At 30.3% G+C, this 72,089-nt stretch overlaps 1 protein-coding gene across 4 annotated transcripts; it reads left to right on the top strand.

The window, feature by feature from the left end:
- Positions 1 to 30,753: 30,753 nt before the first annotated feature.
- LOC124356252 lies at positions 30,754 to 46,337 on the top strand. Of its 4 annotated transcripts, none has more exons than XM_046807436.1 (8): positions 30,754 to 30,864; positions 38,954 to 39,059; positions 39,778 to 39,960; positions 41,059 to 41,256; positions 42,355 to 42,537; positions 43,203 to 43,401; positions 45,594 to 45,644; positions 46,261 to 46,337. In XM_046807436.1, the coding sequence occupies exons 2-7, from the start codon at positions 39,018 to 39,020 to the stop codon at positions 45,614 to 45,616; spliced, it is 828 nt and encodes a 275-aa protein (XP_046663392.1). In that variant the 5' UTR covers positions 30,754 to 30,864; positions 38,954 to 39,017; the 3' UTR covers positions 45,617 to 45,644; positions 46,261 to 46,337. The 4 variants fall into 4 exon arrangements, with proteins under 4 accessions (XP_046663392.1, XP_046663395.1, XP_046663394.1 ...); XM_046807439.1 differs by having other exon boundaries at positions 30,775 to 30,864; positions 38,957 to 39,059; XM_046807438.1 differs by having other exon boundaries at positions 30,852 to 30,871.
- The last annotated feature ends 25,752 nt before the right edge of the window (positions 46,338 to 72,089 follow it).

Here is a 72,089-nt window from a genome sequence, read left to right as displayed (position 1 = left end):
AAATATAAACTAAGATGGCAAAACACTACATTACATCCACCGAAATTTTGTAGTTAAGAATTAATTATTCAATAATCTAAAACGTTAGTTAATTTACTAAAAAACCAGTAATAATGCAATGAAATCGATTGGAAGAATTAAAAGAAATTACAGCGTAGTAGTCCAAGTGTTAGTAATAATTAAATAAACATTTACGTTCCTTGTTTCGTACAGTTAAGTGATCTGTTAGTTAAAAAAAGATTTCAATAAGACCTTTAATATTATTAATTTGTTTAATGAAGTATAAAATACTTTAACTTTGAGGGTATTGACTCTTAACTCTTTTAAGGTAATTACCGTACTTAAAAAGTTACTTATATAAATTTAGCAACACAATGCATATTATAAATATAGTTAATTATTTAATGTACCTGTATTGTTATGTAATCAGCGTTTATAGCATTTTATTAAAAACAATATGTGTGTGTGTACCAACAGATGAAAAAATTGCCTTGGAATGCGTAATATAAGAACCAAGTTGAATTCAGTTTACTTTTTAAAATAATCTTATTTCTCATCCTGATAGTTCATTAGGAATAATGTATATATGTATCATGTTAGTATATTTGCAGCTTTGGTACTGCATGTATTGTTTACAATAATGCAAATTCACTTTCATTTATCACAATTGTTGACAAAATTAAATTGTTCCTATTAGCATTTTTAAAGTAAAATTGTCTTTAGAGATGCGTAAGATCCTTGTGATTCTTTTTCACCAGGACAACAGAGCCTAGCTTCTATCTTTGTTCAAATTCCTTAATCTTAAAAAACATAACTATAGAATCCATTATTTTCGATACCCGACAATGGTAAAAAATAGAGTGAGGTGAACCATATTTGTGGATATACATCAGGAGGAAATATACAACATTAGGTTGGTGGTGTAAACTTCATCAGGTTGGTGAAACACTCAAACTCGTATTCACTTTAAACTTTGGCAATTCGATTATCACCTAACATGTTTATAGTTCATTCGTTTACTCTTTGCATTTGCCAAGACTACCATCCACTTATTATTTATTTTGTTTATGTTGTTTATTTATTTATGAGGAGTGTGTAATTAGTATTTACATGCTAGTAGTTATATGTATACGGGTTATCTTAACATTTTTATATATATATATATATATATATATATATATATATATATATATATATATATATTAAATTTCTTATAAAAACAACAAGAAACATTATATTTACAATATGACTTACCGCCCAATAAAATAATAGCTTGCACCATATTATTACTAACTGAAAATAAAATCATATATATTTTATTAGTAGGAAAGTTCCAGTTGAGATTCGAATGGTATCAGTAAACATTTGATGTTATCCACACTCATTCTTCCAAGTTTCATTTACACTACAATTTGTCTTTCTTCTAATCTTAATAGCATCACATTGTTTCTTATCTTTAGCCAATTTCTTATAATTAAAATTATTTTTAGTCTACCACAGCAAGAAAACAATTTGTTGGAACGTTACTTTATAGTCATATACAGCTCTAACCAATAATATTTCTAGCTATTAAAGTGGACAATTAGGGCCACCTTACAATGTAAAACATCAATTTTGGTACTAAGAAACTAAATAAAAACATAATAGTACACTTATTTGTATAAAATAAATTGTACGTCTGATTTAAATAATAGAATTCTGATTTTAATAAAATGAATTACAAAATTTGTGTGACCTAAAAATCATCTAAAGATGAAACTATTAAATCCACATTTTGAAATGTATATTACAAGCTGACAAAACGGTGGCTGGTGTATTTACTTATGTATCCATGTTATTTTCCAAATATGCATTTAATACATGTATACTAATACATGTATTAAATGTAGTATAGATGTATTGTTATAGCACAATATTGATCATACCACAATCAATATTGTGGTATGATTATAGGCCAATATCATTGCTAAGTGTGCTAAGTAAAGTACTAGAGAAGTGTATAAAATCTCAATTACAGAAATACCTCGAAGATAATAATATTCTGTCAGAGTCCCAATACGGCTTTCGCAAAAACAAAAATACTTCAGACTCCCTATTCGCAATTAATAAATGTATAACAGATGCCTTAAATAACAATAATAAAGTGTTACTTCTTTACATTGATCTGGCAAAAGCTTTTGATAGTATAAACAGAAACCTGCTTTTTCGCAAATTAGAATGTGTTGGAGTTCGCGGATTAGAGCTGAACTGGTTCAGAAGCTATTTGAGCGGACGTACGCAAACAGTCTCTATAAACAATCATTTAAGTGACACAATGAGTGTTGATTGTTGTGGTCCAAGGTAGCACTCTTGGTCCACTTCTATTCTTAATTTACATAAATAATATTGTTAAACTCGAGATTACTGGTAGGATATTTCTGTTTGCAGATGATACTGCAATATTGTTTGAGCGGAGATCGTGGGAGGAGGTCTACCGTGTTGCTGCGGGAGAATCGGCGTTAGTAAAACGGTGGTTTGATGAAAATATTCTAACCATGAATGTTTCAAAAACTAAATGTATGCCGATCTCATTGCGCAGCGCGGGCGAGCCGCCTGTGGACATGGGATTGGTACTCCACTCTTGCGGTGACACGAACAGTGGCTCCTGTGATTGTCGGGTGTTACAGAGGGTGAACCAGTACAAGTACCTGGGAGTCATCATGGATTCAAAATTAAAATGGGAACCACACATCCACATGTTAAAATCCAAACTAAGGAAAATGATTTACGTTTTCCATCAATTAACTGAAATATTAAATCCCAATGAAATTAAAACTATTTATTACGCCTATGCACAATCAATTTTACAATATGGTATTATAGTATGGGGAGGGGCGTACAGGTCTATTTTATATCCGTTAATGACTGTTCAAAATTTAGTTATTAAGGCAGCGTTCAAAAAATACAACAGATACCCGACTATCTTGCTTTATACAGAGACACAATAAATTGTTATCAATTCGGCAGCTATATATTAAAAGCTTATTGGTCTTCGCGAGGAGCCACAGGCAGGAGATCGTCACCCCTGTCACACATAGATATTTTACAAGGAATGCTGTTAGCGTGGGCTTGCAGGTTCCCCGAGTAGTAAAATCGTATAATTACACCAATCCTTATTACATTGCAAATTTCCTACTCAGAAATATTCCGCAACACATAAGGGACCTGCAGGTCCCGCTGTCCGCATACAGAAATCTTGTCTCTAACTGGCTGTTGGAGGTCGGCGCTGAACACGCTGAGTCGCTGCTCTCATCTATATACTAGACTAAAATATATGATCACGTTTATTTACTGGACTAACTTACTTTACTACACGCAACAAACTGTTTTTCACTATTGTTGCGATGGCCGTCTTGCGCCGTTTCGCCTCTCCGATGGATTTGAACACCTCTAATAAACCAAATTTAACCTAAGTATCGTTAGTAATTAATTTTGTTCCATTTTAATTATTTTCACTATAGCAAATAACATACCTTATTTTTATATGATCTTTTATATCAAATAATTAGACTATTGGGTATTGTGGCATAATTAATGTTGTCTGTGGCCTACAAATTACACAGATTATTTTAGATTTCATACTTAATAATTGTTTTGAAAATAGATGTAAAATAATTTATTGTTATTAAGGATAACTATTATGATACCGCTGTGCACAGCAACTAGAAACTGACTCGTCACCACGCACAAGCCTCTATGGCCCATGTGGGACTAATTTCATTTATATTATGTGTACTGTGCTTGTTTGCAAATTTTGAAATAAAATTGATTTTGATTTGATTTGATACTGTGTTATGTTATAATCTATATAAAAATTAAATGGTTTACAACTATAAGTGTGTTAACTTCTAGCTACTGGTCTAATAGATAATTCCTCTTTATTTCTCATATATATGTAGTATGAAGCAAAACCACCAATATTTCTGAACCCAATCCAGAAAAATTGTTCTTTTAAAATGCGTGCCATTAATTCAATAATGTTCAGTAATGATTCCATAATTACGGTTAATCGTCACTGATACGTGATCAATATCTCTGAGTAGTAAGTAATCTTCCATATATGTACGGTCATTAAATTCTATTGTACTGAGAGGTACGCCAAATAGGTGTTATAATTGTTACTACATCATTAGTTTGGAAACAAAATAAAAATTGAATTTATCTTGAAATCCTCTGCAAATTGAGTTAATAAAACAATAAGAAATCAGACGGATTATCCTTGTTGAAAATACTATGAAAATGGTATCATATAAGTGTAATGTAGTAAAGTATACTACGTAACACACTACATGAGAGCTGTACTGAATACTTGTGTTACTAAAACAACCTAGATCCTCCTGTAATGTATTAGTAAACATTGCACATTTTGTCAATTAGTGTTACAGCTGGGCAATAATAGGACGTGCTCATACCAAAACTTTCTATAATGTATATATTGATCAGATTGAAAGAAAAATTTTATATATATATATATATATATATATATATATATATATATATATATCTGAACTATGGTAAAAAATCGTACCGTGTCTCTGTGTGTGAGAGAGAGAGGGAGAGACAGGAGAGGGAGAGAGAGATTCAATCTGATATAGATAAAAATCTTATTCAAAGTTTTGGTTCTACTCTGATTATCATCATCGTTATAAGACTAAAACGTTATCAGATATTTTTATTGAGTTGTTATACATGCAAAAAATCTGCTTACATCTACAATACATTATTATTTTTTTATATTTAACGATATAATTTTACTATCAAAACATTTACAAGACGCGTTTCCTAATAGATCTACAAATACCTTTATCTCGATGTTTTTTACATTTAGAACTCCATAAAATGTATATTCATTTTTATTTTGGGATAATATAGCATTAAAGTGTGATACTATATTCTAAACTTAAGGCTTCTCCAAGGACATAGATTATACCATCCTGTGGGACTGATAGGCTGAGTGTACAGTATCACTGTGGCAAGGGAATATTTTGTATCTTTTTTGTAATGTAGTTTTTGTGTTTTTTTATGTATTTTTTCACGCAATTAAGGGAAATTATCCTAAGTCGTATTTGAATACCACATTGTTCTCTATATAATCCAATCAGATTAAATGTAATATCCACATTTCCAAAAGCACTAGGAATAATTAATGGAATTTATAGCATAGGGGTGTTAATTTCAAATTTACTTTTAAGGAATATCTCATAAGGTAATATTTTAAATATATTTTTCATTCCTTTTGTATATCACGCCATTACATTCATAACTAGCGTTCTTGAAATGAAGTTACTTGCAGTGTTGCCAAGTTACAACGGACATTCTCTGCGGTTGCCGTGCTGCTTAATTATTATATAGTCAGCAGGACTGTGAAATACACTCTATGGATTTATTCAGTTAGGCCAATAAACGTGTTCAAGGGGTAGAAATTTTTTTTATTATTCCTTCATGTGTATCGTGAAATGTATCCAAAATTAAATTATGTATCCAGTATTTAAATCTCCGATCTCCTATCTCCTAGATCGGAGATCGGAGATTTTTATTTAAATATGCCTTACACTTTGATTCTCTTCTGCCAAACAGTCACTTTGAAATATTTTAGTTATTTGCCCTAGCACTTGGTGAATTTTTATCTAAATTTGTAGTTTTTCAGCTGAGAACAATAATATAGGCCAAGGTACAAGTTCTTTATCGATGTGGTCATATGAACAGTTTGTCAGGGGGAAATAATTAAAAACAGATTGTCAGGGGCTCTTGTGTTGGAGGACCTGCTCACCTTCCATATATTTTGCAGTCTAGTGATTAAACAATTCACCATGTAGTTGAAGTGGTGCATTAGATGTTTTTGGAAGAATATTCGTTTAGTTTGAATTGACGTCCGTTGAAAGTAACTTTCTGAATAAATAAATAGTAGATATACTTCTTTTTATAACTCTTCAAGAACCAACATACGTTAAAAGTATGATATTTAGGCAATTTTTTAGTCAGTAGTTTGTTATGAATTTAGGAAATTATGTAGCAAATAAACATTTAACAATTATATGTTTTAAAATATTATTTATAAAGAGAAATTTCATTTTTATGAACAAAAGTTGTGACATATTCTGACTATAAGATGTTTCAACATTTTCCCGGAGTTTCCTATCATAGAGTGAGATTTTTAGTGTATCCAAAATAACGTCTCCTAGTCTGTTCTGTTTATAGTGCAGAAGGGGCAGAAAGACGCATAAATATCGATAAACAAAAACGAACAGTAAAATTATATGTCATATATTTTTTACAACAAATTAATGCATTAATGCATGTTTAATGAATTTCCATGACATAGCAATGCTGTACTCTTTGAACATATACTGAAAGTACTAGCATCTACACATTATTCTAACAGGATTCTTGTATAACGTAAACAACAAAAACTAATATGAAGAATAACGGTTTCTAGTTGACGTCAAATATAAAGCCTGAACTTACAAGCTCCATTATTCTTGTCTCCTCCACTTTCCTGGAACGTTTCACTGAAAAACTATCAGAAAAGAATGGATTTGACAGAGAAAAGTAGTTTACTTCCGCTGAGGCGTTACTTCCCTCCCAATTAGTCTCAAACTTCTACCGTTTATATTTATTTTAAAACAACACAAAACATAATATATAATTCATATTTACATCCTATTTGAAGAAGCCTTAAGTTTTTCAATAACACTATGATGGAAGTATACATAATAGTAATGAACTTTGCAAACGTAATGAACATATTAATTTTGTGTGTATATTTTAAAAGGGCAAATTACATTATGTATCTTTATATACAGAAGACAGATCCCTCCCTTAAATGGTGTTGCAACTTCTAAAAGAAATATACTACGTTTTACAACTTCTCTGAGTCCTAGAATGAAATTTAACACGTACCTCATGATGTCAACATAGAATATAAAAGATGTTTTTAAAGAATGTCACCTAAAACAAATTTCCCCTTAAAGGACTTTATTTTGTATAAAATCTTTCCGCTGTTCTTGAAAGGTGAAATTAAAGACACATATGTGTTATGCTCTCAACAGGCCAACGGGACCTGAAATATTCTAAACCCGAAGTAGATTACGACATGAAGTAGTACATATTTTGCAAACTGTATTTATTGTTCCTAATAGGATAAAAAATTCAAACGATATTACTTAATTGTATGTAGATTATATACCAGAGTTAATTATTTTGAGGGAAAGCCGTCTAGATAAACTTTGTATTTATTTTCATGATAATGACAACAGTGCAAATATAACTACGGCACCATGGAAGTAGTATATTTTTTACAAAATCAGACTGTTCAGACCAACTTATTGTATACTCCTTAGTCGGGACATGTATGCATACAACACAATGGAACCGGAAGTAGATTACAATGACAGTGAATCACAATTTGACGAAATTTGACTTTTCAGACCAACTTTCTTGATAGGAAAAACATTTTTATGGTAAGTAGTCGCTTTTTGACCGACGTAGTGTTTTTCCAGGACATACTTCTTTCACAGGGAAAATAAAGCACACACTACTACGACGCTGAAAATAGCTAGATTACAATGGCCTGAATTTATTCTTTATATTTTATACATTATATATATATATATATATATATATATATATATATATATATATATATATATATATATCTTGATAGTGGTAATAATACAAACGTTACTACAGCGTTTTAAATATAAGTGACTAATCTCAAATAAGGGACACTGGTAAAAAAATCATTCACAATGAACGAGAAAACAATTTGTACCATAAATATATCTAATCATACTTTGACTAAGACGACTACAACAAACTTAGTATTCCTCAGCACTGACCTAGAATATTTTGAGTGTTATTGAGATTCAACGCGTATATTGTGTTAAGGTCCATTTCACCTTCCGTTCACTGCAGCGTCTGTAATCTGACGCTGGTATATATTAACTCCTAGAGTCTGTAGTCCACGTCTGTCTAAACGAATCCTTAAATAATAGGCTGAAATGTTTTAGTAACTACTTTGTATGTAACTAAATCCATTTATGTTTATGAAACGCTAAAATAACTATTTTTTATTCAGACTTTCTTATTACCATTATGATTACTCATAAAAACAATTTTAAAATGGTTGCTAACTCAAAGCGGAAATCCATGAAGGAACTTGCACCACCATTTAACTCGATGTTCTTCTTATATAAATAAATCTTCATGCCAAAGTATATAGGTCAGTTTGTTCTTGAGATGTTGTGCGAATAGACGAGAATGTTTTGCTTAGCCAATAACATTTCTTGTTTAACTTTTAATGTCAACAATAATTGTTATATGTATACCATATATAAAAACAAACTAGCTATTTATATATTGATATTAAAGGTCGCTTTAAGATAAACTAAACTTAACTATATATGTTAAAATAGGTAATTATCGTACGTAATGTACGTATAGGTAACTAGTTTTACGTATTTAGTGTTTGAATATAAACGTCTTAAAGAGATAATTTCAAGTAAACGTAGTAAAAAATATTATACAGTTAAAAAAATTAAACTTTTTCTAAGCAAATCTTATTAATGTAGTTAAATATAATGTTACACGTAATGTTTCTAGAATGTCATAAATGAAAATTTACTAAACGATATTTTAAACAATGGCCTCATAATAAAATAAAAAATATCACAAAATACGTTAATATAATATCAATATTTTTAGTTAAATCAAATCCGATAGATTGGAAATTGCAAAACTCATTGTCATGTATAATAAATGAGGCGTTCAGAGGCCAATCTGACTAACTCCATTTTTTTTTTTAATTTTCGGGTTTTAACAGGGTTGGAATTGTCTACTGAATAATTTTCAGTGGGCAAAATGACTAACTCCACAGTTCAATGGTTTGCTGCTAGAATGCGCTATCTACTCTGCCAACTGAATATTTTACTGGTTGTTTCAGTAGCCAGAGTGATTAACTCCATGTCTCCATGACATTTGTTGTTTATTGTTGAACTGCTTGTGTAAAAGGTTATGTTTGTGCAATATGACGGTGTTTTTACACCTTTACAATGTTTGTTTATGTTGTATGATTATATTATGAGCTTATTTCAATAAGGAAAAAGCCTAAAATGAGTGAGCTCAGCAGTGAAAGTGACATTTTTGGTGACAACACGGACTCGGATCCAGACTTTATGCCAGGTTCAGATTTAGACAATAATAAACTTAATAATACTTCATTTCGGTTAAGTCGAAGCCTAAAAAGTTCAAGTACAGACTCTAATGAGGTTCACCAGTCAAATGATGGGTTAGGCGAGGAAATCAGTGAATCTTTATTTTTAAATGTTGAGGTTAGGCCTAGCCCTGTAGCTGTTAGAGGGCGTAAACGTAAAAGAAACCCTGATAGTTTGGAAGAGGACAAAACACAATAAAAAGAGACTTTCTGGTAAAGAGTATAAAACTAGATCAGGGCATACAATCGCTGAAAAAGTCTTTAATGACAAACAGTGCAAGTGTGCAAGAAAATGCAATGACAAAATATCACCAGAGGACAGGGAAACTCTTTTCAAGTCATTTTACAGTTTAGGTAATCAGACCCAACAAAACATATTTATCCACGGTTGTGTGAAATCAAATAGTATTATCAGACGTCGACCTACCAATCAGTCTAAGCCACCAAGAAGCCATAGTTTTTCGTTTTTTGTCAGAGTCAAGAACGTCGACATTCGGGTTTGTAAAACATACTTTAGACAAACCTTTCAAGTGTCTGATGGCCGAATTCATAATTGTTGTGTTAAGAATGAAATAAACTGTTTGTCAAAAACTCATTGTCATGTATAATAATTAATGTCATTAGCAAATTACAACAAAACTGTTTGCAGTAAGCTACATTCGAGGCTATAATGTTTAATAATATATAGATGAATATTTGTAGTTCCAATAATTTTGTCCCGTAAAAGAAAAGTTCTTAAATGCTTTTTAATTTTACTTTTGGAGAAAAACTGTAGGAATATACGACTTCAAATGCTTTGTTGAACTTAGACAGTATTTGTAACTAGTAAGTAATATTCTCAAATGCTTTCAGATTTTACTTCTGAAGTAAAGCTGTATTAATGTGTAATGCTATAAGGTCTTATCTATTTACTTAAAAAACAACCTGGCTTCAATTAACTTTGCACATGCATATTAATTCCAAGATACTATACAAAATGTTTATTTGTTACTGTAATTTAAAATGATATACTGTATTTTAAACATAAAGTAGTTGGCAACTTTTTACAATTTTATTGTTGGCATTTTATTTGTTATTTACAATTATAAAATACTATGTGATGAAATGTGATTGTTCATCATTATAAAGCAACATTCATAGCTCTATAAATTATTCTACATTTATAGCAATACAAATATCCGACGATTGTCTCTGATTACACCATATTCTCATACTGAAGCTCTAGCACTAGAGTATCACCGTGGGGTTGGCATATTTTAACTGTTTAATTCAAGCAACTGTATTCACTCTAGGGAAATTATCGTCTGTTTCACTTTTCAATGGAACACAGTAAAATATTCACATTCGACACAAAATTCTAGCTTCAGAAAGAAACTGGAGAAAGACTTAGCTTACTGCAACTATTAATGGATTATATCATAAATCGCTTTTGAATCTTGGTACGTTCTTCGTCATTGCCGTAAATGTTATTGTGTTATTATTTAATAATATAATAAAGCGTAACATTTATAATATTTCATATTATATCAAAGTGTGTAGTTTCTTTCAGGAAAGAGTTCCTATTTCTTGTTAAAATACCATGCGTTCTCAATATTTCAGGAAATCTGAAGTAAAATTTAAAAAAGGATATTATACTTTCTATAAACCAAATTCAACAAACGAAATCTTCTATTTTAACATTGTAAGTTTTGAATCTACTGTTTAAAATTAGCTAAATTGTTTTGCGCAATAAAAATATAAGTCAGTAAATATTCTATAAATAAACTGAAATTTATCTATACATTTTGTTCACCACATGTTTTTATTGAACGGTGATCAACTCGAATGTGTTTGTGCAGAAAACACATAGTAATGGTTGAACATGTCAATTTTAAGTATGTATCTGTATCGAGGAAACAGGATGTTTTCCGGGCATTTGCCATCGTTCAGTGAAACAAAAATTCAGTAACACTACGTTTCGAGATCTGAAATCCGATCTCTTCTTCAGGTAAACAACTAACTTAATACATAATTGCAAACTATGTTAAAATAAACAAGTCATAGCAAAGCGTTGTGACACGCCTAAGTCAGGAATCACAACCACCATATTGTGTGTCAACTTCACTAACTCTAAAACATGCACTTAATAAATAATTATTCACAACACTAATCATTAAAACTGAACTATAGAGTACAGGTCACTATACGTCTGTATTCGTCTACCAACCACCTACGACAGACCAGAGGCCAATAGCAAATGGCAATCATCACGGCAGAAACAAGATAACGGAAATAAAATGAAAGGGGGAAAAGAATGGGTTTTTTTATTTTTTTTTAATATTATTATTATTGGTTCATGCTAGATGAACTTGTTAAAACCATACTGTGACTCTGCATTGGTTCATTACAAATATATGATCCGTTTGATAACTTAACTTAGGTTTTATTTTAATTCATTTTTTAGAATTGGGAACCAAAGCGGCATAATGTCGACTGATGGTTGACTGTTTGGTTGGTCTGCCAATTTAATGTACGTTGCCTGTATTCATTTCCTTTTAAATAAAATGTAGTTCCCGATGTATTATGTTGGCTTTATCCTAATTCATGTAATGGTCTTTGGACCAACAATGGTGTGCAATTTTTGACATTTCTCTGAGACCCTTTCTCGTGTTTTCTTTGTATACTTTTATCCTTACGTTTAATGGTCTTTTTGTCTCACCTATACAATAAACAGGAGTTTTTAGAGTTAACCCTATATGCATAAGGTTTTCAACCTTACATTTATGAAAAAACTTTAAATGATTAGTGTGTTTAGTTAACTTAAAATTTGAGCTCTTAAGGTCTTTGATTTTATTACTGGTTTTTTATTTGCTGGTTGAGTATCGGGGAAAATTAGAAGAGTAGGTGGAAAGTACAACATTAAATCGCATTTATAACACACAATACTCCTAAACAAAGTCTCGTGAAAACAAAACCAATAATGTACACAGGATTAAAAAAACTGTCTTTACAGTATACAATGTGGGAGTACATATTTGAGACATAGGTCATATCTCTCTATACACATCTGTCTGTGGTCAGTGGCTGCTCATAGCAAAGTTAAAAAGAAAGACGTACACAATGGGCAGTTTCGATACTATATTAATTTTGCTCAAATATTTTAAGTTTGACCTCTTTATCTCATTTAAACCTATCTCAACTATTTTCTACTTGTGAGATAAGATTTCATGAAAAGATCACGACCAACTCCATTTGCATGTTTATACATTTTTGTCTGGTGAAATAAAAATGATTTGTCGATTAAAGCATAAAGAATTATCTTTAAATTCCAGCAAATTGACATCTAATGACCTAGTTCTCTCTATCGGATGTTACGCAGAACATCAAAAATAGGTATATCTCCTTCCCAGACTAATATGCTTCAGGATAATCTTTTAAAGGTTTTGTGTAAAACCTGGGAGCTGCAAAGTCTGGTGCATATCAGCGATATTTGAAAGCATTCCAAAACAAATCAGTCTTAAGAGAGTACATATTTATGTTCTAATTGTATAAACACTTTCATATTCAATAAAATTAAAAGAGAAAAACTTAATTTATCATTTATAATTTTGGTGGAATACATTAAATAAAACCTCTTTACATTAAATATTGGGAATAATATTTTAAGTATTATTTTAACGCAGTCTCAATGGAAATTATATTGAGTATCACATTTCACTGCCCTTTACAAAATAATTTGCTATATTTTTACTCATCAAAGCAAGTTGAGTACACCGATGTTCTTTGAAATGGTTACGGTATTGAAATCGGATTTCCTTGAACTGTTCTTTACTTCCTCCTTCAATGTCTTAAATATGAGTGGAAAGCGTTAATATAAATATAAAATGTGTTTTGAAAGCGTTTGTACAGATATGTAGATTACAGGGATTATATATTTTCATCTACGTAACTGATCGTATCTACATTTATAGACATTTATCTGCTATTTTGAGAATACGCTTGGACGAAGAAAAGATTTTCATCAAAAAATGAGGTGAGGAATTGATTAGATGGATCGGTGTATCATCATCTAGCTCCAATGATCTGTTATTATATATACTAACTCAGTCTGACTGAAACAACTGCAGACTTTTCTTCAAGGCCTCTACTCGCAACTCGTACTGTGCTTTCCGAGACGAGCTGCTAATGTTAAAACATGACACTTCGAATTTAATACGAAGTATATGCCACGTTTGACATGAGGGCATGTGTTAAAAACTAATATATTTAATTTTTTTCTTACAGTGGGAACTCCAATACACATATACAACGGAAAATGGTTTTTGATGTTTGTGTCACAAATGAATATATCACCATAGAAAAAACATGTATAAAGGAATAAACACCGATACAATGAAACTGAAATTTGTCTACACTCCTTGACTTACAAAAAGTAATCGACAAAAAGATATAAAGGCATATATATATATATATATATATATATCACACATTTTCCATAAATATGAAGATAAACCATTGGCAAGACATTGTCTAGAACATAAACAAGACAAAATTGAAGAGTGTTTTAAATTAAAAGGAATATATACCAACTACCACAATGCCCTGATGAAAACTACAACAGATTAAAATTAAAGCACATGGAGCAAGCACATCAAATTATCCATTTGGTCTAAATTTAAGATAACTTTTTTAATAATTTTAATACATTCAAAATTTGTCATAAATTACAAGTTGTATTCCATCCTTTGTAAAAATCAACTGTTCCAACAAGATTGAATTAAAAGTATTTCACGTCAGCTGGACTTATCAAATGTTATGCACTGTGTTTACATTTATGTTTTCTTAATTCTTACGTGTTATAATTTAGTATTAATTTTTATTTAAAACTTCCTGAAGACGGGGGTATTAAATCCCCCGAAAAATAGAAGTGAAAAATAGTTTTGTTTTCTTCTATTCGACACAGTGATTAGTAAGTAAGCCATTTGGCAGATAGAATTTAATATATATATATATTCAACTGAGGGAGCCTCTCTACATTCTCATGAGGTGTGACTTCTCTGAGTACCCCACAGTAGAAACCAGTCCTGCGTCACCAGTTTTAAATATATCTCTTGTCAACGTAATTTTTTAGGTTTCTGTCCTTACATGTAAAAAATACTGTAAATTAAATTGATACTGTGTATATCCGTGATACTGTCTTTAAGTTTGTTGATTATATGCATTGAAGACGTATCTTTATTATCTTTCTCGTGTTCCTTTCGAAAACTTCTAGCAGAATAGGAATTTAAACGTCTAAGTCATATGACATCATTGTGAACCAAATGGAAAAACACGTTGGGTTGGGGTTCTGTGAGGTAGTAGTAATAAATACTCAATATTGAAAAGTTAACTTATAAGTTTAATTGTAAAAGTTGTAATTGCAAATAAAAATTAGAAGCCCTACTTTTAGATGTTACATACAAATATAACTGCTAAATTAATGACAAAATAGATACAATAGAGTTACATGTAAGAAAGGACCATACGGTCCTAATTTTTCCTCAGTAAAGACGTGTTTCTAATCTATTCTATTCTAAAATATAATAATAATGAACTAACATTATTTCTGAGGTGTGGGCTTATTTTTTCCAATGTTCTCTGAAATTTTCCTACGATCTTAATCAAACTTAAAAATTGACTTCACTTCACGTTGATGTCGACTCACAAGCACAGCTTCAGACGATATTGCAGCTCTAGTAGCAAAATTTAAGATTATATCAATATATAACATGAAGAATAATACTTGTAGAAGAGTAAGTATTCCAAGTTGAAATAATTGAAATCGCCGAAAATAACATCGCGACGGGAATAGCCATTTATTGAGACAACTTATAATCACGATAACTTCTATGATCTTGACAGAAGGGCGTTACCACAACCTATCCACATATCAATCATGCAACTAAAACATTATCACAGGTAATTTACTTTAATATTTACAAATTTAATTTAAAATAGGTTACATTTAAAATAGATGTATTGCACGGAAGAGGTAATTAATAATGCGTGAAATGAAAATTTTACTAACAGCCAAGGCGCGGGAGGTGGTTACGGGTGAGAAAATATTATTACGGGTACCAGTTAGGTTTATTTGGTTTATTATTCCTCCAAGAATTTAATTCCAAGAAGAGCAGTTTTTGTGCATTAAAATGCATTCATATATATTTATATAAACTGTCTTTTATTTTGCAGTGATTTGGTCATTGTTACGCCTAATATAACAGCAAATAACATGTCTGTCCTCCTTTTTATGTTTACTGGACTACCAAGCTGGAGCACTACTAACAAACCATGCAAGTGACAAGAATAACACAATAAGCAAACCGACAAGTAAGCATTCCAAGATTCGCTTGTGAGCCGTGTTCCCCAGCAATTTCCTATTATTCACACCTATACGTTTCCCCAGGGAAGAGCGGGCTTCACACAGGTTGAGAACCGCTGGATCCAAATTCTACATGAATTAATGCTTTGGAAAGCGATTTTTTCTTAAACTAAATTTTTGAGATATTATGTAAATATTATGAATAATTATTGGTTATTTAACAAGCCATAATCAGGTTATCTTATCATAAGCACCTTAAAAGCAGAGTTTAAAAGTGTCTTCTTATTAGGTTTACTCTGTTTCTCAGTGCCACTAAATGGACCAAATGTGTAAAAGGGACTAAATATCTATAAAATAGGACTTAATTGCCAAATGATATCATTTATACTTATTTATACTTTATAGATTTATAAAGTATTAAAACCAATTATTAATGATTGTGGAGACAAAATACCAACTAATAAATCGATACGTTTCATGTTGAAACTAAAAATTTTACTTTAAAAACGTTATAATATACAATACAATCCTATTTCTGGCTATATTTTTGGCTAGCCATAAAAAATCTCATCATAATAAGTATTAGAATTAATTTGAAAATGTAAGAACTACGTAAGCTATCCTTTACGATAGCCACTCAATATAACTTTTCGTAATGTGCAGTGATTATTGAACATTCTTTATAAGTTTTTGTTGAGAACATTCATGGCCAATTTCCTTTGAAGAATTTCAAAACTCAGAGACTGCACTAGTAAAGGATGAGAAGGACTGACAGCGGTGAAAGTAAACAAGACCATCAGTCATCCTTACATCCCGATAAGAGTTCTGGAGTTGTGGGTGGGAGGGGGTGGATGGTGTGGGGAGATGTGCAGGAGCTAGAGGAAAACTTAACCGCAAGTCTCCATAATACGGTAATTTCTGACAATAGTTGAGAGAACAATGTGTTTTAAAACTCGTCTAAATGACTTTTAATTGATGTTTTATGGAAATTATATTCACTATCCTTTGTGTTTAAAATAATTGCGACTGATACTTATTCAAATTTTACTATTTCTATTTCGAGAATTATCGGAACTCTCGTAGTTGGGAAACGTGCAACTTATCGTTTATACTATTTATATCGGGTATTAACCTTCATTAACCATCTGTCTATGAAAGCTAACTAGATAATCACGACTCCTGATCTGAACATATTAATATTCTGTAAACTGAAACCCTTTACAATATCCTGCGATGCTTCATTGCATAGTTACAAAATTTCAAACTGTATCGTTAACTATTATTTCAGAATAAAGTGACATTTTTTTATATTTTAACATACATTATCGATAAACAATAGAATTATTTAAAGTGTTAAATTAGCTAGAACATACATTTTTAATAAGTAACAATCTAGAGTGTGGTTCTCTCTCTTTATCACCTACGATTACGAGGATTAAGATCTATTTTATCCTATACCTCCTACAAGCAATGTGATTGGGTAAAAATTTACGATTACTTTAACAGTTGATGATAAGTATTATGTGTTCATTTTTAGTTATGGTTGATACATTGATAACTACGAGATCAGGCGTAGATATTGGGTTATTGATAGCGGAGGTTACTACAAAAAAGCACCACATTTATAATGCACACTAAAGATTAATAATATTTCAAACATGTGATACAGGATAAGATAAATCCAAAGAAAAACAATATTAAGGATTTTAAGGAACAATTATGGAATGATATTTTTAATACATCCAGTGATTTAGATATACACTCCAAATTGTTTTAACATTATACTGTATCTATGCGTTATAATAACCTTACAGTTTAAGTAGTATATACTACGAACAATGAGAGACGTAAAATATCAGCTTTACTTCACCACAGTTGACGTCCGCTAGCAATAATAAATATTACTATATATTGGGTTCAAAAGTTTATTTCGTTAAACTAACTCTTTGATACAGAAAACTTCTATAATTGATTAGCGAATGTTTGAACCCCCAACAAATACTAAAAACCTATGCACAAACATAACAGTAGCGTAAAAATAAATCATGCATACACGCAATAATGAAAGCGTTATGCTGCTGAAATAAACTGCAAACTTTTATTAAAGGAATGATGAAAATGAAACTATAAGGGACAGGAATAAGTTCGTCCAAAAGTAATTAATCTAAAACAAACTATGCACTGCAGAACTGTTGAGGTAATAGGCTATAAACAGTTTATAAAGGACAGTAGGTTTGAGTATAGGGGTGCGCTCAAAATTTAAGTAGTACATCTTAATAACTACTTCATGAATTTACTAATAAATGCAATTTTAACTAAGGCATAAACATTAGTATAGTACTTAATAATAATAATAATAATATTTATATTAATATACTACTACTTAATATATATTTAATATTTCAGTGTTAAACGAAGTGATAGGCTGATTTCATAAAAATAAACTGCATAGTACAATTTTTATTCAACAGTAAAACACATTTCTAAATAGGAATATGACACACTGTAGGTACTACCAAGTGGAGCATAACCTAAATTATATCAGTGTTTAGGTTGATGTAAAATAACGAAAAAATCTAAGTGAAAGGACTAAAATATAGTATGCCATACAAATAGCAACCTTAGTTCAAGTATAAGTGATTTCAATAATAATACAACTTTACGATATCTAAACAAAACTTTAGTGTAAAAGAAAAAAATATAAAGCGCCATATGTGTTCATAAATGTTATATTTGTATACATATATACCTGTACACATCACATAAAATAATTTTAGAGTAATGATCTACCTTAACATAAATAAAACATACTATTAATAGGCGTGGATTATAAAATAAAATTATATCATTCCATATAATGTGAATTGGAATCACAAACATAAAAATGGATGCATTAAAATGCTAAAGAATAATAGAGAAATTATAAAACTCGTATGGTGAATCAAACTATAGTAATAAATTAGCAATAATATTAATAAATTATTTTGATTGTTCTACGAGGGCGGTGAGGCAACACAAGGCGGTTTGGAGATTAATACATACTCTGAAACTTAGATGTTTGACTGTCATTACTTTCATTATGTAATTATTGTTTGCTAGTGCTGTGAAATTAATCTAATTCCCAATGAAAACAAAGATAGCTATGTGACAATATAATATTTAAGTTACTTTTTCAACTATATTTAAGATTTTTTGAATTATCAGTAATATATGACGATGTACTTTTATACGGTTGAATAACTATTGCGAGAAGACTCGTTCCATATTTATTACAATTTTTATTATTTTATTTTGTTTTTACTTTATGTATATTTTAAACGTTATTTATTATTCTTAATATATTATTAAATATTACTTTTTTGAAATGATTCATTGCTAAATAATGAATAATATATTTCATATTTTAAAATTATATTTCAGAAGAAAGTAGGTTGTTTAGTTTAATTTTAAGAATATCGTGTGTGAATTCAGAACTGAAAGGAAGATATTTTGAGTATTAATGTTGTAGTATAATGTATACACCTACTTCAATCTCATAGTTTAATCAACTTCAATCTACTAGAAATGTTTAAGTTAGGTTCCTTACTTTTAACCATACTATACTCTAATGACATTTGTTGTCAGCAATGAATGAGGTAAAGATTGTAGTAGGGAATATAAGGTCCGATACGGTGCTGAAGCTTGTACAGCAGCCAAATTATTACCACAGCCATTACAAAGTAATTTGTGACTCCCGCGTTGCTCTGTTAATGGTCCCACACTAGGCTAATGGGTTTAGAATTATTAGTGTGTTTAGAGACAAAAACTTTGCTTAGTTTGACTTATTATAGAAGATAATTAATATAAATCAAGGAGGTTGTTAATTGGATTATTCGTATTTTTTTGATTAATTGATCACATTAAACAATAAGTAAATAAATAAATAAATTGCTTATGAAATAAATGAAGAGGTATATATAACGTTCATTAAAGACAGTGATGGAAGATTATAAGATAAAACACAATTAGTTTGTTATCTATTTCATATATCTTATGCATAATTAAAGGGTATTTAACTATAGAAAATCGTACAATTATTCGTGTTAACTTATTTAATCCCAATATTATGATGTAAATTAAGATTAGTTGTAGTCAATTAGCCTAATATTTACCTTAGGCTACATTAAAGTAAATTAATCTATTAATACTTATTAAATTCCCAATTGTAAACGCCACATCATGTCTTCTATACGTAACAGCTGGTTGTTGAACATATTTATTTTCAAAAATGTCTACTAAACTCATGTTTGTAGCGATTCATTTGAAAATATAGTTTTTATAATATCACTGAAATGTTAACCCGCATAAAAAAGTTGTAAAACTATGCAGTCTTTTTATATAAACTTGTATTGCTTGTTATAAGTTGTCTTATATAATGAAATCATACATAGCAATCGGCGTATAATAATAACTTGCTACAATTCAAATCTGGTTTATATATACTGGAAATATCGAAATCTAATTTTGATGGTTACATCCGAACTACCCGGTGTATGTTGAAGACCCGCACACAAAATGTCTAGAAATTCTCTAGATATAAGAGATGGGAGAGTGGATAAGTCCGTTTATAGAATTATTGTAAACCTGGAGGATGACATTTGGAGTGAATTTCTTGTAGGGCCAGATTTTAACTGGTCTTCAAGTACAGAATACACATCTCTGTTGTAATTGGTAAAGAGGATGGACCAGTGCTAACCTCAATATTTTACAGTTAAATTATCTGAGGCTTAGACTATACACCAATCACCCTCCACTTCACAATCATAGAGGGTTTTGCCATGAATCTGCGAGACGTTGCCTTAAACGCCAATCACTGAATACCATTTAATTCTGTAGAATGGAACATTGACTGTTAGCAGAATCATTTAATTACTAAGAACTCTAGGTATTTGTTTCTTTTATTAATTTAATAGTTTCAGTGTTTAAACGTTTACATAGTTATTTTTATTGGTAATGTGTGGACTAGACACACTTTGTTAGTTATCAGTGTTTGATCGTAAATCTGCATTGAAACAAGTTTGGTTTCGTACAAGCCTCGTACTACTGCAACCACAATAATGCTGCCAGTGGTCATTATTATGAATGAATATTGAGACTGAAGAGATTAAAATTAATTGTTGCAGTCGGTCCACACATAACATTGGAGTTTTTAATTTAAATATCAAAGGTAAAAATATTAACGAACTGGAAATGTCACAAACTAAAGCAAAATTAAATTATTGAACGATGATCAACGATTAATACGAAATAAACCACATTTCACGAACATTTCAACATTATTGAGAAAGTAAAGTACTCGTATTATTGAACAATAGCAGAGTAAAATACACAATGTTCTATAAATGCCAACCAATTCATAATAACTGATAAGAATATATTTGTAATAATTTTCCTGCTCTCATTATTAATGGCATGGTTGATAATGATCAGATTTTTAGTACACTAACAATGATATTTTCAGATCTAATTCTGAAACTTTTATAACAAAATTGAATATCCAACAGTTAGCTTAAAATGGCCAGTTACTATATAAAGTTAAAATAAACATTTTAAGTAAAACAGAGTTTTATTAGTATAAATTATGTTTATAACCAAATTCCTTAAGTTCGTATTTTTTATAATTTCAAATGCATCTGCCCTAACAGTATTAACCACATTAAAGCTAATATTTTTACCTTACTGTTTTACCTTAATGTTTCTGTTGAGAAGTTTGTATGCTACTAAAGTAGGAACGTCAGAAATAGACTATAAAGTGATTAGACCGATACCAACATCTACTTATCGTACATATTCCATATTTCCGTATTGAATATTTCTGGTAACAATACGTTTTAAGAGAAAATTTAACAAAACATTAATTTCATGTAACAGTTTAATTACAAATATATTTTTAAGAATATACAATAAATTATAGTATAACGGTTATTCAATAAAAATAAATCGAGAAATTGGGTATCGTTATTTAAATTCTGGTGTATTTAATAAATGTATATTGTGTACAGTTGTAGACGACTAAATGATCCTAATAAGGTCAACATGAAACTTCATTTTGATATAATCAACATCGAGTTAAATGATAGTGCATAATATTCCATCGAATTTGGTTTATCGTTATCAAATATCTTTACATAGGTCTCATGGGTAATATGATGGCAACGAGATAATCACTAGAATAATAAATTTGAAAAGAAACATTATACAATCATATTACGTTTCAACATGAACATATGACATAGTAGCTCAACATTTTACATCAACATTAGTGAAGCCTGTTACTCGTGGTGTGGTGTGGCGTATTGCTACCTTGTATTTAAATAAACTATCCAGTAGTTAAATTGGTAGCATGGGCAAACGTTCAAACATTTAATCAGTATTTTGGCTTAAAATAAAATTGTTTAAAAAGCTTTATAAAATATCTTTTGTTTTATTTGGATTACATTAGGATCTATGTTACTGCCTCTTAAAATTACGCTATTAAATTATAAATTACCTAAATTGTTTCAAAGTAATGTACAATGTTTTCAAACTGTTGAAATTTATAATTGAATTATTTCACTATGAAAATATAAAAAGTCTATTTTTAAATCCGATATCCCGTAGAAATTGTATAAAGTCGAAAGAGGCTTAAATGAAATTGGAAACTGTGATGCAGTATCAATCAGTCTATTTCAACGCGTGAGTGACGGGCTGAGGATTACCTCTAGAAACTATCATAGCTTCTGAATAAAATATTTGAAAACTATTCAGGCCTTGTATGGATAACGTTAATAAAAGATCGTTACGTCTTGTTCCAGTCATTAATGAATCCATTATTGTCTATCTAAGATTGTATCTTGCTTTCACATTAAAGGCAGAGTCTTTCTAAGTACTTACGAAAAAAAAACAAAAATAAAGGAAATTCAATACAAAACATTACAAGAACGTATTTAAGCACCTTTAATTAGGTATTGTATACTTAGACAGGACAAGAGGATTACTAAAATTTGCCATTATCACACGTTAAAAATAAGTAACACTAGTTTTATAAATTGGAGCAAAGATTTTCAGGCAACTTGATAACAGTACAATTTTTACGTCAAATAACCATGTATAGCCAAACTGGTCACCACACAGAACAAACTGCACTACACAACACACGCCACATGCACTAAAGAAGGTGAAAGACGGGACAAATCAATATCGGCACTTCCTGTGGTATCGCGGCAAGTAATGTAAAATAAAGAAACCAATAATGAATTTGTCTAAACTGGTATAAGGTACAGACCCTTTTGGTTCTTTGCGTCGTATGCTTAGCCTTGTGTAGAGCTTTCTTACACACGAAGAAGTTGAAACGAAGTGTTTTACTTTTTGTTTACATACAATTATAGGAAATGTGCGAAGTCATGTTATCCTTTCTAATCATCCATAATTATGAACAGGTTTTAAACAAAGAGGTATTAAATAATATAACAGTAAATGATAAATAAATAGAGAGAAATCGATTAACGATTGCGAGGACTACCTTAAAGAGATAAATGTAATGTTCAAAATGTGAAACTGTGCTCTTGAGGATTTTTTTTAGTGTGTTTCACAACACTGAATATTTGCTTGTTATATTAAAATAATATAACAAGCAAATATTATTACTATTGTATATTATTATTATTGTGTGCAGTTTGCTGTCATAGCCACAGTATAATGAGGCGAAAAGATCAATAGCTTAATTAAAGATATTTATACAACTAGCAGTTAAAACACACCAAAACGACTCATCTTAATTTAATGTCCGATGCAGAACAATAAGATCCTGTATCCCATTGTTAGTAAACCATTCCCTTCGATTTACAGCAAAATCATAAGTCATTAATCAAACCTAATCTTTTTTAACTATAAAGAGTAAGAATGAATAAAAAACATTATTTTTAAATAACTTATTTGTGTGTATGTGTGTGTGTGTGTGTGTGTGTGTGTGTGTGTGTGTGTGTGTGTGTGTGTGTGTGTGTGTGTGTGTGTGTGTGTGTGTGTGTGTGTGTGTGTGTGTGTGTGTAATTATTAAAACTTATGATGCGCCTTTCACGTCTTATGAACGTGACCTTGTGTAGTGGTCACTTTATAACATCATTTAATTACTAACAAATGGTTTGATGTAGAAAATGTTAACATGTTGCACATGTCATCGTGGAACGGCAAGTTTAATCTCATATTTGATTGCTTTGCAGTATTCTGAGGTGAAGTGATGAATTATTGTTGAATTCAGTTGCTTCAAAGCTAGAATGTGTTACACTTTACAGTAGTTATATTTAGAAGTTTTCAAAATTACTATAGTTACGTCTTCTCTCAAATAACAATTAATGGGTATTTTTCAGTATTTACGGCCAATCAAAATGTTATCTTTGACATGTCAATTTGAATACTATGTCAAACATTATCATACAAATAGTAGCTCTTTGTCATCCAAAGCGGAAATCATCAAACCCAAAATGTTAAGAAATATACCCAAGAATCTTTTTTATTGGTGAAAGTTTTATAGCAGTCTTGGAAACTAACTTTTACGGAATCTAATGGTACGGTACCTTATTGAACAAAAAGCAAGCTTATACCTAATTGTATATAAAAGCTACAAAGTAGTAGTCGTTTATAAGAGCGAAATATTTGATTATAACATTTCACAGCCAAAACACACATTTATTAACTATGATTTGTTACTTAAATTCAATTAATATACATGAAAACGGTAATTCATTATATAGTCTAAATATATATATACATAATTTATATATATATATATATATATATATATATATATATATATATTACTAGTTTTATTTCTGAAAATTAATACTTAAATTAGACACTATAATTAAGCTTCCGTCCAAACTTCTAATGCCCTCATTAATGTTGTTAAATAAGTTAACTTAAATAATAAGTAATATATCAATTGAATTGTATAGCTCAAGTTTTTTAAAAGTTGTACATAATTCAAACACAATTTAACACTTTATAGAATACAGCTGACAACCACTATGATAATTTCAACTGTATATAAAAAATACAACCATATGCAAATTCAGTTTATAGTAACACAGTTTGTATTGGAACGAGATGCAATCCATGTCACAATTGTTCTTTATATTGAATAAACCCAAGCGTTGATTATGAATACTAAATATTGTAGCCCTAGAGAAGTCAACCTTGTTCAACATGCAAGTGAATAACATACGAGAATAACAATATTTTATTTTTAAACATATCAGTAATACAAATCTATTTTGTTTCTATGACTAAATTATTTACATTTACACTTGATAAATATTAGTCTCTGCTCTTGATTTACAGAATGTATCGCGTTGATCACCAAATCAACAACAAATTCCCATTATATTTTATGTTTAAAACTAAATTAAACTCTTATTAGAGGCCACATGAATAAATAAGAGTAATTATTTTCCTTGTATAAGTATATCATATTCATTAATTATTAGTAGATACTAACGCAGCATTAGAAATATCGTCTTGAATTATCAGTAAATTAAGTCGCTGTATAATAATACCTACAGTTTCATAAAAATAAAAAGTAGATTATTTGATGGTAAAACATGCCAACATATTATAAATTTAAAATTGTTACATTGTTTAAAGAAAGTAATCTTTTGAGGTTTAATAATGACAGTGAAGTAGGGAGACTTCAGTTTAACTTATGTGATTTCCACTGCTCATTTTATTCATTAGCATTATGATTATCCCCCTTACATTTCAATACTCATATAAAACACCAGTTTTACATTAAATATACGCTTTACTCTCTTTGCTTCTTTTAAAATCATGATAATTTTCGAAAGATGTTGAACGAGACCATGCACTGATAACCGAAAGGCGTAGATATCAGATTGAAAGTATTTTAAGGATAATCAAGCTATGTGCGGAAGGTTAAAAACGACTGCTGTAATCATAACGATAAAACCAAGGAAAATTGTGACATACTTTACGCTCCGGACAACGCCTTCTTGCACCAAATAGATGTTAGTAATAATCCAGCCTGTGCTAATTGAAATATGGCTTGAAATAATAATCTAGAAACTAATGAATAATCGCTAAAAGTCTTTAAGCTGAAGAAAGCACCCACCACCCCAGGTATCGTTTTCTGCTTTGTAAATACCTATCGAACTATCAAATTTTATTCAGAAATTTAAATAATATTTAATTTTGTTTAAGTCCTTAGGTGGTCAGCACTGCTGGCCATAGCCATTCCTCGCCTATTATCTGTTCTTGCTAGAAAGAAAACATAATAGAACCCTGGAATAGATACTTTGATTTTTCAAAAATGAATCACAAAATGTGTTTCTAAGAGCAAATCTTGAGAACGACTGGACCACTTCGGTTAATTACTTTTGTAAAATGTTCATTGAAATCCATGGAAGGTTTTTATGAAGGAAAATATAAGAAAAGTTACCTTAAATATTTTGAAATTCACAAAAAATTTAGTTTTTACGTTTCATAATCCAAATTAAACTGGCACTAAACAGCTGTTCAAAACTTCAGTTTTATATCGTCAATTTGGCTGAAGCATCTGTTTACTTTTAAATTTGATGAAATATTAAGTAAACAGTGATTGATCAGTAGTGTAACGCAGATAGTAAATATGAAGTTAATATATAAATTTTAATCCAGATTGCGCAAGTGATGAATTTTAATAATCTAATGCATTTTAAATATTATTTCAACACTGTTAAGTAACCAACCTTAATGAACAAAGTTATGAATGTTTTCACATAAGTTACTTTAAACTGGTGGACTTCCTTGACATTGTGATATTGCATTTTAATAGTGGCTTATGGAAAACAGAGAAATGAACACTAACATGCCTCAACTCATTCCTTGCTTCCCTGGCTACAGTCCAAAAAGCAAGACTGGTATAACGCAAAACTTAAATAACGATTATTTTGAAATATTGCATAATAACCTTTATAAAGATTTCCCCCTTATACCGAAAGTATATAAGAATTAGATAGGACATTCCCCTAGGTCGTAATAGTCTTTTCAGTCCTACTTATGTGTATATTTTCTTCATCAGGATAAGGGAAACTCAAGTTTTTATGTCAACACGATTTTGACCAAAATGGATTTCCGAGAACTAGATAATCGAACGTATATAGTATTTTGATGGCGGCAATATAGCAAGCTAAACTGTGATATAGTAGGTAAGTGAATTGAAACGCTCTTAAGTAGGCATTTTTAACCGAAGTAGGCATCTCGGTCCTACGTAAGTATATATATATATATATATATATATATATATATATATATACTTTTTTGCGATTCAATGTTTATTGAAATTAAATAAGGCTATTGCCATTTATACAAATTTAATGTAAATAAAAATCATTTGACAGGTATTTGGTCTTCCGATCATATGTTAGTTTCGTTATTTAAACGCCTATGTGACAGATACGGCCAAATACAAAATAATTGAATCGTAAAAAGTGAGGGCTCTGTGGTGTAGTGGTAGCACATTCACCCGGCAAGTGAGAGATCCGGGTTCGAGTCCCGGCGGAGGAAGTACTTTTTGCGATTCAATGTTTATTATATATATATATATATATATATATATATATATATATATATATATATATATTATATATACGAAGAATATATATATATATATATATTCTTCGTCAGAACAAAAATGTAAACTCTACTATGGTACTACAAATATCTTAGACCTGAAATATATGACAACGACTAGAAATATAAGTTTCCGAGACCTGTGTGATCCAAGATTTGTTTTTTCTTGATCGGGATGACAAGGCTAATTCAGTTGTGACGTTATGTATATAATTAATTAGAACCAGAAATGCCCCTACATGTGCCACACATATTATAATAATTAAGTTACTCTGGTACTATTTACCATGAACTTAAATTATATCTAACTGATATATGCCTACATACGTTTCAAAATTTGTGTAGGACTCCCATCATATTACATAAAAATTGCTTTTACTAAGTAATATAAGGACTTCGGTTCTAAGGATTGCGTGCGAAGCCGCGGGTAACAGCTAGTATTAAAATTAAATTTGAATTTATCTAATCTCCATATGTTTTACTAGTTATATAAAAAGCTGTGTAAAAACAAATAGATCAATGTCACTACTGCACATACAGCTGTTGTAATTGTAACATGTTTATAGCCACCTGCCCATTTGCTATGTACCCTACAGGTCACGTGTTCTGCATATGATATATTACCACTCTGTCATTGTGTCCACAGCATATGTGACACAGTCCACTTTCCCAGTTAATTACTATCTCACAGAACGTGTAGGAGCTGTTATACAATTCACATATACAGTGTGAATGTAGGTTTACTGTGCCAGCATTACCTAGACATGGTAACTCCTGATTATAATAGTTTATTAGTTACTACATATTACACGTTGTTTTATAAGTAAGTTATAATAAATTGAAATACCTTTTACTGACGAGCGATTTTCAATAATGTAGTTTGAAGTCTTCTTATTGAAACAATGTATGACGTAACATGATTGAGACCTATAAAAATATTTAAACAAAGGAGGAATATATCTGACACTTATTATTCTTTCAGTATATGTGATTAAGAATATTTGATACCATTTTTACTAGTTCTAAGATTTTGCGTGTGTAGGGTAGAACCAATTGAATTTCTGATTCTAGATGTATGTTTACTTGTCACAATGCTCATATCAAGTACGAGTGTATATATTATAAGGTCACGGAAATCTACTTTAGTTAAAAAGCGTCAACTCCAAAAATTTAAATATACTTTCATTCTAAGATATTGCAAGTGCCACTGTTGAGTTTGACTTACCCTGATCAAGAGAATATCTACCAGTAAAAACTATAAATAGAGGCTGCTTTCAACCCTTGCAATTTACCTCTTGTGGAAGATAGTTCCAGTGTCATGTATTGGATTTATCTTGTTGTCCTGTTGAAGAACATTCATGTACTTATGTAGGACAGAGTAACCTTATGTCTGTGGATTTTTCTAAAAGTGTCTATTCCCACCGTTTAAAATCACATCTGGTCTAATGTATTGAAGAAGCCACAATTGATTTTTATTTGTTCTCTGAAGAAAAATATACATATTTTGGTTTTGAAGACATACTTCGGTCATAGTAGGCTACAATCTAATTTTTAACATAAAACCTTAATAATTAAACCGTAATATAATTCCGTTTATAAAGATTAAGGAAAATATATGTACCTGCGTATGACCGAACGCAGTCAAAATTGTCTATTCCGGCCGTTTGAATTTAACTTCCGGTATAATTTTTTTTACGGTTCTATAGTTGTTCTCCCAAAAGAGGAAAATGTATACGTACTGTATATAGGTCTCAGAGTACAACTTATATTAAAAGCGACTACCTCCGGCCTACGATATTTCATGTACTGTATTATATTCGATAATAATTTTTTGCTCCAATCAGTATAATAAATACATAGACATGGTTAAAAAAATACTGCGGTCAAAAAGCATCTACTCCTCTCTCTGGTTTGATCAGCTTTTGATATAATGAGAATAGTGAAAAATCCTTTAAAATAAAATAGTTCAAAACTTCTAAATAATCATTAATAGTACATTTAGCATGATAAAAGTCATATTATTTTAGGCAGAATGGCTTGTTTTATTATTTTCGTGTTCATGCCCGTGTTTTTAATTTACTTGCAGTAAACATTACTATGGAATTACTAGGATTTACTATGGAATTACTATCAAATTTCGAGTACCTTATGTGCTTAACATAAATTTTATAACACCATTTCAATATAATTTCCATGGTTTTAGTTCGTGAACCGTGAAATCTGCAAAAAAGGCAGATAGTAACATTGTCTTAGCTATCTGCATTGCACAACTGATCAAGGACTGTGTTATTTAAAATTTTAATAAGAAAAATATTAACCCCTCTTTGATGAACTTCAGCTAACAGTTTCAATAACCGTTTGGTATGAATTACATTTAAATTATATTTAGTAAATATTTTCATTGTTTTTTCGATTTATAAAATATTGTGGCAAAAATGTCCAATTTTTGTCTTTATAAAAACCTTTCTTGGTCCCCATGAAATAAAAAACATTAATTGGTCAGTTTATTGATAATAGCGGTTAGAAACACATTTATAGTTTTGTTTTTATTTATAAGGTTATCTAAATATTTCAAATATTTAATAATGCGTTCTGATTAAAATTTGATGTTGTGTTTGTTTTAAACCAAGTCATTGCACAATACAAATTCACCGTCGTTTTAACATTTCTACGAAATTCACCGAAGGTTAGGATATTTAAAACTTAATTTAATTTGCGAATCTGAAATTATTTTCAAATGGAGTATTGGGTTAATCCATGAAGGGATAAAACCTATCACAGATAACACTGGGATAAACTGCATATTTATGTTATTCCTACCCATTTACTTAACCAAAAGGACTATTTCAAACTAACAATTTTTCAAAAACTGTGAAGAAACGGATAAAATATTTTATTTGCTTCCCTTTTTAAGATTTCAAAAACTTTGAATTATATAATGTATGCTTAAAAATATGTATTATTGAACAATTTATTTATAATAATACTATATTACTATCATTTAAGTATAAGTTGAACTAATAAATGTATGTATACACAAAATCCTAGGTATATTGTGCAAGACAAATTATCTTAACCGAAATTAAGAAGCAATTTTATTTCTTTAAATACAAGACGATATACTCTCTCCTATAACACTGTTATTACAAATTACGTTGCTATAAAAATCATAGTTGGTATTTATTCTGACAATAAAACACTGGGTATTGGTTTATTGTTGTTAATAATTAATTAATTCTCTACAAGGTATTTTGTCTCTGATGTTAGTACAAACTTTCAACAGTATAGAACACCTTCAACACCAGAAGTCGAGATGTTAGTCGTTTACGCTTAATATCGTTATATGAATAGATTTAATGCTACAAGATTTCATTTGCAGTAAAATATAACATTAGAGCTAATAACTATCAACGTCAGCACAAAGAATGTACGTATATTAAACCGTTCATTAAACCGTTATCAATTCAAAGGAATATTTAAGGCAATTAAACTTACACGATTCATATGTTCCCTTAAAGGTTTGTGTCAACATGACACACACTATAGTTACCAGTTAGGAAAGTTTTGTTCTTCCGTACAAGTTGTTCGGAGAAAGCTTTGTTTATGTGAGATTGGTTGTCTGGGTGTGAAAAGGGTAAGTTGTGAGTGATTTCGGCATCAGTCAAATATTGCAGCAAATAAAAAAAACATTTGTTAAGATATGGGCAAAAATTAATCGTGGGGTTTAAGTAATACGAAAAATGTCACCATATTTTAAACGTTGCGATCTCAGGCTTTAGTGAATCAACTATGTACAACATTAAATACAAATTTTGTTTGTATTTTTACGAACAGACATTCTAAGTGTTTAAAATTTACACTCGTAAATATTTTAATATAAATATATATTTGATAATTAAATCAAACATTTAGTGATCCTATAACTTATTGTTTTGGTAAAAATACCGAAATATCAACTTAGGCACATAACGTTTTTGTGGGACGGAATCACTATTGCCTTGTGAGGAAACCAGCAGAGTGATTGAACCGGAAATGATTGATCTACTTGTCTTTGTCACTTCCGTTCCAGTTGTCAGCTGTAGTTTACATTGCATTACTCCAGGGAGCAACATTGTCTTGGGTGTTATAATGCCTTAGTCACAATAGTATTTCAGTTACGTAATATACACACTAATAACAACTAAAAACAATCTATTACGTTCTTCTCCGGAATTTGCTTTAAAGTAGTGGAAAGTAATTTTTTTAAAATTATAATAGTCTGGTAAATAAGTAGTATCCAACAATGTATTTATATAATATAACACCTTTGCTACTTAATTATTATTGGATGGATTTTAATAAAGCTTAGGGTGTCCAATAAATCTTTGATCCTAATAAAACTTTAATTTCAATAACTTTTATTGTGCTAAAATGTTGTATTAGGCAAATGGTCGTTTTTATAGTCACTCATTAAGTGAGTCCTCATACTGCGGATGACTAAAGCCTCCACTATTTCATTTATTCAAAATTTTTTAAGCATTTAGTGCCATGTGTATTACATTTTGATTCAGTTATTTAGTTACAAGATGATTTCTTATTCTGTAACAAACCTTTAATGTAGTCATGAAATTAATGCTGAAAAAATATCGGTTAATTGAAATTAAGCACTAATTTATAGAATGGATATAAGCAATGAATAAAGTTTTAAAATTTACTTGCTACGCAGACAATAGAGTCCACTTCACAAAGTGTTGTTTGTTGTCAAATTCAACTGTTTTTAAAGCATTGTTTTAGTTGAGTGGTTGTATCGTTTGTATTGAGTTTATACAAACAAATTATTCTTGATTCTTGAGTATTGGAGGAGGTTAAAAAGGGGTATATAAATTATAAAATACGTTGAAAAAGGTTTTGATTAGTTAAATTTCTAATATGCATTTCAAGTAAAAATTTTCATTTAAATTTTAAACCTGATTGCAAAGACATATAGACTTGACATTTTTAAAACATCTCACAACTATATGACAGTGCAATAACAATATAAATACAACTAAACTTTTTAAATAAAAAAAACAGTTCTTAGAGTTTTACATTGGTCTTCTGTGCAATCACTGTGGCAAGGAGAAAAAACCATCAAAAGAAAAAAAAACATTCAGAATATCCTAATGGAAGATGTGGCATTTATGAGGAAGTTACGAACACATTTGATAAGTTACTTTGTGAGATTGATTGATTTCATAAAAAAAGGAAACATAATCTTAATCAGAATCTCATATCTTTGATCTGTATTGAAAGGTAAACGGCAATAGCCACTCTAACTTTGTGTGTGGATTGTTCATTTGGATCTCACATAAAAAATGGGTGTATTATTATTATATTATTGATATATGTTCACATCAAATTTCGTTTACACCTCTCTTATAAATTTTTTGTAAAAGAGTATAATACATCAAAACTCTCAATATCTATCCAAATATATGTATATAATATCTATATCCAAACCTCCAAACACCATCCTTTGCAGATTTTTGCATGTTTAATATAAAATAGCTGATGATTGCACCTTTGCACAACATTTCCAAGATATAAGAGATATTAAGGTAGTCTTCTTAGTGAAAGTATCTATGATTTAACATGATGGAACTCTATGAAATTTTTAAACAGGAGTAAGCATATATCTGGTAATTATTATTTCAATGTGCATGGGTAAGAGGTTCAAAATTTAAATAAAATGTTTATTTGTTCATATTTGTAATCTACGTCTGGTCTTAGATACCTCCATTGTCATAAATTGAGTATGCCTTGTCGCCCTGTTCAAGAAAATAATTACTTGTCCTAATTTACTTACGTTTTTTCACAGTTGAGTTTGCCGAGAAAATATATACATATTTAGGTCTTCGAAATAAAACAACTTATATTAAAAGCACCTACTTCTGGTCAAAAGTATTTTTGGTGCTATAGTTGATTTTTATCGCTCACCCTCATCAAGAAGATATATATACAGTACAGTTCAGAATACTACTTTGTTCGAAAAGGATTTGCTTCCATTACGTGTCTGCATCTAATATAATCGCAATAAAAATGATTGAAACAAAGTTCATTCAATATTTCAAAACTGTCGTGTATAATTTGTTTTTTTTTGTGATAGAAGTCTCATTGTTTTTGGACTATAGCCTAGTAAAGAGTAGCTCGCTGAGTAATGTTTGTACCTACCTTCACGATTTTTTTAATGGAAAATCTATACACAATCTCAAGGGGACACACAGTTTCGGTTACAATAACGTGCAATCACTGACAGTTTTGTTTATTGGAGGGTTTTATAAGAGTTGAAATAGTACTTCTAATGCGATAAATGATTTAAATTCGCCACTTGTGCAGTAAGTAGTAAACTTTTAATAGTAATATTGTCTTTGTAATCTGTGATATACAACTGATATCACAGCCTTGAAATACACAAGCTGTGTATATTTATATTGTCTAATAAATTTTATGCCTCGTGAACGTTTTAACAGCTGTAGAATGTTAGCGAATTTGGTTTGTTTCAAAACTATCATAAACATTTATCCACATTCTAAAATATTCCGTTAAACGTTTCCGATATTTCTCTCTATACAAACATTCCTCAAATTCAATTGAATATGAAAAAATAGTTAGCTGCATTGGTCATCCGTCACTGATATTAGCGCGTAGCAAATTGTTTGCAACTTTTTATTTATAAGATGTGATATATGTATATATTCATCTGAGTGTTTGCGTACGACTAGGGACTCTTGTTTAAAAAAGAGTAGTTTCTTTTAATTTGGATGGCTTCCCAGACGTATGAAAAATTGTTTACTCAGGGCACCATATTATGAAACAATTTGTAATCAAAATATATTATCGGCAGACCTACCCTATTAAAAAAAAAAACATGAATATAGGCTTGAGGTTGACTATGGAGAAAGAAAAGCGACAATCAGGGTAATGAGTTTTTCGGCTAAGTGGTCAAGTGGGAATGTCATATTGTTCACCGATCACTGATATATTTTAATGTTAGTACATTCTGCCTTAACATTATGTCAACAGTATATAATACAAGAATGTTTGTAATATTAAAAAAAGTAGTATGTACACACGTTTATAAAAAACTGAAAACCATAAAATTAACATTTTTTTATTTATAATGAGACAGATAATAAATTCCATTATAATAAAGCATGTCTTTCAGAATAAACAATAGACATTATTTCAAACCCAAATATTCAATACAAAAATTTGCTGTTTAAACAGCATTCTATTTGGTCATTTTATTTGTAGGTGTTTCCTATTATTTCGAAATCTATATTGCATTGACAACTTATATACCTAAAATTATATCTTTACTTACGATTACTGCTAAATTTTAAATTATTCTGAACTGTGCTTAATAGAAGTAGATAAGGTACCTCTTATTAAAGCAATTTTTAGAATTTAATCTCTATATAAATTCTTATAATCCATTTTATCATAAACAAATGAAGTAAGTATTTTGTCCCATCACATTCAAATGAGGTGTCAACTACAATGTTGCCCAAACTGATGATGAGTGTGGCATGTCAACCGCGTAATTGGCAATCCTGTGACAACAGGGCAGCCACCACTATAGAGTCAGTTGGACTGTGCTGCTACGTTTTCATCCAAACAAAAGATTGTTGACAGTTAATAATTATTAGTGTATCTATATACATAGTTTGAGTTTTATGCACAATTTTATTCCGTATGATTCATGAGCTGATATTACCAATTTATTTATAAACTGTCACTCTACTTATGTTTCTTGATAAAAATATATAGCGGTAATTATAAACAGCACATGGTTTCAATATTGAGACTATCCCTACGTATAATTTTTACTGATGTATTTTTACAATTATAATAGTTTTCAAATATTTGTTTTACGTAGCAAAAAACACATATATTATTTTTAGAACACATGTGTTATTACATGAAAAGTTTTCATAATATATTAGAACAGATATTTCATTTTAAGGTATATTAAGATTTTATTTAGAATGATTATATTGGACTTGGAAGATGAAAACGAGAGTAGAGATCGTTATATCATGTTAATGACTATCACTCTCCATTTTAAGTCACCAGAATTTGCTACTGTCCTAGTTCCGGCAAAGTAATTTATAGACTTGCCCATAAAATTGCGGTAAGAAACATTTGATCCGTAGGAGATCTGGGTTTTACTTCTCTTTAGTTTTTATTATCACTCGCAGTTCAATTAACTGTTTTGATTTGGTACTTGTGCCATATGGAGTAGTAAGTGTTTGGTTTCCCCATTACTATTAGCAGTATTATTGAACCAAGCACTGTTTTCTAAATATTTTGAAAACCTGGATAAAAAAGTATATTATTCCAATAGCTTCCCTCAAAACATTATTGGTTTCTCGAATAGATATTCACAGGACATAGGCGAGCGGTAAGTAATAATAGGTCTGAGTGGTATCACCAATGAAAAGTGGGCAGGAAACGAATAAATCGTGAACTGCTGAGCGCCGTGCCTCATTTTTCACTAATCTCACTTCTATAAATTATTACAGTATGCTAATATTATGTAAATTTAAACAATGGTGGTTAGTTCAAAAAGTAAAAATAGCTTAATGTATTTTTAATTTTTAATGAATGTGCTTCTCAATTTGCAAAGTTTATTGATACCTGTGTTTTTATTAACCACCCGTACTCATCATGTAAAGAGAAAACGTTATCATTATAATATCATTCCTCCATCAAAAGATTTGAAATGCCACCAGTATTTTATTAAAATTCTTCATTACAAATATAGTTATCAAATTGGTATTTACATATTTTATCATCAGTTACGAAAAGGTAAGAAATTCATCCAATGCAGAAGAAGTCTATTTTGGTAAAAATTTAAACCAAGCAGCTCACTCAGCAAGGCTACGCGGCGGTATATTTCAGACCTTATTTGTAGCCAAATATTTATATAAAGACAGTTTATATAAAGAAGCGAAAAACTTTACTCAGGTTTTTTTCAATTACGCAACTATTTTACACAATTTTTAGTTGCATATTTTTGGCATAAACGTTATATAAAACATAATACATTAATCAATGATATTGCAGGAAAAGGACAAAACTAATTTTATACACAATAATAGTGGCCATCCGTGTAGACTATCGATTTTTATGTATATATCGATTAGTGAGATAACGTAGCTTCTATGCTATGTGATCTGAATAAACCTTGAACGTGTAAACCATGTAAACCACTCTTATAAACGGAAGGCGTTGAAGATAAAGCCATTGACTGGGTTGGTTTATTTATTTTCGAAATAAAGCGAAGAATTGTTTATTTTAAGAACAAGGTTAACCCTGCTCGTCATGGGAAATCAATTGCTAAGAAGTGCCTCAAGGACCTGTGCTAGACTCCGTCTTTCTTTTTTATTTACATGCTTTATCTAAATCTAAATCTGGAAAATGAAAAAAATGCTATGGTACAATCAGCATGGTATCTGAGAGTCATAATAGGCAGCCAGAGCAACTGTAAATGGTATCTTAAGTACCTAGCACACAATTTAAGTGAGTTAGCTTGATAATTTAAACTTTGCTCTCATTTGTAAATTCTGATATTTTTAAGGTTGTCTACTACAGCTTCGTATAATCGAATGTGAGGTTCTTGGGGAATGGATTTATTGATCATGTTTAGGATAAAATTTCAAAACCTATAGTCAGAATCATTATTCAGTAAAAACAAACACAAACCTGAAAGCTAATTTTAAAATACTCAATCTTACCGTCTCATAAACCCCAATCAATTCGGGCATTCTAGTTGTATTAGGTTTATGTTTAGTATAGGTAGTTCATAACTATCACCTGAGATGGGACATTTTGCAATACTCTGTCCACTGTGCCACCTTATTTGAGGGCCTATTACTATGCATTATGATTGTTTAGTAAAATAAATTTTACATCGCATGTCATAGATATTGTGAGACGGGGTTGATTCAATGTGAATGTTGAGTTCAGCTAGGTTTCATCTTCCGCTTAGTGCAGCATCGGAAAAGATGACACTGTAACATACTTGGCTTCTGTAATCTGGACTCCACGTTCGTCTGGAGACATCAATAAAACAGTCAGTGATGAAGGCGTTCAAATAGTAACTCTGCATCGTTACAATCTCAGTCATGCAAATAGCGTAAGGAAATTCTTTATAAACATATAACTGTATCCTTTGATGATATTGTTGAAAGTTCATGTTTATCTATGAACGGAAACCTATGAGATTAATAAGTATATTATGTACTAATTGAATGACTAGTCTGAAATATACCTACTGCGGGGTGAAATTGCATTTATGCGCGAGGTAAACCCGAGAATTGAAAATTCTATCGAGTCACGTAATAAAAATTTCGAGACGGGGATTGAACTCTTGTGCTTTTCATAATGATGCAAAAATGCATTTCTTCGTTCAGTTCAGTAACTATCCAGGCGTGCTAGTGAGAGGTAACAGTCACTCCTGGTTAAAGTAACTACTTCTTTTGGTGGGCTATGGATGTATGTTTTGCAAAGGGGAAAAATCGAAAGGAAGGAGTGGGACTGACTGTATTACATTGAGCCTTACCTTACATGAACCTACATAAAAAGAAACCTTAATAAAAATTTTGCTGACGGAACTGCAAAACCATTAATTGACCTTTTACAAGATAAATTAAATTTGACAATGTCAGACGTTAAAAACATATCAAAACGAGATATGGTACAACAATTAATTTAGAAAGATTTTGTTCTAGAATTTTTACTTCATATTAAATAATTATTTCGAAAATACAATATTGACGTAAAACCGACCAAATATAAAAACGAATAAAAATTATAATATTTAAAATGTATATATTTATTACATTGATATCGAGCATTCAGTGGTCATTTGAAATAATTTTGTGAAATATGTGAAATTTGAATAATATTCTGTGAAATAACTCGAATTTGTATCTAATATCTATGATTTATTACTGATCATCTCCGAAGATTTCAGTAATAATTCAATTATTTTAGGTCAATGTGGAGTAATCCTGAAGTCAATGCACTTACCTTTTTAGTTAACCGACTCATGATGTAATAATCGATAAGGCTGTACGTAATTTGTACGCATTTTTACGCATTACTGTGTAATTCTGGTTTGGGCAAATTATATTTCCGAATCCTTGGATGAGTTTGCCATGTTGACCTGGTTATAAAAATAATATATGCATGTACATCGGTATGAAGCATATAATTTTGAACTTAAATTTTCATTATGATGTAAGGTATTTCCGGTAACATTGTTGATTTTGCATTGATTCCCCAATTAAAAATATAAACACAAGGCTGGGAAGCTTACTTTGATCATAAAGCGTGTACTTTTTTCATTATAATTTACGTGTGATATAAAATATATCTGGTTCCATAGTTGAGTTTTTTCGATGAAAAAAATATACACATCTGCAGTTTTGATAATTCAGTGTTGCCTATATAATAGCAAAAATAAAACTTTTTGCAAAATTTAAGTCAGTTCGTTATCGAAACATCTTGTGGACAGACAAGTAGACAGATAATCATACTTGCCAGCCCCTCAAGTGAGTTTTTCGCCAACGCTCAGCCAATCACTATTAAGAAAATCTGCAATCATTTGCGAAATACCTTTACACCACGAGCTGATACACAACACTTTTTGACAATATCATGTTATGTTTAAGTATACTCACATTGCCCACTTATAGCAGCGGAGAGCTTTCACTAGTACGTATCCAACGAATGACTTGAGGTCTTTGAAGTTACCAAAGGATGAAGATGATTGCTGTTCTCCTACTCGCCGGCGTAGTCTCGGTGAGTTGCCGATGATATTGATAAATTTATCGTATATGATGATCATCAATCAGACACCTGTCACTTAATATCTATAGGAAATTCCTCGATAAAATCATCATCCCTATACCAAATTTGTATTTAAAAATTTGATTCAGATATGTGTTCATATCCATTTAAAAAAGGGCTTTAATAGTAAGTCTTTTTATAATCAGCTGGTTTAGTATTTGGCCTCTGAAGTACTAGAGATTTAACTATTTTAAGTTTTAACACCGTGGAAATGAAATTATACAGAACTCAAACAATTGATCCGAAAAACACATTTAATGATTTATCTACATAGCTGAGAGATTAGCACCAAACTTTTATTATAATTATTTAACTATAACATGTTTGCATGATTTGTTACTTTTCAATTTATTGACAGTTAATAAACTCCATGCGATTGAAAAATGCAAATTTTATACGATTTCATAGACGAAAAACAATAAATCTCTCAATATAATTAAAATAAAAACCCTCAAGTAAAAACTATACTAATACATCACCTGTGAGTCAATTTATAAAATCCTATCAATAAAATTACCCCTGTAGATCCCTTTAAAAATTTAAATTATTTAGTTTTATAAATACAACCTTAGTACGAAAACGTAGCTAAATCGTGCATGTATTACTATTGAGACTAAGGGAACGTAATACTTTATATTTATATTTAGTAAATTTATTAATTTGTGTTTAGGGAGGATCTGTTGTATACGATATACAGTGTAGTGATGGTGACAAGATAGCTCACGATTCAGACGATACTAAAGTTCTCGAATGCTTCCAAGGATTATATGTATTAAAGAATTGCCCGCCAGGGTTCAAATACCGAGCGGAATACAAGAAATGTTTTTCATCTTACATTACTGAAGACGACAAGGTAATAGATGTAGTTGTTCCTTGATACATCGGATTATGAAAAAAGGTATATTTGAAATTTTGAGTTGCACATTTATAAAGTATAAAATATCTTGTTAAACCGTAATGGAAACAAAAATATTACTGAGATCATGTTAAACTTTTAGTAGAAAATCGTTTCGCTTAGCGATCCATGAACCGATAGCGAATAAAAAAAAACATTACATTAATATTTTTGAAATAAACGCCCAAAAAATGTTTAAATATTGTTAAATAACTCTTTTAACATGTTTTAGGTTGGTTTTTAAAACAGGAAGTTCAGTAAGCCTCTAATAACATGTATTAAAAGTACCAACAAAGTTATACGCTTCCTTCAGGAAACCAAAAATACATTTCCATAAACCTTCAACACTAATATACATTAGAGCCTGTAGATTTTAGGTTTTATAGATTAGTTAAGTCATCAGATGAACAGTGTTCGAGTGAGTATGTGTGTTTTAATTTACGTTCCTCAAGGTTGTGTTACTGAACTGTGCTTGTTTGCATTATATTCGGATTTGATTCCATTTATTCATTTCAGCTATTTCTCTTTGATGACTACACGACATAACATGTATGAACTGATTAGAAATTAAACATTACATAACATATCCTTGTTACTGATGTTACGCCACGCCTCGTTTCATGTAATTGTCTAGTGTAAGTTATTTTCCATGCATAAGAACTAATTTCTGGCTACCCGACCGAGGAAATATATAAGTATATCTGAGAAAGCTGTTTTCAACAAAAAACGTGTATTTTCATCCCTAGGTGTCTACTTCTATGATAAGGTATTAAGTATTTTTATTAAGTCCATGGCGATTTCGTGTGTCAAATTTTAGCTTTCTGAGTTATTAGTAAATTGGACAGTGAGTTGCCTTTTATATAAAGAGATAATATTGTAACTGCATTACTAAAATGTCATTTTACATCTACCAGTGTATAGAATTAAGTTGGATGATACGATAAAATTGCAGAATAAATAAATTTGCTTACAATTACAGAGCAATCATATGTTCCAAAAACTGTTTTATTAACTAGTTTATAAACGTTGAATTTTGCTATTAATTATTTTTTTCAGATTTCAGTATCTCTTGCTGATCCCGTATGTCTTGAGGGGCACAGAATTCCATACTTCGGTCCAGATACCTTACCTCAGACTAGATATTATGAATGCTTGGGAGGATTTTACACACAAATGATATGTCCAGGACAAAAGCCTCGTGGCCAAAACTCAAACTTCCAGAAATGTATTCCGTTTTCTGTTTACTCTAGTCAGGTAAGTGTTTTTAAATATATACATACACATCATTGCATCCTAATGGTTATAACCCGTGAATAATATTTACTTTTGTTATTTGTATATTCCTGTAAGATTTAATATAAAATCATTTACTGGATTCGTACTTTTTACACTGTTATCATTAGTAAAAGGAATTATCACTGTTGGGAAAACATTAACTTAAAATAGAGGATAATTTTGTATTTACTAAATACTTATTGATTTACTATTCTAATCTATATGAAAATATAAATCTCGCAAGCCAAAGTGAGTAACATTCAGTATTATTTGAAATAAGGTGTTTGATAAAAAAAACTGTTTTAATATTAGCTAAATGAACGTGAAATAAAATTAAAAACTGCATTATTACAAAGGAAAATTAACTACAGACATGTTGCTGAAACACGAAAATTAATTCATACTCCCAAATACTGGTTAGATGGTTAGGTAGTCTAGTGATAGTCTTACTCCATTTGTGAAGAAGTCATAGATACGTATCATTATTATATGTATATTTAAAGATACCATTTAAAATGGGTCATATAAACCTTGGTAGAATGCGGTCAAATATGCTTTTGATAATCACTTTTACAGATGCTGTAATGTCTACAGGTTGTATTCCTCGTAAACGTGATAAACGTGACGAGAATATCGCTAAAAATTGTATCTGGTAAGAGTTGTATAAGCGAAAAGTTTATGAAAAGTCTTTTTAGATTTAAAATTTACCTAAAAAAAAGTTTTTTATTCATGATCATGACATCAATATGTATATATTTCGTACTACTAATTAAAATTTGCGCAATAATGAAAATTTACGAAACTAAATACGTTAAAATATGTATTAAATTCATATCATCGCACAACTTAAAGATAGTGGATCTCTAGACATTTTCAACGTACTAAAATTCAAAACGTGGAAAATTTGAGTTATTATTAAATTAATCGCCTATGAACGCAGTGGGATGAAAATTGATCAAATATTCCACCCCCGCATCGTAATAAAAATAGGTTAACTTCAAATCGGAACACGATAGTAAAACCATGTTACACTGTGTTGCAAAAACATTTCATGTTATAATAATTATTTCTGTGTAGGGATCTGTCCCTCCCACTCGTGAATGTCATGAAGGCGACATGAAAGCACACGAATCAGACGCTACTAAGGTTTACCAATGCTTTAAAGGATTTACGTACGTAGTACTAGAATGCCCTACAGGTTTCACATACCGAGTCGACGCCCGACAATGTTATTCAACGCATGTTGATACAGAAAACAAGGTAATACATTTTATGAGTAAGGTATGCACTGATTTTTAATAATTCATTACTTATGCTATCTTTGGAATCTTGCATTCATTGAGTAGAATATATGGTGTTTTATTCCATGACTATTCAAAAGGTTTAAAAAAATTAATTTAAGCTGAAAGAGATGTTATGATACCATGTAATATGGAATAACTAACATTATTTGCAAAGTTTAGGATAATATATAAGACAATTATATTTGTAGCTTTTTTCGGTTTTAAAAAGAATACTATTTATTAAAAATGCACCACGTTGATCCACCATGTATACTATTCAATGCATACAGTAGAGAGGGTGTTGAAAACTATGTCAGGTGCTTACTATCCTAATAAAGATGAATTGTTGCAATTAATTTTGGTAACCCCATTCAATTAAACCACGTCCATTAAAAATTGATAAACCTTATCTAAATTACATCAATGTCTCAATGTGACTATTTAACTAGAATGTTTTGGACATATTCAAATAAGTGGAACAAAAGAAGTAAAACAACAATTAGAAAAAGGCAACTCATTTGAGGAACAGCTTAGCTTATATATTGTTATAACTTATGCTATGATTCTAAAATTTAAACGATAATTATTTTGGATATATAAAATATACCGAAATTGGACGCAGCTATTTCGACTTTTGTACAGCCAGGATTTTCCTTTGCTCATCCTGTGTGTCGTGAGGGACACAGGATTCCCGATGTCCTACCACCTCGCTCGCCTCCACCTACCCATTACCAGTGTTTGGGAGGATCTTATATACTGATGGTATGTCCACTGAAACCTCACCAGCGAGGCCTCATCCCCCATATATGCCACCCAAAGGCAAAAAATGGCAACAAAGCAGGTATTGTGAAATATACCGTATTAAGTGTTCTTACCCACTCTAGTTCCTGCCATTTTCGTGTATCTAAGTACACTTATTCAGATAAATATGAACTGTATATATATATATATATATATATATATATATATATATATATATATATACATTTATATATATTTACAATTTTAAAACAATATAGGAATTTCTTTTAAACTTTTTAGGGTTTTAATTGTTATTTGCCATTTTGCTGTTAGTGCTTTCCATACAACAAAACTAAGGTTACAAAGCAAGTTATGGTTCCACTGCAAAAAAATAAGCTAAAATACACACAAGTGTAATATTTTGTGTGTTTTTGTGTTTATTTATTATTTTCTAACGAAATAAATAACTGAAATCCAAAATATTTATCTCCCCCCTACTACGAACCCTACATTAATCAGGTGGAGGCAAATTTAACCTACGCGTATTCTTATCCCACTTAAAGAACATATATAACTGGTTCAAAAAATACTAACCGTTCACATAATTATGGAGCCGATAAATGAGACATAACTTTATGTCGCGTGGAAAGATAATGTCTGTGGCAGCATCATCATATACATATTTATGGACTTCATGGTCAATACTTCAAGGATATGTGCATTTTATAAGGATTGTACCAAATATTGAATTTTTATGTTTTTTATTTTATATTTGTTTCTATTCAAATTTGTTAGCTACTTTTAATTTTTAGTTTCAATTTTCCAGCTTCTCCAGGTTAACCGTTTTATACCCAGTATATGGAGCAGATAAATTGTTACTCTAACATAACATAGAGATGTACTAAAAGAGTATCGATACATACCGCTTGGGCTTATACAGGTATTCGTGTACTAGTACATATAAATCATGTATACCAGAAATATAGAGCTGTTACTCTAACATAAGTTGTACTGGTTGATACTGACCTCTTGAGCTTCTATAAACTGGTTAAGAAGGTGTTAGATTTTACATTCTTTGGTATTGAAGGCATGTTCATGTTCAGTTTATCTACGACTCCTCTGACGTTGTGCTTAATATGAGTGATCTATTCCTTTTCAATTTCGATTTTGACCGTTAATTTTTTGAGGTTTCTTTTGGCGTTGTTTTTTTATGATTGGGTCAGTCTAGCGTGTGTCTGTATTTACTCTGGACTAACTATATTTTAGCTTGGTTGAATATTATATTTGATTCCCGAGTCCCAACTCTTAGCGTCTAATTTTCATCGAAGATTTTCAAAGCATATTCAATAAACATTCAAAAGTTTTAGAGATACTTACTGTATGTATACTTTTTTAATATTTAAATCGTATAGTAAATCTTTTCCTAAACAAACGATATCTTTAAAATGTCTAAAAATCAAAAGACTAGTCATTTTTTAACAAGAGTTTAAAGGTTAAATCGAGGATAAATTCGCTCAGCCCATGATCACTTTAAAACAAAAATGTTCGAACTAGTCATGGAAGTTAAAATGATATTTGAAAATTCATGTTTAACCATGTAAGGCAATGAGAAATTATGATTTAATTACAATCTGATTCCCTTTTTCAGTGAGAGTGGCTGGAATTGAAGTATACCCTATATAACTTATAGGACAATCAATCTAACAAAAAAGCGAGAGCGGGTCGTAATAACCCTGAGTATAAATGAATCTGTTGATTTAATATAAAACTATATTTGTCATTGCATTGTTTTCATAAGGTTACCCTTCATTTTAAGCAGGATAATAATAACTAATACGCGAATATTGAGTGTGGATCCAGTTCACCTTTCTCTTACGTGCAGCATCTGAAATCTGATGCTGTTACAGACCAGACTCCTGAGATATGGAGTCTTGTTCGTCTTAAGGGGTTCATAGATAGAAAGAACGAAGAAGTCAAGGAACCCTCTGCATCATTTCGACATCAAAGACACCAAGAATACAAAAAGTAATGCAGTCTAGATAAAGGGGCATTCTCATTGTCTCATCAGGTGCACAATTGAGTGCACTATATTGTTGACTGACACGATCAAAGCACGGTGGAGCAACCAAACCTTCTACGCATAACGCAGTTATAGTATACATTCAACATTCGTATTGAATCAGCCCTTTTCATCATAGCTACCTTATGTGTAGAATAAAAACATATATCAATATAATTTTGTCTGATTATGTCTACTGATAAATGTTTTATAGATGATTGTTTATTTCTTAGTAACTGAGGAGCTCCGGATATAGACCCTGGTTATGAGAAAACAACAAAAAGGTAAGTTTTTTTATAGTTTAGTTTATTATCACATGGCATATCTGTATAACCTAATGAGACTGACCTATTATTTTCACATCACAACAACCTAAACAAGCATAGTCTAAATTCAACAACACAAACCCACGTCGCTAAAGACAACAGAGAGTCACATCTTTCTGTTCGATATATATATATATATATATATATATATATATATATATATAACATATATATATATGTAACAGATATACATATATATATATATATATATATATATATATACATATGAGTATTTAACAGCTTCCGAGAACTTTTGGAAGTACTAAAAAGGATTCCATTGCAATTGATATCCTTCAAAATATTTTAAACGATGTTCACTTACACTTTTCCTCAGTATTAACCTACTATAGACCATATTTAGTTAGTAATAATTAAATTTGAACATGCAGAAACTTTATATAGTACCTATATTTAATTTAGCCCAATTAAATTAATATGTACTACATTAAATATTCTATTGAGTAATATGTTGTTGAACGGATATTGTCTATATTTAATTTTAAATTCTTCTATTATGTTATAGCTTTTTATTGCGAGTACATATTATGTATTCATACTTTTGCTTTTGTTTCAGATTATAGTGCGTGTATTGAGTGCTGTATGACTAAATGTGTAGTGTTTGTTATAATAAAGTTGTTTTTACAGTTCTTATTTACGTTTTTCTAAGTCTTCTATTTCTTAAATTGATACTGGTGAAAGTGAATTAATGAGTTATATATAAATATGGTATACTGCTAGTTCTTTTTTAAATACATATACATTAATCATGTATTTTGTCAGACAAAATTAATCACATGTAGCCTTAAGTCATATTTAAAAGTAAAAAGTAAAAGTAAAAAAAATATTTATTGTTTGTATTATAATAATTCTATACACATTTCTGGATATTTTCTTAAAGAAATATTTAGAGTTTAAAAAGCCTTTTGAGGAGTTTTTTTGGTCTATGTGAAAAATATTTTCAAACAAAAAATGTATAATTTATTTATATTGGTTTTATATTAGATAATAAAATGCGTAGTAGTTTCATGATCAAACGTGCATTATACAACCTTATTCATAAACTATACAATGTATTTTCGTGGGAAGAACAATTTCTTTATGGTTGTACCGTATGACGATAACACATGGGGGTGGTGATTTCTGAGGTCGTAGTAATAAATAAATAATAAATCAGTTGTACTTCCTGATTGTGATCTATTTTTAATAGGCTACTAGTAGTAGGTAAAATATTGTCTCTCAAACACTGTCTTAAGGACTTTCTAAGTTCATTTACTGTACTGTCACTATTTAATTTAACACCTCTAGATATCAGTTCAAATAATAACTCATCTTTAGACAAATATTCAATTTTAATGGCAGGCATTGTGGCGTTTTCACTCAGTTTCACCCAGTTGATGGCCGAGTAGGCACATCAAAATCAGAGTGGCGCATTAATTGTGTGTACCGTATGACGATAACACATGGGGGTGGTGACTTCTGAGGTCGTAGTAATAAATACTCGAATTGCAAAGTTTACTCATAAGTTCAATTTAATTTATTAAAACTTACAAGCACCACTTTTAGATGGTAAATGAAATGTATGTATTGCCACGTTGCTGCCAATTAGAATATAAGAACTAAAAACGTGTATCTGATAGGTGGGCCTAAAATATCCAATGTTCTCTGGAATTATGCCTACGATGTTCTACTTTATAAAACATTAAGATTTTACTTCCCTTCGCAATGTGTAGACTCACAACCCGGGTGTCGGCGTCTTGGCACGAGACAATGGCGCTGTAGTCTAAGAAGGGTTATTTCTAGTCGGTGGTTACTAGAAGATGAGTAGAAGTTATGAAACTGGTAGCCATCTACTCAAATAATATGTGCCCTGTGAGCCGTGAGACACGTGGGACACGTGAACTCGCCTAAAACAAATTCGCGACGGTATTAGCCACTTAATGATACAAATTACTATTTATAAAAACGTGTTCGCCATAAGGATAACGCCACAACTTTTATCTATCTCAATCAAGCAAATAAAAGATCTTCAAGGGTACGTTACTTTACAATTTACAACTTTACTTTACGTTACAATCATTTTTATACGTTTGGCATCAAAGGGCTAATTTAATAATACGAAAAGATAAATTTTACTTACGGACAAAGCGCGCGAGGTCTGCTCGGTCACATAGTTGGGCTGCTTCAAAGGGTTAGAAGAAAATATTCATACGCGTGCCAATTAGGTAGTAACTCCGCCCAATAATTTAGTTCCGGAACATTGGATAGAAATAATATTAAATTATACTGGCTGACTAGGTTGCGAAATTTACATTATATGAAATTTAATTAACCAATGAACGGTACATGGTTTATTTATTTTAAAGTCGACATTTAATTCAAAATGGTATTAATGTTTAAATTCTTCCTGACAATGTAGCTCACAAATTAGTAAGATTATTACTAGTTTAATTTCTGAGTAACTTCTCTGAACTTCATAATTTTAAATTAATAGCAAAAATAACCTATGAGTAGTATGTCTAAGAGTAATTTTAGAGCCATATTTGACAATTAGTTACTGAAGGCAAAGAAAAACTCCATATTCCTTTATTAAAGGATGGGATTGTAATTCATAACGCTGACTTGCCTTGCAAATTTGATTATTTACCGAACAGCGATTTTTAGTATTATAAATATTTTTCGCAAGGATTATAAAATAATAAAGTATTTAATCATGTCGTACAGATTTTCTTACCCGGAAATATTATTTACTAATCACTGGAGACATTTTATAGAATTATTATACATTGATCTAATTATCAACAGTTCTCAATGTAACTGAATGATACCAACTACGAACTTGCCTGTACACTATCTTAAAGCAAATATCAATTCATATAGCTTACATGAATTTTATAATCCTCAGTTTTAAATACCTTTAATGAAATATAAAACGAAAATTTATAACAATATATTTGTTTAATTTTGCTTTAAAAAAGTTAAAAACACAATTACGGATGAATTTATTAGTTACACAAGAGAGGAGTTCACCATACTACGTCCACGTAACAGGCTTAGCTAAGTTGTCCGAAAAGCTCTCTTGAACCAACTACTACCCTAACTAAAAGTTAAAAAAGGTTGTAAGGTCCTAAATTACGTCAGGATAACTGTTGTCCCCCTGGAACCAATGTTTTTCGAGGTAATGAGTGTATCCTTGACTGTATTCTCTCCAGATAAGTGATGTACATTTAAGGGACACTAAGCACATTTCTACATTCGAACTCAATTTTGACTAAGTATCGAAAGGATTTTAAACCTGGACCTACATTCTTGTGAAATCACCATCACTAATAGGCTTTCTAATTCTCATCCAAATTCCAAAGACATATGCACTATTATTAGGCTCAATCTTGCTAATGTACAAGTGAAGTTACTTGCAATATTCCAATTCTACTGCTCACTCCCTTCTTCAGATATCATACCGTCAGTTAGGCTTCGCTAAGGCTCGGCCAAATTGTCTAGAGTGACATAGACCATCATTAAACTTGATGTTGCCTATGTAAAAACGTAGCATCATCCTAAATATATAGTATATAGCCTAGTTCGTTATCTAGATATCCAGACAGACAGGTAGACAAAATACAAAAGAGGAATATTGGTATTCCTCTTGAGTAATAACAAAATGTACGAAAGTTAAAGTCTATAAATCAAACTGTTTCAAAAATATCCTGGGGATGCTTTTTCAACAAATTAAAATCCAATAAATGACGTTAACTATCTTCTTTAACTGATATTAATAAAAATAAAACTATTCCAATTTTGATATATACATATATGACTGATTTTATTCTCGAGTCATCATGTAGGCAGAGAGAGATTTTATGAAAAAAATTAAATATAGACAATAAACAATTAATATTAAAAGATTACAGTATTTTTAAAAGTTTATTAGCATTTAGATCCTAAAATATAAGTGTATGATGTGAGCAATTTATGAATTTAAGACAAGTCGTTTATTAAAAACGCAGTTTTAAAATTTAGTCCTAAGTTAAAAGCCACAGATGCGAGGCCGGCAACTACTTAGAGTCCCTTTGCTCTTAGTGTTCGATACCGGTCTTAGTACTTTAGTTTCAGAGTTCAGTATGTGCAGACCCTTCAGATAAAGTAAAACTACCCTATGGTGTTTCAAAGAGTTAAATTTAATATCCAAGCCTTCTCGTGTACGCATATTATATTTGTATCACATTTAGTATATCAAGCTGTCAGAAAGAAGGCAGTGTGTCAAGGTTGCTGACGTGACTTCGGACTGGGGGTGTGTTACTTGTGGGGTGCCTCAGGGTTCTATCCTGGGTCCCCTACTCTTTGTACTGTATGTAAATGACATTCACAGAGTTCTCAAATACTGCAGGTATCACATGTACGCTGATGACCTACAAATCTACTTGCACTTTGACGTTAACTACATTAACGACTGCATCAACAGGATGAATGACGACATTAAAAATATTGTTTTATGGTGTGGAAACCATGGGCTTACACTAAACCATGCAAAAACCAAACCAATACTTATATGCCACACACGTTTACGGAACTTTCTGGACCCGAACACTATTGAATCCTTAATTATTGACGGAACTACTCTACCATACTACGAAACAGTGAAAAATCTTGGTTTGACATTTAACTCGAATTTGACTTGGACGGAAGCGGTGAGGGATATATGTAAAAAAGTCTTCGCATCTGTCCACTCACTGAAACGCTTACAAAGATTTCTACCTGAACGGATCAAACTACTGTTGACAAAATCACTAGTACTTCCACACTTCAATTACTGCAACTCTGTGATGAATGACATGACGGTAGCACTTAGTGAGAAGCTGCAAAGGACTGAAAACTACTGTTTACGTTACGTTTATGATGTGAGACGAGACCAACACATTACACCGTACTATATTCAGGGAAATATTTTGAAATTAAAAGAACAACGATCAATCAAAATACTAAATTTAGTTCATTCAATTTTACAATCTGGATTTCCAAAATATTTTTCAAACTATTTCCAATTTATATCTCATGATAGTGTAAGAAGCACTCGCTCTGGTTCTCGTACCTTAAGAATGCCCCAACACAGGACTGTAGTATTTGATAGATCTTTTCAAGTGATGGGTTGTCGTCTGTGGAACTCCCTCCCCCAAGAAATCACTTCCATTGAGGGAGATCGGCGGTTTGTGGCGGCACTGAAACGTTTGTACCATGAACGGTTGGTCGGGGCGGGTCCGTCCTAGGGGTCTGTGGGTTGTGGTGCTGGCATTGTGTGTGAGGAGTGTGAGTAAGACAAACTGCATATATATTATTTATTTCAAAAATATTCTTATTATATATTTATAAATTATTGTTATTAGGTATTAATTATAGTTTTTGGTTATTATTAAAGATGGAAGTTGTAGTATTATTTTGTGTCATGATTGTATACTTATATTTTTATTTATTTTTATTTAGAAGTATCATATTTATAATTTTTTTAGTGTTTAGATTAATGTTTGATTTAATGTATTTAGTAAGGTATATTAGTGTCAATATTAATTTGGTTAATATTTGTCAAGTTGTTTATTGTTCTGCTTATTGATCAGACAGGTTAAGTGTAAGAAAGGGCCATGAGGCCCTAACTTTGCCTGTTTAAATGAAACAAATTTTCATTTCATTTCATTTCAAAAATAAAGGTAAATAATTGTACACTGATATTTCATTACCGTAAACTATGATTGATTGATTAATTGTTAGATTGACACAAAAGTTGAGAAACTGAGTTTATAGGTTATGTCATACTATTGACAAATGTTGATAGTGTTAAGTAAATTATTAGTTTAAATCACTCTGCAATAAATCTTAATTCAGTCGATTGAGAAGAAACAGCGCGTATTGCTAGTCAAACATTTAAAATAACAAATTATAACCTCTAACCTGTCATAACAGTGCGACCAAACAAAACGAACTAAACCGACCAATCACCACGCGCGGAGTTAGAATTTAACTGTGTTTAGCAAGAATTTCAAATTCCAATTTTAGTAAATGTTTTATTCAACTTTACCATTTACAATAACAAATTTTAATTAATTTCAAATTATGTACAATGTTTTAGTAAACAAAATATATTTCTATAGTAAAAATTTGTGCAATTCTTATTTTCATTCAATTCCTTGTTCCTATTGTGCAATTTAATAATATTCATATCAATAAATATTCTACCGAGAAAAAGACGTTGCCACGTAAAATCTTCGCCCGTAAAACCGACTTTACAGGCAACCATAATGTTTTTTTTAACTTTCAGTACCTAACTAGTGGAGAGTGAAGTTTTCAAAACTCAACTATATGAAGAATTATTAAAGGTTTTAAACGCTAAAATACGAGACTTTAAAAAACTATAAAAACGGATTTGGTTTAAAAATATATTATTTCATAGGAATCTACTTTGGGCTTTTTATTTTTCTTCGGACTTCTAATTTGAAGCTTTTTATAGTGATTTTCACGCTATTTCAGCCTTCCGCTATCTGTAAAACTCTTCAGATTGTTTCTTACTTTCAGATATATTATTATGAAAAGCTCAAAATAATTAAAAAAAGGATCAATGTAACAACAATGAACACTAAACAAAGAACATTAAAATAGAACATTAAATTATTTGTTGAATAAAGAGCATGCGTTATAAACTGCCGATAAACATGTTCAACGTATAATACATGTTTGATTCGGGGGCAGGCTTTCTGGGATTTCGGACATTTGCTATCGTTATATGTTCCAAGAATATAATTCAACAGATATCGATAGTAAGTGACCGAAGTCCCATTATTTTTTCAAACCTTCCATCGCCAATAAAAAACTTGAATTGAAACATAGGACTAGTCTATTATTTTATAAGAATAAAAGGTCACCGGAGCGTCATCGCGTCAAATTGCACAGCACGCCTACGTCAGCCCAAGTTTTCCGCTGATATTTAACGTTAGTTAATCTTTGATTGTTTCTTTCTTAGCCCTGAAGATTCATTGTCTCTTGGCATAGTTAAGGGCATCGGCGACTTTTACTGCACTGCTCTCTTATGTTTCGTTGGACAATTGGCCAAAGTAGAGGTGCCCATTTCGTTGATGCCCACGGGCCTGCGACAAACTCTGCCTTCAAGATAGTGTTTAATGAGCTGAAGCAGTTTGTTATATAGCTACTAAGCTGTTTCTTCTGCATATTCAATATCTAATATTCAATCAAAGCCCTTAGGAAAGTGAATGTTTCTGTTGAAGCTCTTTTAAAAGCTGTTAGTATTTAGGCCGAATACGCGCTAGTTAAACTTATGGAGTAGTAAACGATATTTTGAAAACATCTTATGGTTCACCGTGAGAGCCATCGGAATCTAAAAGTACAGAAATGAACGTAAGGATGAAGAAATGAGAGACATCAACCTTAACAATAAAAATGGGAAGTTTTAAGGATAAGGGAAAATTTAAATAGAAAAGTCGACTATTATTAGGGACTCTCCGTGATTAACTTAGGTAAACGGAACTAGTTCGCATGAAATAAAGTTTGTCAGAATGCACAAACAACTGTATTTGTTTAACCTTAAGTGAATTGTTATTTCAGAAAGTTTAAAATAAAACTTCATTACTTGACTTACACAAAGCGATATCTGAACAAATTTACTTTTTTAAGTACACTGCAAGTACAAATATAATTTGCTAAATATATATATGAAACATGTATAAGTAATTATTACATGTTTATTGAAAACGTTTAAGTGCTGGTTATATTTTATCAAAATGACATAATGGCAAAAACTATATGTGCAAGATTCCTTCCAGATGCTTTGTCCACTTTCCCAATACATCGTTAGTATTTATGCAAAGTGACGCATCCCATTTACACACAAATTTTGTCAATAAACTACTGCGTCACGGTTATTATACCAAATGTACTGTATATCTTGTAATAAGGATATATCTTGCAATAATATAAAATAACAAACCATAAGAAACCATACTAGAACATATTTCCTATTGCGGTGCTAGTTATTGTGTTTAAATTTATCTTTAAACTATATTTATCTCTTATGAGTTTAAAAAATGTTTCGATATCTGTAATCTAGCCCACAAACTAGACGGAGACCATGGTATGTTGTATTATATTACGTCTACAAGCTTTGTAACCTGTTCCTTCAGCGTCACACAGCCTCAGCTTTTAACTAAAAATGAGTCACATTATACATCTTAGTTCAATATACATTTTTGAAAGCAGCAACAGTTTTTGTATAATCTAAGGTGTCCCAGAGGTACTGACTGATTATTTGTTTTAGTTACATTCTCCGATTAACGAATATCAATTTGGTAGAGATACCATTATTAAACTATATATTCAATTCTTGTGTTTGTACTGAAAGAAGCAGAATTTATCATAGTTCTATTGGATGCGGGTCCTGTTGGATATATGTCTCCTTCTACACCTAACAAGAACCAAGCAGTCCAGATTATTCGATTATCAACTCTTGTCGTACATATTTCACTCTATGGGGACATGGGCAATGTTTGTTGGGTCTCAAAGTACAGTGCCTCGGATTAAACCAAAAAAATATCAATGGAAATAAAGATGTATGGCATTGAAAATTCCTACAAGCCTACATCTTTCAATAGCTACTTATATTTAAATATGGAAAATGATGGTGTAAAGTATAATATACAAGCTCTACAAATATATAAAGAAGTATAAATATTGTTTTAGATCATAACTTTTTTAAACAAGCCAATGTAATATTAGAAACAATGTTAAATATGTATTAAAAGTTAACAAATATATTTCTTTTGGTTGATGTCTGATGACAAAATATATACAAAATCTATCTTCCTTGTGAAAGTGATAATACATATTTTTAGAGGTTTGTTATGAACTTTACAAACGTTTTCCATATTAAGTACCAAATTTCACTCTTGGTTAAATATCTAAACTCATGGAATTTCAGGTTTGTTAATGATATATCACTTCGTAATGACACATTAATCTTTTACCGTTTTGTACTATCTCACTTGTTAAATACTTATTATTTACACTCTTATTCTACTTAACACTTTTCAACAAGTGTCAAAACATTATAAAATTTAAATTAATTGAAAATTCAATGCATTAGATTTTAAAATTAGTATACTTCCTTTACAAAATATATTTGTAATAGTTTTATAATATCAAATCCCGCCTGTGTTTTAATTTAACGCCTTTTGACGGAGGACTGTTCTCCCCAGCAAGGCTGGAATATGTCAGGGATTAAATTATTTTAATAATATATAGACACGGTGAGACCCAGAACGGTGTAATGTTATGTGTGATACCTACAGCGTGGACTAATAATAAATAATAAAAACAGTTTTAACGTTTTATAGCAATGGTTTACTTGTACTGCATTTAATGGATTATCATTTTAAATAACAATCTATCTAAAGCTTCAAACTGTTAAAACATTAATATCACTGTCAAAAACTTTGACGCTCACGAGATGAATGAAAGTCACAAGAGTTGCGGGCATTCATCAATTAACTGTTACACTAATTGTGAATGAAAAGTTGTGGGAACTCAAAGGTATACATCTTAAGTAACAAGATGACGTCAGTGTTATGTCTTCCTAATTTTGACAAAAACTTTAATTCGTTGCCATGTATTTAAGCACATCCAAATATGTTTCAAGATAGAGTACTAAATTTGGTACGTAATAGACTGCTGTAACAAATTTTGTTTGTAAATAGTGATTTTAACCTAGTTTAATAACATTATAACAATAACAATAACTCAATCTCTAAAAAAGTATTTTCTTTACTAGAAAAAGTGCAAAAGGTATTAATAAGTTATCGAAAATAAATTATTTTATAAGATGCTTTAAAATACTATAAGGTACGAAAAGGAAGATTGAAAAAGCAGTATTGCCTACGTACAATAATTACATTCCGAGTCCATGTAAAAGTTTGATGAAACTGTAATAGCAATGGAAGCTGTTCCTAATCGTCAATCTTACGCCATCGACATTGGAATGCAGTGAAGCAAGTTTAAAACGATCGGTCTCTTGTGGAATTTTAATGTTACCCGATGTAGAATTCTAGAGTATCTTCCAATACTTACCAATCTCCCTGATTCCACTATTTCATCCACAACTGAGCCGTAATGTCACGTAGTGGCCGAAAGACAAGCCCCATGAAACATTTCATATGTTCTTGATATAGAATAAGTTCAGACATTAACATACTTCATAGAAGCAAAAAGTAATCATACATGTAACGTACGTTTGATGAAAACGTTCGTTCCCAACTTTTCACTGAGTAAATTTAGCCATGTATAACTCTTCTAAGGCGTTTTCATACTTATACATAAACGTAAAGATTCAATATAAATTATAATGAACTCCAATATTGGCTCCGTGTACAGTTCATCCAAATACTACGATTATTATCCTTCAACTTTTTTTTCACATTTACATTCTATAAGATTATTAATAAAATATATATTAACCAGAATATAAGTTCCTTTTGAGTTTGAAGAGAATTTACAAAATTTATTTGTTTTATAAATGGCAATATCCTTTTTAGATTTAGTATGGTTAATTGATGTAGAAGGTGAGATTATAAGATAATTGACTTATGATAGGGGTGAGAGTGAATGACGTGTGTGTGGTAAAAATAATATTAAAAAGTATGTGAAGTTTTGAGATAGGAAGAACAGTAAAATATAGTAAAAAAAAAACAAAAAATACAGAACTATGATACATGGAAAGTTCAAAGTTTATTAAAATTGTACATAAAGCAAAAGCTTGTATTTAGGAACTTGTAAATGAAGCGTCAAGTATTTTCTTGTTTGTTTGGCAACGATTGTACAGGACCAAAACTAAGGTTTAAATCAATTTTCAAATAAGTTCTGCAAGCAAGCCGTTAATCGATACAGTGTGTAAAAAAATATAACTCTATAAATATTTGTTCACAATATTTTGATTTATTTGACAATAAGAAGAATAATAAGCTGAATATAATATAATAAGATAATAATTAGAGTTAAAGTAAGTAAAAATACAATATTGTGAATTTTTTTAATCTGGGATCAACAGCACTTGGAGAAGTTATATATGTAACTTAAGAGTTCATTTAATACCAAATTATAAATGTATATAACTGTGGTGTTTTTAGGATATCTCCAAGGACAATCAGAGTTAAGAAATATCCTACAGAGTAACAGTTCACTATTTTGCTATTAATAAAATATACCATGCTACTTTTACGTGTTTATCTATTGATAAGTCCTGTCATTTACCTTATTATGCTCTGTTTCAACTAATGAAACAGACATACTATGATATGTCAGTTATAAAATAATAAGGAGGATCCCCTTTTAAGCCTTATTCTTGTCCTCTTCAGAGCTATTAGCTCGTGTGAGGATCCTATCAAAAAGAATAAGGGGGAGTGTCGATACGTTACAAGGTTGATGGTACTGATAAAAAGTGCAATGGTCACAGACATGATATTTTGAACCTGCGCTATCTCTAACTCAGACCCAAAGTCCAACGAATTAGACCGCTGGGCAAACGGCACACCCTAAAAAGATAATGAGTGGTTTACCGAACTCTACACAACAACAAAAACAATTTAGTATAAACTTTTGATTACATATAATAAAAAAATAGGAAAAATATCAATATTAGAAAACTGTTTAAAAATTAATGATTTTTGTACTACAAATCATACATTTCTACTTTATTTATTTAAATAATTTTTGGTTTCAGAGTTCATGGAGAGACATCTGTTTTGTAATGCGAAAGCTTTAATCCCTTCAAAAATAACGTCTATTAACAAAATATGAATATATATATATATATTCACTTCGAGTGTATAAAAAGCAGAATTGCTCTGTTATATCAATTATTAAACTTCTTGATACAAAGTTCCTTTAATATTTCGGCTTTTTGCCGTTTTTCAAAAAGGTATAATACAAAATAACAATACAGCAACAAAATTTACAAAAGTAAATAAATAAAAACTGACATAAATAAATAAACAAGAATTTTTGAACATGTAGTTAACACCAAAGAGAAATAAATAATATCATGAACAGAGAGAATGAATTTAGAAAAAATAATTTTAGAAAAAATAATATATAATAAAAAAATTGATCATTTCATCTTTTATTCAGACCAAAGGGTACTTTTGATTTTAATATTAACTGATGTGCCATGTTCTAAATTTTCTAAGTCAATTTTTGTTTCTATCTTCGGGTACTTTGCAAATACCTGTCCAGTGCATAACATTGTTCAAAATTTTGTTGGTGGCCTAATGCGTGTTGTGAAACCAATTTTCATCCTGTTTTTTAGACGAACAACGATGATTATTCATTCTTATGTGCAATGGATTTTGTTGTCAATCCAACATAATCCATTGCACAATTTTTACATGTTAATTGGTAAATTACATTTTTACTTTTGCAATTAATTTCTCCTTTAATAGGGTAAGTTTTTCTTTGTATTACTACTGGTGAAAAAATTGGACGATTTTATAATTTTGTGCAAGTATTACATCGTTTTGTCTTTACAGGGTTGACACTTAAAATTTTTTCTCTTTCTGAATTTTGAATGTCAGTAGGTGGCAATTTGGGCCGTACCAGAAGATTTTTTAGGTTAGTATTTCTACGAAACACTAGCCTGGGTGGTTTTGAAAATAAGTTTTTTAGTAATTGGTGAAGATTCAAGAATTTTGTGTGCCGTTCTTAGAATATTGTTTGTTTTATATAAACCAGGAAAATATTTTGTTATAAAGTTTTACGTCATCATTCTTTTGGGTTTTATGAACATTAGAGTGTTTAATTTGATTATTTATAAAATTTTGAAGGATATTTTCTTTTTACAAATGCATTTCCAAGTTTTCTAGATAATTTTGAAAATCTGCACTATCAGTACATAATTTTTTGGCCCTAACTGACAAACCCTTTGGTATGGTTTTTGTTGACATGTACAGGATGGCAGCTGTTGAAATGTAGATAATCCATTGTGTTACTGTCTTTAATATGAATTTTTGTTTTGAGAAAATCCAGATTTAGTAAAAACATCTACATCCAAGAATGTTATGATTTCTTTAGAAAATTTCCAGGTAAAATTTCAAAATCGAGAATTTGTTTAGATTTTCCAAAATTCTTTTAAATTTTCAAAGCTATTATTCCAAATCATAAAAAATATCGTCAATGAATCTCAACCATACAAGAGGTTTGTAGGATTGAGAATTCAAAAAACTCTTCTTCTAATTTTTTGCCATAAATAGATTAGCATACGCAGGTGCCATCCCTGGTGCCCATAGCTGTTCCATTAATTTGGAGGTAATTTTTATCTTGAAATTTAAAGTTGTTCATAGTTAAAATAAAATTTAGTAATGTCATTATAAATTTTGTGCTGGGACTGGCTTGCTTAAGTCTAGTGGTTAAAAAACTATGTATTGCTTCTTCGCCCAAACTGTGAGGAATGTTTGTGTATAGAGACTGGACATCAATGGTAACCATAAATTGCATCGCTGGGAATGGGTTGCTTCATTTCATTCAATCTTTCGATGAAGTGATCGGTGTTCTTGATGTGTGGACTTTCCAAATTTTTCACCATTGGCTGCAAAATGTCGTCGACAAAGCTGGAGATTCTTTCTGTTGGAGAACCATAACCCGAAACTATCGGTCTCCCTGGTGTGTGGCCTTGTTTCCTTATGAATTTTAGGCAAAATATAGAAAACAGGGGTTCTTGGTACATCAGGAGTTAGGAGAGCTAAAGTTTCTTGACTTATATCTTCTTTTGGTCCCTCAACTGCGAGAAATTGCTTAATATCATTGTTAAAACGTTCAGTTGGGTCGTAATCGATTTGCTTGTAAAATTTTGTATCATTTAATTGTTTATTAATTTCAAAAATATAATCATCGAGATCTAGAAGTACTATTGTGTTGCCCTTATCTGCTGGTAAAATTATTATGTCTTTATTATTCCTAAGAGATGTGATAGCTTTTCTTTCTCCTGCTGTTAAATTGTCATTACTCTTTAAGGAATCCGTGAATTCATGATGTGACAAATTCGATTAATATGACATTTATGAACTGTTCGATCGGATGATCAGGAGGTAGATTAGGAGGGGTCCAATTTGACTTCGGTTTTGAACTTAGCAACTGAATTTGGGATCTTATTATCATTCATTGTGTTTTGTAGAAAATGAAACTTTAGCCTTATATTACGCGCAAAAGCGAGGGCATCAGCAAGATAAAATCCATATGATTGAACTTGGTGTTGTGAGAAAGTTAATCCTTTTGGATAAAACAGAAACTTCTTCGGAATTCAGATCATATTTGGAAAGGTTAAGTATGTTAGAAGCTACCGTGCAATTTTGTTCGTTGTTTTTATCTACAGTTTTGTCCACACTAGAAATCACAGTGAAATGTTCTGCCAATTGTCTTGTAGTATCGTTTTTGGAGATTATGTTGATAGTCTCTGGTGGATCAGTTTTTATGTTTACATCTTTATAACTGTAGCTATATTTTAAATTGACCTTATTCGGTTCAGTTGTGTTCATATAAAGGTTTCTGAGTTTTTTGTAAAGTTGTTCAAGTTTAGTTTTCATTAGATGGTTTACATTCTAGTAATATGTTATTTACAAACTCCGGTTCATCTCTAAGAAGCTCCAACAGAGAACAAAGAATTTTGAATGTCTGGATTATGTTGGATTGACAACAAATCCATTGCACATAAGAATGAATAATCATCGTTGTTCGTCTAAAAAACAGGATGGAAAAATTGGTTTTCACAACACGCATTAGGCCCACCAACAAAATTTTGAACAATGTTATGGCACTGACAGGTATTTGCAAAGTACCCGAAGATAAGAAACAAAATTGACTTAGAAAATTTAGAACAGGCACATCAGTTAATATTAAAAATCAAAAGTACCCTTTGGTCTGATAAAAAGATGAAATGATCATTTTTTTTATTATATATTATTTTTTCTAAATTATTTTTCTAAATTCATTCTCTGTTCATGATAATATTTATTTCTCTTTGGTGTTAACCACATGTTCAAAAATTCTTGTTTATTTATTTATGTCAGTTTTTATTTATTTACTTTTGTAAATTTTGTTGCTGTATTGTTATTTTGTATTATACTTTTTTTGAAAACGGCAAAAAGCCGAAATATTAAAGGAACTTTGTATCAAGAAGTTTAATAATTGATATATATACATATATATATATATATATATATATATATATATATATATATATATATATATATATAGTGTGTAATGTATATACTATTAAATAAAAGAGTAAGGAGTTAGCAAATATATCCAGCATGCAAGCTACTCCGTAGCAAATTTTGTAGCATTGAAAAAATCAAAAGATACAAACAAATCTTCAAATACAGAAATAGTTAAAAATTTTTGATAGCTAAAATTTTGTTATTTTTTACGAAAATACTGTTTTTAATGTCATCCCTCATATTCCAATACTTAAATAATTTTTATAGACGTAAAGAACGTTTATGTGGCTATAAATGTTTTTAATGTACATGCAATATGATTCTGTTGATGAAAATGCCAGCTTGAACCTCAGGATGTACGTAATTGATCACCCAATAGCTGTCACAATGATTGAATGACCAATCTAAATAATTTTGCACATGGACTTCCAACCATTTCATTTACACAGCAGGCAATTTAGATATTTATGGAATTGTTTAATAGCTCCAAGTCACGAAACAATATACGTAATTAATTTTGTTTAATACATTTGTCTATTTCATATACGTATAATGTACTGAATAAAAGTGCCAATATGTACTTTGATGTTCATGGATTTCTATTTCGTTTTTAACAAATTGTCATAAGGATTTAAAAGTACATTCTCTCACTGCATATTAAAAAAAATTTATAGAATTTTTAAACAAAATATTTGGTCTCTTTTCTAGATTAGGTATGTTTTCTGTTTAAGTATACCTTTGCCTGTTAATTGCAATATTTTGTTTTTTCTGTAATTTCTCTGTGGTTAGAATTGTGTTTTATTTTTTAACACTTCAATAAGAAGAGAGATACCGTTTCTAGAAACACAGTGACAGTTCGTGTAATATATTATTAATCTATCAAAATCCGAGCGTCCGTTATCATTACAAACTAATTTAAGAATGACGAACGCTGCAGCGTGACTGACGTCAGTTTAATTGTGCTTAATTGTGTGATATAAAAAAGACACAAGCGCCGGAACTGGTTATTTCGAATGGACTACAGTTCAACATGTATGCGCCTTTGGGAAAATGTTTATATTGCGTGTTTCCACATATTGTTTTACCGATGGTGATCTGCACTACACATACGTACTCCCTAGAATTACAGTCCTCTGTTACCCACAAGTACCAACATACATTGAATGTAAAAACCCGCATTATTTTGAGCTACTAACTGTTGCAGCCAATTGTGTATAAGTATCTCTTGTAGAATTTTGGTTCATTGATTTTAATATAATTAGTTATAAAGTTATTATATTTTCTTATATATTCCCAATATTATGAGTTATAACGCTTAACTCTTATCGTGAACTTCAGTAAGGTATAACAATCCTTAAAAGTGAAAGAAACGTGTTAATTACAATATGATAACGTTTGTGTTTCATTTTCAGGAAACATTTTTCGCTAATATGTTCAATGTAAATATTGGTGAGGAATCTAGACTTCGAAACACACACACACTTCTAAGTAATGATTACAATTCTTTTTTGGCTGGAAATCTCAGTTTAAGCAAAAGCAGTTCAGCGTTGTTTGTATGGTAGCAGAGGATGTTGTAGAGAGGGTCGGGAAGCCGCGATTGGGTTGGTTTTGTGCCGTGTAATATCTACACACGGTTGGTGAGAGGTATCAAGGGTTGTAGTTAGGGTTTGGAGACCGTAATCCTCTTACATCGACCCACACAGTAATGGTTGTATTAGACAAAAAGTACACTGTATAAGTAAAATGGCATATAACAGTTAAATCTCACATATTTAATTGCAAGCTATAAAAAAGTGTATAGAAATTTCATAATTAAATAGCAGCGAGTTTTATAAAGAAAATCTTATGTTTAATATTTAGTATTTTAGAAAAATTAATTATAAAGTAGAAACCACGAATATATTTGTTTTACAAGTTGTGAAAATGTGATAACTATACAATATGTCGGTTATTCCATTAATAATTTAAAAGGACGTCTTTGTTTCAACTGTATTGAACTGTACATTTTACACACCGAACTCAGAAAATGACTTTAAATTTTGTTACATAACTCAAAATGACAAATTTCGGAGGGATGAGGGCCTTTTTAAAATAATCAATGTAAACATAGACCGTGTTGAACCTAATTTTTAAGGGCGCAATATTAATTTGGATTACAGAATATAAAGCTTCCAACCCAATAATATTTTTTTATTTAATTGAAAGGAAAATTCGATTGAATTAATTATCACTATGTTGTTGGAGCTTGACCTATCCATTATAGTTTAAGCTCTCGGCAATCTTTAATACTTCAATTTCGTATCTGAAGTGAACTTCGATCATCTATAGTTAAGCAGAACTTCTCCGAACATTATATAGTACGCCTCAAAATGTTTGTTTCTATTAACCACTTTAACTGTATTTTTAAACTTAATTTGTACTTAAATTAGTTTACTATTAGTTGTAAAGTGTGTACTGGTATTACTTTATATAGTTACATAATACATCGGTACTGAAACACAATAGTCATTAAATTACAAACATAACATTATTATGTATTTGAATGAATAAATAAAATATTATTCAATATGTTTTATGTATTCTTAAAGAATTACAAGAAACAAGCGAGTTTGTGGGTCTGTGTCAAAAATTCGCCTTCCACTTGAGACCACATCAAAAAATAATATTTTAAGATATTTATGACTTTTTATTAATTATGTTATTGGAGAACGCTATATTTAAACCAAGTTGAATTAAACTATTATTTCTGGAAATAAACCCTGACTTATGATTTAATTACGGAATTGTCAGATTTCACTGTAACTTACAATACCCTATTCCTAATATGGCAATTCAAGTATAAACCTATAGAGGCAATATATGTTAATAATATTGTATAAATAAACCTACTATTCACTTTAAATATATTTTTAACACTAATAGTTTTACTGACGGAACACTAAATATTCACCGATTCTATGATCACTGATTTACAATGTAAAGACAATTTTTAACCCTAGTCTTTGGATTTCAAAATAGTTTTGTTACCTATGAACTTCTCCTTCAAGAATTGCCAGAACTCAAACTTAAACTTCACACTGAGATTAATTAAAAAATTCTGGCAACAGTAAATTTTGATTATATTATATCATCAAAAGCAAAAATTGTGTTTAACTTTAGCCTTTTTCTTGTAACACAGTACATAATAACAATAACAGAAAAAAATTAATCCAGGATTTGCACATTCAATCCTATCATTTAGTAAATCTTAAATTAAAATTTAATCACTTTCGTTGAAAAAAACTAAAAGAAAGTAAAAAGTAAAAAAAAAAGAAAAAAAAAGTAGAGAATTCTAGTAAACTGATTCGCAGTTACTTTATGATTTTAAGATTTCATATAGATTGAACCAATGTGTTTAAATTATAGGATCTACTGATTTTGAATGTCAGTGAATAATAGTAATTTTCCATGAAAATTCTTTCACCTTCACAATTATAAGTTATAAACAAAATTTTAATTTTAAAACCACTGATGAGTCGGCATAAAGGAAAACATATATTTAAGTTTATATTTATACTAAGTTTACTTGCAGATTGATTTACCGTTTAGTAGAAGAGTAATAAGCAATCATGTGCAAAGGTTGGTGCTAGAAAGAGTATTATGGACAGGAAAAAATGTCATCTATCTCTCTTTTGTCTGATGTGGTACAATAAAGCTGACGTAGCCGGATTGTATGGACATTTATCTCAGCCAAGTCCTGGTATTCAACATGTTTTGTTAAATTTTTAATCTATGTTGCTTCTTTATTCTTCTGTTTAGGTTATATTTGATCATAAATTTATCAAATAAAGATTAAGACAGTAAAGTGACCAGCTGGTAAAGTAGAAGCTGATTGTTAGTGGTTTTACACATTGGATGAAAGAAACTTTTACACATAATAAAAAAATATCTGTTCAAAGTACTTTAGTTACTAATTACTTTTATTTCATTTTTTTGTGTATGGTATATTTCAGTATTATACGTACACTACACAGTTCTCAATGCCCTAACCTCACATTCCATGTAATACCAAAGTATGAGCCCATCGCTAAATTCCAGCAGTTCCACCCAAAACACATTATGTGAACACATTAAGGAATAAAGATATTTATTAATGTTCATTGTGTCTATAAAGACTTTAAAAATACAAAAATAATACGGTTTGTTTTATTTCTTTCACGTATTTCTTATCGGATCGAAGAGCCTATTAATGTAAATACCTTAAAAACGTAAACAATTATACGTTATTAATTTTTTGTATTTTTTAACAAAAATTGTTACTTTAGTTTTTAATCTACTTAAAAAAGCTCACAAAATTAAACATTTTTTATTCCTTAGTCCTTATTCTGTAAAATATTATTTTATGAATTATTAATGAATTTAAACTATTGAACCTGGTAGGCCTACAGATTTTCATGGTTTAATACTATATACACCATAGTTTCTATCGATTAAGTCTTCTACGGAAGGTACTTATGTATATTTACTACATTTTAACGGTATTGATATTTACAAAACGTTATAATTTTGCGTAAAAATTAAGATAATAAAAAAAGTCCTTTACCAATTTTAACTGAGCTTTCACATCTTTATGACATTCCTCTTCATAATTTACTATATTTTTATTTCCTAAAACGGAATGTTTTGCCATTATTAGTATTTTGGAAACTAATCCCTCATACTGATACAAATTGGATTAAATTTATACATATCAGTAAATTTTATACCTTAATAGAAAATGAGAGATGTTGAATGGTAAAACATCGGTATAGATAAATTAAAATGCACATTTTGACGTGTAGCAAGATATAGAGTTTAGTATTCCTTTCCCTCCTGAGTATAGCTGAGTTGCCATCAGATATACACCCATACTAAAGTTACATTCAATCCCTAAACTAATTACGCTTCGAGGCTATGACTTGTATTACATGTCACTTTGTTTGTTTTATGATACGACGTAGGTGCTGCTTACTTAAACACTATTAAATTTATCAAAACAAGTTCAAAGTTTCAATAATTTATGGCTTGTGAAAAGTTTAGATAGAATTACAGAATACCTGTAAACTGATTAAAAGGGGACTTGTTGAGCGACCGCTACCGGACCATGGCATGCCCAGAACCACTCCGATTGTACACTGCCGACTCTGGCGTCCAAGCGACGTTAGGCCACGCAGTCACGCGTTATCAGCCCACCAATAAGAAACAACTGTCACAATGGAGGACAAAGTTAAAGTGCATCAAACCGGATCATTGATTTTTTACATTGGAATGCTCTGAACAGTTTTAAAAGATAGCAATGAGACTTATTTAAAATAGTGAAACTAAAGGTTACTTTAACAACACATATTGTAAATATTATACATTACGATTACAAGTGCTCTTTCGTGTATTTAGAGGCCCATTTAACCTAATTTATATTTAAAGGGTTAAAATAGTTTAAACTAACACGGATTTGGCATTAGCTCAAGGATTGCATGAAGTATACGCTGCAGAAAAGAAATAGAACATTTTGTTTAGATTCTAAATATACTCCTAAATGTTCAATCAGTTTAAATCATGTGACGCATGAGACTTGAATTGAACTTATTATACCTGCTTCATTACTATTTATTCAATGTTCATCTTGAAACTTAAAATGTAATAAATAACAAACAAATGTATGGAAACGGTTCCGAAATTATTACAGATCAAAAACATACAAGTTTTATTTTTTTTTTTATATTATTACATGTTTACCACATAACTATTTTTATAAATCAAACGTGAATTATGTATAAAAAACGATGTTTTCCAAATTTGGTCTCGTAGTCATCAAGATAAGACTGAAAGGCCACAATGAAATTGAACAGCCATTTCCTTAATTAAGGCTTTCTTCGCACACAGTGATACGATGTTAGATCGTTCTTTGATAAAGTTTTAACCCTCCCCAAGAAGCTAAATGGAATTATTTATCTCATTAGACTATATTGGACTAGGGAAAATAGAATTTGTCGTCTTTTTAACTCTAAAAATGAAAATAATATTCAATGTGTTTTAAATGATGATTATATTGTAATCTAAAAAGTTATTTATGAATTTGATAAGAATATGTATTAAAGAATATGGATCCATGTACTTATGAAGTAAATTTGAACTTCTAAATTGGTGTTTCAGTATTAAAATAATCACAGCTATTTCATCCATCGTAGTCTTTATCGATTATTTAGCTTAAACATTTACAAGTTTAGTTTAATTAAAGTTATCTATTAAATTTTTCTATAAAATTATAGTTGTATTTATCTCTGTATTTAATAATCGTTCTTGAAGACGAATTGCGCTATTTACAAAAAATTTTACAAGTTTACAAGTTGTAATTGTATTGTATTGTAATTACTATTTTAATGAACATTTGTGATTGAAGGTCATGAGTTATGGCCACATGCAGTATAACGTGAATCAAAAAAAGAATAAAATAACATGTACAAAACAAAGGATCTTAAGCTAGAAACGGTGTAAAGGAACTTTTAAACAATGCATCATAAGACATTTTAGTTTCTCTTGCGTGAGATATAGTATAGTATTATTAATATATTTTGTTCAGTAATCCATATTAGACCACACAGTTTCTTGACCAAATTGCCCGAATATCTCTCAAAATATGGGCCCGTTTCGACCAGGTTGTTGCTCGATCACTTAGCGATCTTTAGATTGCTCGATATTCCTAGTTTGTCCATGCCGGCAATCGAGAGATCGCTTGGTGACCAGATTGGAGCAGAGCTTGTGGTGTCAAGCGAACATCATGAGCGATATCGGAGATCGGCGCATGCGCATAGGGTATTATAATAGTTACGAGGCGCTCTTCAGCGCTTGTCGACTGCATTAAGCGAGTTTTTTTTTTTTGCTTATTAATGAGGGGCTCCAACAAACTAAGAAGGTGATGAAAAGTATTTTCTCATGTTATAAGACATTTCCTAAAGGGGTTTCCTGTCATAATTTTCTGAGAAGTTCAAGGTTATTAAACTTACTCCTGTTCTCAAGCTAATATTTTCGAAAAACCTCTTCCGTATTTTTTTATTTACTGAAACAATGAATTAGTACCACCCAAACGGCAGCTGTGTGTTCACCGTCCAAGTTGCCGAATAAAAAAACAGCACAATACTATCAGAAGTTTTCCAAAATAGATATTGCTTGCATGTTTACTAGGCAAAGAAAACATCGGTGAAGTGATTCCTGGTAATCAGATTGCTGGTGTAAGAACAAACAACTTTTAAGATATATTGCTCATGATATGAGGTTTACATTTGTCTATGAATATCTTATGAGGGTATGTAGTGTTTATACATTTCCAAAATACGGTAGGTAATTTAAATTAAAAATAAACAAGACAGTATAATGGAAATAAGGCCGTTTGGTGTATACATCCAATATCCTACTTAAATGTGTGTGACCAGCAGTGTGGGGCTGAGGGTTCACTCGGTATTGTGGTGAGAGAGAGATTCCACGGTTTACAGCCATTACTTTTGGTCTGCCTCAACAATTGTTCTCTGGTTAGTGGTCTATGCTGTGTGGAGTCACATGTTCAAGCATGTAAGTACGAGAGAGAGACTTAGTATTATTGTAACTGATATATTAATAGCATATATATTTATTAAAACCTACTTATCATTTATTGCCATTTATAATTAAAACTATGCATGTGACATCAGAATTTAAGTAACACATTATTTTCAACACATTCAGATATAATTACATTCAAGACACGTTATTGTTTTATGGTTGGTAAATGACATAACACATTGTATGAACAGATCGATGGAGTATTTAACTTCAAGTTTTGATTAATTTAAACAAAAATTTAAATATAGTTAAATTAATGTTATTGTAATAAAAAGGTATATCAAAACTGAATTAGCCACGGTTATGAGAGAAAGCTTGTAGCATATTAAAAAATGTATTTTAATATTCAGTAACCAATGGTGAACCCCTTCCGGTTGTGATGTCATTGGACGAAAATATCGATTCAACTATAATTTCAATAACTTTCCCGTATGTGGAGGTTATGACTTTTTACTAAAACGAGTCCAAATATAAACATCGCAATAACTAACATACACATTTAAACTAATAAGAATTTCTTATTATACTTTTTATTTATTATCAAATATAATTTAATACAAGCTAAGTTAACAAAGGAGGTTTTAAAGTTAATCTATATTTGATTATGCACTGCGAGTTTAGATCAACGATAGTATCGAATATTTTCATAGAATTTGTTACAGGTATATTAGGATTTATTGTTATCGATATATGAGAGGATTTGTCTAAGACTTTATTCGATTTGTGTCGAAATTGTCTGAAAGATATAACTGGTCCCTTCATCCCAAAATGGTTTTTAATGAAGTGACAACGATTATGTTAATTGAAGTGATAGGCATATTTTCAATATTTGCATGGAATTAAATATTTTGGTTAAGAATAATTTGAATGTCAATAGGTACTTTGTTTAATATAACATTACATCTCCCTTTTTTTCTTTGTCATTAAAAAAATTTATGTTACAAAAACATTACTTACATTACTAATTGTACTTTAAATAAAGTATTTTAGTATTATAATAAAGAACAGATTATTATATTATTTTGTTTGCAGAGTGTAGCCTAGTAAAACATGTTAATAAAGCTACTACAAACAGAATAATTAAGCTTTAAAACATAAAATTACTTTAAACCTAACAATCTAGTTTGAGCTTGTTATCCTGACTATGCTAATGAAATCAATAAAAATATATAATTTAAATAATTCTAGTTGTATTAGTCTGGCTAGAATAAAAATATACTGCTTTAAAATATAAACAGATTTAATAATAATTTAGGTTAAGTATTACACCTACGTTCTATTATTTTTTATTTTGTGTTTTTATGTGTTTTGGTTTATTTGTGGTTGATTTTATTGCTTTTCCAGCAATTTATTGGTTTTTATTAAAAAAACTAACCGGTATTCGCCAATAAGATTAGATTCTACCCAATTCTCGTATAACGGTAGGCTTATATAATGTATTGTAAAACTCGTGTTGAGGTAAATACCTAATATGAGTAGTAGTACTAATCGTAGTTCCAGAATAAAAAGTTTTCACAGACTTAGCATACTATTAGTTGACTTTGCCAGGTGAAATAGAGGAATATCTACGCATATATAATTTTTTTTATTAAACTTTAACCATTAATGTTAGAGTTTCAAGTTTAAAATTACGGGCCATACAAAAATTTAACATTTGAGATACAAAACAGGCTTGCAACATTGTTTTGTATAAATCGATGATTACGTTTCAACCATAAATGCCAAACTACCTATCAATAGCAACATTTTGATATAACTTGTACAGTACACTGAATTCATCGATATGCAATCAATTATATAAATGGTTTTAATCATATTATACTACACATAGTATTTGCGCAATGTTTGAAAAGTAGTGTAAATCCACCAGTATTTGTTGAATAATAAATATTTGTTAAAGAAATAATAACATTTAACAAACATAAATACTAAATAAAATAAAATGTAGTCCCTTAGAAATAGTTATAAAATGTTCGATATTCTACCATCCTTTCAAATAATTCATCGTCAATAGCAAAATTTTACCAAACAATTCCAGAAATACTAAAAAAAATTGGTATATACTCTTTGTATAAATAATTTAATAGAGAAGATGTTGATAAGCATCAGTAAATCATGATAATAAGGTAATCCATCATCCGAACAACCATATTGGTTGTAAAATCAACATCCACCTGAGCCTTAAGCTGCTGCATCCATTACAATATTGATACACTTTTCGTCCGTACATTCACGGATAAAGGATATCACCTTGACATTTCTAATGGTCTTACGGATCTATTTTGAACGAACCAGAAATTTTTTTTCTTTATTAGACATTTTTAAAACTTAAATTGTTATTAGTTGTAAATTAAAACATATTTTAGCTGCCCTAAAATACAGTGAACAATACCTCATTAAATTCGCAATCCATCTATTTATTCTACACTAATAGCCCATTAATTAGTGTTACTTACACTTCCATAAGAATTTCAAGCATTATTGAGTTAATGGTGAAGAAGGATCTCTAAATCACATTATTAAGTATCTTAACTATGACCAAAGATTGAGGAAGTCACTTTAGGAGCTTAATTTGCATAGAGAGAAATTTACACTCAACAAAACGTATTAACTATTTGAATGTCGGAGTTCAGGAGAGGTATTATAACTGAGTTTATAGAACCGTATGGCTGTAACCAGCTGATACATAAAATTCGTATTTTTTCACTATAACAAACAAAAAGTAATTTAAGTTGGCCAAAAAATTACATATTATAACGAACATAGATTTTAATGACTACATAAAATATGTTACCAAAATTTTCTTTGGCTTTCCTAATCATTACCAAATCATAAAATGAATCATAACAGTCCACTATTCATATAAAAATTTTAATTATACATTCACATTCAGTATATAGTAAACAAATAATGTGACAAGAGGTGTGCTAGGTAAACAGGACTAATGTAGGTTTAAAAACTACAATTACATTACATGTGTAGTAACGCCATATAGTTCCATAACAAAAATACAAGCCCATTAATCAGTGTTGGATATACCTTTTAAACGTTAGAGCTTTATGGCCAAAACGGGCTTTGTTCTACTGGTCGACGTCTATCAGAATTTGCTTTTCACATCTCTGTTACCCTAATATCTGAGGAAATACGATCTATCACTTGCAGCATTGCTGGATACAACCAGAAAAGATTAAGAATCTTTATAATAAAAATATTAGGGTGTTTTCAAAATTTCTTTTTACAATTCTCTGTTTATACGTAGTTAATTGTCATGTTTTTCATAGTGTGTAAATATTAAAATACAAACTTTTCCTTTCTATATTATACTTATAAAGAGATGCTCTTACTAAATTACTAAAACCATTATCTGGTTCATACTACGTAGTTGATATTTTATTACCTGATCTGATTTTTATATTATTACTACTATTTAATTATCAAACCATTGGTGATTACAAAACTATTGTTGTTGTTTTCACAATTATAGTGAAGTTGGAAACTATTTTAATACACATAGTAGTATACTATTGTACATATTGTG

This window comes from Homalodisca vitripennis, chromosome 2, assembly GCF_021130785.1.
Source record: "Homalodisca vitripennis isolate AUS2020 chromosome 2, UT_GWSS_2.1, whole genome shotgun sequence".
Taxonomy (NCBI): Eukaryota; Metazoa; Arthropoda; class Insecta; order Hemiptera; family Cicadellidae; genus Homalodisca; species Homalodisca vitripennis.
This window is presented reverse-complemented; position numbering and strand designations above follow the sequence as displayed.

Bases quoted from the DNA above. Each gene is read 5' to 3' on its own strand.
- LOC124356252 (XM_046807436.1), top strand. From the start codon at position 39,018: ATGAAGATGATTGCTGTTCTCCTACTCGCCGGCGTAGTCTCG. The intron at 39,961-41,058 runs GTAATAGATGTA...TATTTTTTTCAG, and splicing joins ACATTACTGAAGACGACAAG to ATTTCAGTATCTCTTGCTGA. The intron at 43,402-45,593 runs GTATTGTGAAAT...TTTATTTCTTAG, and splicing joins AAAAAATGGCAACAAAGCAG to TAACTGAGGAGCTCCGGATA.